This window comes from Siniperca chuatsi, linkage group LG1, assembly GCF_020085105.1.
Source record: "Siniperca chuatsi isolate FFG_IHB_CAS linkage group LG1, ASM2008510v1, whole genome shotgun sequence".
In the NCBI taxonomy this organism is placed as follows: Eukaryota; Metazoa; Chordata; class Actinopteri; order Centrarchiformes; family Sinipercidae; genus Siniperca; species Siniperca chuatsi.
In genome coordinates this window covers 217,711-289,799 of record NC_058042.1, presented here as the reverse complement: position 1 = coordinate 289,799, position 72,089 = coordinate 217,711, and the positions used below count along the sequence as shown (strand labels likewise).

Sequence of the window (72,089 nt, the reverse complement as noted above, 5' to 3'; positions counted from 1 at the left end):
TTCAACACCTCGCTGATGCTAATAGTTTTACTCTCATGTCGAGCCTGCGTGTTATTAAAGCTGTAATACTTTACTTCAGAAGTGCTGCATTACATATAGATGATGTTGTGCTTTATGTTTCAGTAAAATAATTAATAAATGCAGTGTTCGAGGAGCCTAGATATTAAATATTTTAGCCGACAGGAAATATTACTGTACCTTATAGGTGCAGTTTGGTCTCAGTGTCACTGTGGACTCGTGTTTTCAGACTTCGTGGCTGATATTTCTGTGACATTTCAGTCAATGTGATGTGAGAGTGATATTAAATTATCCGAAGACTTTTATTACATTTTTACTTTGTGTCAGGAGCAAATGTTCTCATATTATAAAGTCCTTCTCTCTTCTTCTCCCACTAATGTGCCGATCACATCGTTTAGCTGCAAAACTGTCAAACTGAATGAATCTGTGAAGCAGCAGAGACGCTCGAAGCTTCGGACGTCATCAGTCACCTGCTTTCCTTCATTTGACACAAAGTACTGAAACGGTGACTTCAGAGGAAACAAGCTCCGGTATCATCCGCCCATCTGTTGTTCAGCAGTGAAACAAACGGGAACAACAAAGCTCAGAAACACATCAGAGATGTAATGAAATGTAGACGCCAGAGGGGGCCAATCAGGAACAGATGTATGTTTTCAGCGTGTGCAGGTCATGTGACACAGAAATTAAAAAAACATGTTCACAGTTCATGTTCATATTTCAATCAAGTCCAGTTCAAATCCAACATGGAGGATCTGTTTTATCAGAGCTTCAGCTTCATTACAACAGGACTCACTGAGACTGATGCCGCCAACAAACACACTAACATTTCGGTAGAATTACAGGAGAATCAAAGCAGGTTTTTATCAGTTTATGAGGTCCAGCAGTAACTCCGCCTTTATAAGATTAGATAAAACTTTATTGATCCACAGATAACAAATTCAGGTGTTGCAGCAGCACAAAGACAGAAGGAAGTACAGAAGCATTGAAATAAATACATCAGAAGTCACTCAGACTAAAACAAGAAGAGCAATTCAAGTCCAAATTACTTAAACTGATCCTGCAGTACTGCCTCGAGAAGATAATCATGATTATAATGTGATGAATTAATTATACTTAGTGATAATTATACATGTGATATATAGTATAGTAGTAGTATAGATAGTATAGATAGTATTATCTAGTAGTATAGACAATAGTATGTAGTGTAATAAAGTAAATAAAGTATAACAAGGTAAAATGTAATATTTGATACAGGCTGTAGTTTGTGCTGCTGTTGAATTCTACTGAGAGCTGTTTCTCTTAGTTCAGTGAGGCTGAATATTAGAAATGGTTGCTGTTCACCTGCTCCACCTGTCACCTGCTCCACCTGTCACTAACCTGTCACCTGCTCCACCTGTCACCTGCTCCGCCTCAGAATGCTGAGGAATCCTCCGTCTAAAATATAGTCTGGAGCCATGAAGAGCCTTAAAATCAATCCTGAAACAAACAGGGAGCCGATGTAAAGAGGCTGAAACAGTCAAATTTACAAATGCTTTCACACTGTATGTCAGAACAGAGAACATCATGTTCTGAACATAACTTATACAGGCTAAAGTCAAAGTGAACAGCTGTTCATATTGTGAACTGAAACACAAATATATTCCCTGTATTTTATTCCATTGCTAATGAGAAACAGCTGATTGCAATTATGCAAATATATAAATCACAGCTGATTCCCATCTAGGAACCACACTCAGGTGTTGAGGTTTTTTCAATCACATGATCATATGTTCTAAAAGAGGACTCTTTGGGCTGATCTTGTGTGGAAAAGGAACAATATAGAGCAACACAAAAGAAAGAAAGATGCCTGAACGAGGGAGAGGAAGACGAGTACCAGGACAAGGGAGAGGAGTTAGAATGCGTGGCGCTCAAAGAAGGACCAGAGCTGGGGTAACTGATCAAATAAGAGCTACCATCATTGACCGTGTCATAATCCACGGGCTACCATACAGAGAGGCTGGTGAACGAGTACAGCCAAATCTCAGCCGGGACACACTGGCATCCATTGTCCGTATTTTCAGAGAAACCAACAGGTAGGATATTGCTTCTCCTACAGCAAAGTGTAAATAATTTTACCATTTACTGTATTAGAGTGACTGTATGCCTCCGGTCTCTAATATGTAACTGTATTTTGTCCCTCTAAGGATTCAACGTCTACCTCCCTCAGGGGCAGAGGAAAGCTCTTGAATGAAGAACAGGAACTTGCTATTGTCAACATGGTGATTGCTGACAATGAAATAAAACTGAAGGACATTCAGTCCAGAGTTGTAGAGGACAACCTTGTCTTTGGGAACATTGCAGCAATCAGCATAACATCCATTTCTCGGACTCTAGCTAAACACAGAGTCCGAATGAAACAACTATACAAAGTTCCTTTTGAAAGGAACAGTGAGCGCATCAAAGAACTCCGTCACCAATACGTCCAGGTAAGGTTATGCAATACAGTCATTACTGTACTATACACAGTCTGTTTTGCAGTAAACTACTCTATAAACCTGGAGTACATTAGAACATACAGTAGATATACAGTACAGCACAGCATTTACATACACTGTGTCTAAATACTTTCAGAGAGTCATGGAGTTGGAGGCCAATCAAGTCCCACATGAAATTATCCATGTTGACGAGGCTGGCTTCAACTTGCCGAAAAGGCGTCGCCGTGGGAGAAACATAATTGGCAAAAGGGCCACAGTTATCGTGCCGGGCCAGAGAGGAGCCAACATCACCATGTGCGCCGCAATCTCCAACAACGGTGCACTCCTGCATAAATGTGAGATTGGCCCCTACGACACCGACCACCTTCTCCTGTTTTTAGAAGACCTGCACGAAAGACTGGTGCCAGAGGTAGAAAGGGGACAGGTGGGAGACCACTTGCCAATATATGTTATCACATGAGACAATGTGGCATTCCACCATTCCCGTGCAGTCACAGCCTGGTTTGACGCCCATCCAAGGATGATGTCCCATTTCCTTGCCCCTTACCCCCCTTTCCTCAACCCCATTGAGGAGTTTTTCTCAGCCTGGAGATGGAAGGTTTTTGACCATCGTCCACGTGACCAAATGTCCCTCCTGGATGCAATGGATGCTGCATGCCAAGACATCACAGCTGAACACTGCCAGGGGTGGATAAGGCACGCCAAAAGATTCTTCCCACGGTGCCTTGCCAGAGAAGATATCAGGTGTGATGTGGATGAGAACATGTGGCCAAATGCAGAAGACCGGGCAGATTAGAAGATTACTTTGTTTTTTTATTATAATTCTGGTTCTTTTTCTGTTTGTATATCTTGCAGTAATGTCCTTTTGCAAATAAAGTCTTCACTGCAGCAATTCTGTGTCTGTATTTTTTTTACATAAACTGTACATTTTATAAAGCTACTCTGAGATGGTCGTTCATTTTTTGTATTGAATTTCTGCAGCAAAAGAAACAAAATGCATGCATTTACTAAATCCAACAAAACAAAAATCTAGAGGCTTCAAAAGAAACTACAATGCAAAACACAATCTATGATCAATACAATATACTGTCTATTGTATAAGGGCAGACCTGACACATAAAATAATGCAGTTTCTGTCATTTTAGCCGATGATAGTGTTTCTTTTGTCATTGTGTTATGATTGACTAAATGTTCCTGTTGGAAGAGAACATGTGTTAGTGTTTTGAATAATTATTTGATTTTTAAAACATGTTTGCAGTGTTTTGTTAGACATAGTGTATTGTGTTTATAATTGTATTTTGAAAATTATTTGTGGGGTGTTGTGTGATTTTGAGCATGAAATTAACCATTTTGCCAATTGTGTGTTTTAGGTGTGTTGGTGCCTTAAGAGTTTAGGAAAATTGTTAAATGTATCGAAAATATAGCGATTGTAAAAAAAACTGTAAGACAAGTGAACAGGCTGTTACAATAATCAAGGCGTGAGGAGGCTAGATGTCGGCAGGGACGGCTGACTGGGATTCTGGGGAATCACGGGAGGCAGGAATGGTGGGCCTGGGAGGTACAGGGCAAAAAGACTTTCCACCTGGAAGAAGCCACCTCCAAGGCCATCAGAGGATCACTCTTCCAGATGGCAGAAAGGAGCCTAAAAATTCTGGCTCTTCATCGAGCAAAATGTCTCTAGGCACACCAAAAGCCTCCCAGGTACTTGGCAGTCTGAGCAGGAGAATGTCTGCTGGGTCCATACTGGACAGTTCGTACTGTCATGGATTGGCAAGCAGGACAACAGGGACTGGACCCAAACACAGACTAGAAAGCAGAGCTGGTGCAGTTCAAAGGATTTATTACTTAAACAAAATAACAGACTTACAGATGAGGCAAGCAGAGATCAAAACCAGAAAGCAGTCAAAAAAAGGCAAGGAGCACGCAGAAAATCCACAGTCCAATTAGGCAGAAAGTCCACAACAAAAACGAAGTGAATCCACACACTGGGAAACTCTGGGGAAAAGGATGGAAAGCCTGCCACGAAGGAAGAACTGACGAGGAAACAGGGAAAAACACTGAGGAAGAACAACTAGATACAATCAGGACAGGGCAGAAAACTGGAGGGAAAAGCAGGAAGTCTCTTAACAAAATAAAACAGGAAATGACAAAACTAAAATCTCACACCATGACACCTGGTGGGCTAACATGGAACAAATCTGCACACCTGGTATCTATCAGCTCATCATCCCTCCCAGTCTGCTCACCTGCCTCTCATCATGCCATCAACTTGCAGTTTATCTAACCCGGCACTTCAACCACTAGATACTCTTTGGCCAAACTTCTCTGACAGTTTAGCTCTTGTTGACTTCCTAGTGTTTTTCCTCATTGTTGACTTGGGTTTTTTGTGCCTCAGGATCATTGCTTGTTTCCCTGCCTCCTGTTTGCTTCTTGCCAGACAACCAGCCAAGCTCTCTCCCATTCCCCACTTCCCATGCCGTCTGCTCAGCCATTACTCCCAAATTCCTAACTGCCTACGGATCTCTGACCTCAGCCATCACTTCTTCTATAAAATCAGCCTCTTTATAATAAAATATTTTATCTTAAATCATCTCCTGTCCGAGTCCTGCATTTGAGTCCAGCCTGAGTCCGTTGTTTGTCATAAAAACTCATGTAAAACTAATTATTAATGATTTGTCATGTTATTGGTCGCACTGATGGAACATTCCTATCATAGTTATCATGTTGGAGATTATGTGAATATGATGTGTTTTTGAATATAGGCTGTATGCAGTCTTAATATGTTTTGACAGCATTTCAGTGACTATGTTGAAATATTTACACACGTTGAAATATAGTCATTAAATGTTGTTGAGAGATTTTTAGATGTCTAAAAAGTCAGTTTGAACCTCTTACTGGGTCAGACTATGACTTTCCAATCACAGGTCCATAAGTAAACTATGTCTTATCTGTTTGATTCATATTTTCCTCTTCAGTTGCTGCCACCTGCATTGCGTCCCAGTCAGGTTACAGCTGAATAAATATAGTTAAAAATCGAATGTAACGTGCAGTAGGATTCCAGCACTTTCATCATCCATTAAGAAAATTCACATACGGTAGATGATGAATGAGTGGACTACGCTGAATAAAATGTAATAGTGTTAACAATTCAAGACTGTTCACGACGTGCTGACATGCGTATGCATGGTAAGTGTATTGTCTAATTTTCGGTTGCTGGTGCTTGTGTGTTACTGTTCGCGTATTTCTGCTGCTCTAACTCATCCCAGTAAATGTTGTTAGATTCTTCATTACAGCGGCTAACTATCTGCTATACATTTAAACGTTCACTAGTTCTGCTCAAGCACTCATAGCTCTCTCCTTTTAGTGACTTTCTCGCTAATCCCACAGTTTGCACGCTATTCAGTTTTGCTCACTACCGTTCTTTAGCTTAGCAGCTAGCAATGGCTTCTCTCTATCTCCCTCTCCCTCTCCTGCTCTCTCCTGCTCGGTGTGTCAAATGTTTAACTATTCCTCTTCCTCCTTTAGTAATAATGGTACATGTAATAAATGTAATTTATTTGTAGCGTTGGAGACAAGGTGAATTAGAAACGCGGTTCCGCACCATGGGAACTCAATCATTAGCTGCTGTAGTTAACCAGCCCCCAGTAGCCGGTGCGGACCGACCAGAACTCCTGTTAGCCTCCGAAACCAGGGAGGCTTGATGACTGTCCCAAGAAAGCATAGCCCAGCAGAAGCCCACGGTTCACCACCAGCCTGTTCACATTTCACCCCACTCAGCGACACACCCGCTGAGAAACCAACTCTGATCATTAGCAGCTCCATTTTGAGAAACATGAATGTAAGCAACACCAGCGACCATAGTCAAATGTTGCTGCTGGCTAAGCATAAGTGTAAATACAGTAAGATTGTTATTCACGTCAGCGGTAACGACTCCCGATTACGGCAATCAGAGGTCACTAAAGTTAATGTTGAGTCGGTGTGTACATATGCAAAGACAATGTCGGACTCCGTAGTTTTCTCTGGGCCCCTGCCAAATCTGACCAGGGATGACATGTTTAGCGGCATGTCTCTATTCTGCCGCTGGCTGTCGAGGTGGTGTCTAGCTAATGATTCAGAAATAAACTGAGTTTTTTTATTGCAACTAACATCTCTCTGAGTCTTGCATTTGGGTCCAGAAAACTCTGTGTTCATAACAGGAAGACCTGGTCTGATTAGCAGAAACAGCAATCATCTCACTTTGGATGGAGCAGCTCTTCTATCTAGAAATCTGGCCGAGTTTATTAGTGGACCAAAACCAAGACAACTCAGTTGAGACCAGGAGGCAGAGTTGCAGTCCTACACGCTTCTCTGCGCTTCCAGAGCAGTTTCCCACCCAAAACTCCTCAGTGACGGTGTCTGCCCCCCGACCACTTAAATTAATAAAACCAAAAGTTAACAGAAGAGGAGTTATAAATAGAAATAGCACAATAAAATTGGAGAATTAAATGTGGATCCTTAAACATCAGATTTCTGTCATCTAAAGCTGTACTAGTGAACGATTTAATATCAGAGTATCATATTGACTTATTCTGTCTCACTGAAACCTGGCTGGGTCATGAAGAATATGTTGCCTAAATGAATCCACTCCGCCCAGTCATATTAATACTCACATTCCTCGAGGCACCGACCGAGGAGGTGGAGCTGCAGCCATCTTCGACTCAAGCCTATAAATCAGCCCTAAACCTAAACTAAATTATAACTCATTCGAAAGCCTTGTTCTTAGTCTTTCACACCCGACCTGGAAAACACGACAGCCAGTTCTATTTGTTATAGTGTACCGCGCTCCTGGTCCTTATTCTGAATTTTTATCTGAATTCTCAGAGTTTTAATCAAGTTTAGTCCTTAAAACAGATAAAGTAATTATTGTAGGTGATTTCAATATTCATGTGGATTTTGAAAATGATAGCCTTAGTACTGCATTTATGTCATCATTAGATTCGATTGGCTTCTGTCAGAGTGTACATAAACCCACTCACCGTTTTAACCACACCACACCCTCGACCTTGTTCTGGTATACGGCATTGAAATTGAACATTTGATCTTTCCACAGAATCCTTCATCATCGGACCATTATTTAATAACTTTTGAGCTCCAATTACTGGACTACACACCATTAGGCAAAAACCCCTACTCTAAATGTCTATCTGATAGTGCTGTAGCTACATTTAAGGTAGCGATCCAATCTGCATTTAATTCTATGCTATGTCTTGAGATAACTGATGACTCGTATGCTAATTTCAGCCCCTCCCAAATTGATCGTCTTGTTGATAATGCTGCAGGCTCACTGCAAACGACACTCAACTATCTTGCCCCTCTAAAAAAGAAGATGAAAAAACACAGAAGGTTAGCTCCACGGTATAACCCCCAAACCTGCAAAATAAAGCAAATATCGCGAAAACTTGAAATTAAATGGCGTTCCACCAACCTGGAAGAATCTTGTTTAGTCTGGCAAAATAGTCTTAAAACATACAAGAAAGCCCTCTGTAATGCCAGAGCAGCTTACTACTCAACATTAATAGAGGAAAATAAAAACAACCCCAGGTTTCTTTTCAGCACTGTAGCCAGGCTGAACCATGTATTCCTATAGCCCTCAGTAGCAACGACTTCATGAGTTTCTTTAATAATAAAATTTTTACTATTAGAGAAAAAATTCATCAAGTCCTGCCTTCAACTGGTACCGACTTATCTTCAAACACAGGAACCTTAGAAACAACTCTAAAACCTGATAAATATTTTTGACTGCTTTTCTCCTGTCGACCTTCTTCAACTACCTAACAATTTCTTCATCTAAGGCATCAACCTGTCTCTTAGACCCCATTCCAACTAGGCTGCATAAAGACGTTTTACCCTTAGTTAGCACTTCTTTACTGGATATGATCAATCTGTCTTTACTAACAGGCTATGTACCACAGTCCTTTAAAGTAGCTGTAATTAAACCTCTTCTTAAAAAGCCCACTCTTGATCCTGGGGTTTTAGCCAACTATAGACCTATATCTAACCTTCCCTTTCTCTCTAAGATCCTTGAGAAAGCAGTCGCCAGTCAGCTGTGTGACTTTCTAAATAACAATAGTTTATTTGAGGATTTTCAGTCAGGGTTTAGAGTGCATCATAGCACAGAGACAGCACTGGTGAAAATTACAAATGACCTTTAATTGCATCAGACAATGGACTTGTCTCTGTACTTGTCTTGTTAGATCTTAGTGCTGCGTTCGACACCATTGACCATCACATCCTATTACAGAGACTGGAACATGTAATTGGCATTAAAGGAACCGCACTAAGCTGGTTTAAATCCTATCTATCAGATCGATCTCAGTTTGTACATGTTAACGGTGAGTCCTCCGTGCACGCCAAAGTTAGTCACAGAGTTCCACAAGTTTCTGTGCTTGGACCGATTCTATTCACCTTATATATGTTTCCTCTAGGCAATATTATTATTATTATTATTATATATTATTAGGAAACACTCCATAAACTTCCATTGTTATGTGGATGTATGTTCAAGCATGCCTTAAGGACATAAAGACCTGGATGACCTGCAACTTTCTGATGTTAAACTCTGACAAAACTGAAGTGATTGTACTTGGTCCCAAACAGCTCCGAGACACATTATCTATCTATCAAGATATAGTTGCTCTAGATGGCATTGTCCTGGCCTCCAGCACCACCGTAAGGAACCTCAGAGTTATCTTTGATCAGGATTTGTCCTTTAACTTCCACATGAAACAAACTTCAAGGACTGCCTTCTTTCAATTATGTAACATTGTAATAATCAGGCACATCCTGTCTCAAAATGATGCCGGAAAACTAGTCCCTGCCTTTGTTACTTCTAGGTTGGACTATTGCAAATCCTTATTATCAGGCTGCCCGAATAAGTCCCTTAAGACTCTCCAGTTGATCCAGAATGCTGCGGCACGTGTACTGACAAGAACTAGGAAAAGAGATCATATCTCTCCAATATTAGCTTCTCTGCACTGGCTCCCTGTAAAATCCAGAATAGAGTTTAAAATCCTTCTCCTCACCTACAAAGCTCTTAATGGTCTGGCACCATCGTATCTTAAAGAGCTCATAATACCTTATTACCCGACTAGAACACTGCGCTCCCAGGATGCAGGGTTACTTGTGGTTCCTAGAGTCTCCAAAAGTAGACTGGGAGCCAGAGCCTTCAGGTATCAAGCTCCTCTCCTGTGGAACCAGGTCCCTGTTTGGGTTCGGGAGGCTGACACCATCTCCACATTTAAGAGTAGGATTAAGACTTTCTTTGATAAAGCTTATAGTTAGGGCTGGCTCAGGTGAGTCCTGAACCATCCCTTAGTTATGCTGCTATAGGCCTAGACTGCCGGGAGACTTCCCATGATGCACCTCTTTCCTCTCTCCTCCTCTCCCTCTCCGTCTGTATGCATTTTTATCCCATTACTGCATGTTACTAACTCGACATCTTCTCTCTCCCGTAGTTCTGTGCTTTCTCGTCTCTCTCCTCTCTCCTTTTGTCGCTTTCAGCAGGTATTTCTGCCTCCGGAGCTGCAGAGTTTGGATCTGTGGTTGTGGGCCATCTGCTGCCCCCGTGTTCCTACTCAACTATCGCTACTACAATTATTATTATTATCAGTCTTATTATTATTAGTCCTATTGAAAAATTGTGTGGAATTTGCATTTTGCATTGACTTTTTTTCATTTCCCATGAACACACTTAATTCAGACAAAACATACTCAAATTTAACTAATTTGGATCAGCTGTTCTGGAGTTTCCTGAGTTTGTTCAACCTGCTTTCTGAAACAGGCCCCTGGTCTGGAGAACCATAGCTAAAACCATACTGGGTCAGGGTGGTGTTTTGGAACTGGCTGAGTCTTTGTTTTTAACAGACTTGAGCAATAAGACGGTGTGGTCCCTCATTCGTCCAGGAGTGTTCTATCGTAGAAAAGGTTTCAGTCGTAGTCATCTGGACACTGTTTTCAGAATCAAGACGTTTCGGCTCCCATCCGGAAGTCATTCTCAATTGTGAAAAAATGGGACGGGAACTAGAAATTTAAGCTACTCTGAGGAGCCGAAACGTCTTGATTCTGAAAACAGTGTCCAGATGACTACGACTGAAACCTTTTCTACGATAGACTTGAGCAATCACGGAGTGAATGGAGGTATTATTTTGGTTTCTGTATGCATGTCTCCCTTTTACTATGTTTACATAAAGATAATAAAATACTGTTGATCACAAGGAAACACAGGAGAGTCAAACATTATTCAAAAAGAAGACTTCACATTTGTAAGCACAAACACACAAAAATATCATACACAGATTCAAATGTAGATCACAGTCTAAATAGATCAGTTGATAATGTGGATTAATTAATGTATAAATACATGTTTAGAGTGCTCATTTCTGTCAGTTTATGGTTTGAAAATAAATGAAAATGTTTTGTGTTCTCATAAAGTTTATTTAATCTCTAACATGAACAAAATACTGAGTCTTGATTGTGGACAACCTGAGTGAACAGACAATTCATTCATCAGAACTGAGAAGTTTGAGTTTTTTCATTCACTGCGACACAGTTATAGATAACTACTGAATTAAACAATCAATGTATTCAACAGATAAATATTCAAAGACATCATGTAGTTTTCAGAGGTCCAAACACATCACTGAGTGACTACTAAACTAAAAGAACTAAAGAAATTTCCTTAAAACAAGTTACAGAATTATTGATAAAAACTGTATATAATCTGAACTAGGCCAGGGCAATAAAAGGATAGCGATATGTACCGGCGATAGACATTTCATCAATAGAAATAAGAAAATTGTTCTATAGTTTCACTTAAGTACATTAAATGCAAACTGCCATGAAAGCACATAATGAATACTCCCTGGCACATAAACAGCCTATCATACCCCTTGTTTATAGAGCTGCTAGAAGTGAGTGACACGCAAAAAACAGCAAATTAGCTATGCAGCTAATTTAATGGTCCAAGCACAGGAGTTTTGGACTGCCAGGAAGAGAAAGTTTTCTGGCCCAGGGCCGGGGGGACAGACAGGAAATGCTGGTGGGCGAGCAGGCAAAGGTACCAGGCTCAGCAGCCTCCCAGTGAACACGGCCAGACTGGGACCGACCAGTTTGACGACAGCGAATACAGTACAGAGGTGATTTACAGTGGCTCCAACCAGAATTATGGGGACGGCGGGGACAGGAGAGGGATCAAGCGAGAGCGGAGCGAGAGGGAGGTCGGGCATCAGAGAGGCAGAGACAGTATGTAGAGCCAGAATATTTTTCACATCTAACACGTGGATTAAGGATTTATTTCGACCAAATAAGAGTTGGTGATTATTGAACAGTTTGTAGATTAACAAAGACGGTTTTGGTGAGTTATATTTTGTTTCTGTCGAGTTTGAACGAAGTGTGTTTTATGATGAGTTAACAAGGCAATTAAGCTGGTCTTAGTTCGGTAACTTCAGTAGATGTCTCTGCAACACAATACATAGACATCTTTGACATAACATCAAAACTGTTATTTCTTCACATTAGAGCTGGGTATCGGTACTCGATACCTTTAAGGTATCGACTGAAATAACCCAAGTAGTATCGAAACGTCTCCAGTCAAACGATACCTGCATTCGATCATTTTTGAAACCCAGATCTAGAAAAAAATGACTATTTATACGGTTTTGCTCTCAGCCAAATGTGTTCTTCGATTTAATGCGACGTGTGTTTGGCCCACTAACACCCAGAAACACTCTGGCAGTGAAGCGGCTCCGGAGAAGTGACCATGAGAGGAGCAGCAGGCAGGCCGGGCAGGAGGGACTGCGACAGCCGAAGAGATCGGTGTGTTTACTGGGGAAACTTCAGCTCACAATCCACTATATCAGCAGCACCGTTGGCTTTGTGTTTTTGCGGTTGGTTTGTAAAAAAACACACAACCAGAGCAACACATAGCCTAATACAACCTCTATGCTTGACTCAAGCTGTTCTAACTACTCAACACTATGATACACATGATGGTCTGTTGTGCTGACTCTCTACACTTATCTCCTGCGCACAAACTAACACTTTCAAAATGCATTTCTGTAAAAATCATTTGGATGGGGAGGAGTCATGGCATTTTACGCAACTGAATGCTTTCATTAACATGATGGGTATTGAATGAAGTCTCTATTGGTATCGGTATCACTTTAAGGGTACTGGCATTAGTACTGGTATTGTAATTTTTTAAACGATACCCAGCCCTACTTCACATTCTGTTGATCATTTTAGTAAATTTTTGAATGTTTTAAATCTCTTAAATTCTTACACATTGCACCTTGCTGGCTGCTGAGATGTAATTAAAAATTAGCGATAATTATGGATATCGATTGAAATGAAACATTTTATCGATTATATATTTGTTTATGCTGCGGGAGAAATATCATCATAGAACATCATAGAAACAAATCAAACTGTCTGAAGCAAACCAACAGACTGAGTGTTCCCATTATTTTTTTATGGATTTTGTTTTTTAAAGAAAAGGGATTAGAAAGTTAGAAAAGTTATTGATCAGTTTATCAGTGTTCCTGTTAATCTGTAAGTGTTTTCATCCCTGAAATAGTCAAAGAACGACTGAATAACATCATTAAATAATCTGAGAAATCTTCAGTATTAAATATAAATTAATTAAAACGATGTATAATAAAATAAATGAAGCCACTTTCACTTCCATATAAAATAAATCCTGAGGTGACAAAATTATTAATATGTTTATTTAAATAAACTGTGTGTATTATACTTTTTCATACCAACAACCATTTACTATATATTATATACATAATTTAATTTGGTCATTGATTTATTTATTTGTTATCATTCAGGTTTGGTCCTCTGTATGCTTGTTATTAAATGTGTAAATGTACTCAAACTGATGTGTAACCCTTTATAGACCCTTTTGGTTGGTCTATCAGGACGGCTTTGAAACAATTTTTAGACCATCAATTTACAGAAAATAAACAACACACTTAAATTAATGAAAAATGTGAAAAAGTTTTCTGTTCTTCTACAACTAGACCAGTGCACGATGTCCGCAGATACAGTCAGCAGGCCACCATATGCTGTCCTGTTGTCATGTGACCCACATCCTGCTGTAAAAACTCCTCCATCAGCCTCTAATCTGTTCAGACACAGTGCTCCCTCTTGTTTCCACTGGAGGATATCGCTGTGTTGTTGTTATTTAACCCATCAGGCCCCCCTCTCCTTCATATGTTGGTGGTGGAGTGTGTGGTGGAGAAGTTCTCCATGCGGAAACGAACCACCTTGGCCTCTGGCGGCGGGTACAGGAAGCGGCAAGTGAAGACCTTGCGGCAGGCCTTGCAGAAGTTCTCGGACAGGAAGGCGTAGAGGACGGGGTTGACGCAGGAGTTTCCGTAGGACAGGCAATGGGAGACGATGCGAAAGGCGAAGGAGGCGTCATTCAGGGGAAAGGTACCAAACTCCACCCACATGGCGATGATGTGGTGCGGCATCCAGCAGATGGTGAAGGCGGTGACAACCATGAGGACCATCTGAGCCGTCTGCAGGACAACAAAGAGGAAACTTCAGTCTGAATCTGAATCTACAGGGTGTGCTCAAGGACCAGAGCGGTGTTTTAGATCAATATAAATCACTCCCCAAGTACCACCCGAATACTCCAAAAATACTTCATAAATACTCTCCAAACATTCCATAAGAATTTCCCTACATTCATTTTATACTTTCACGATTATTTGTCATCTTCATTTTCAGTCAACAGAACTTCAGAATTAACTCTTGTCAATTCAAAGAACTCAAAGCTCTGTTTTCTTTTTTCTGAACTGTTCTTGTTCCCATCAGCTACACCGCACAATGATAAAATAACTTCTGCAAACAAAGGTAATACATAAGTTATTATGAGCTCTTTAAGATACGATGGTGCCAGAACATTAAGAGCTTTGTAGGTGAGGAGAAGGATTTTAAATTGTATTCTGGATTTTACAGGGAGCCAGTGCAGAGAAGCTAATATTGGAGAAATATGATCTCTTTTCCTAGTTCTTGTCAGTACACGTGCTGCAGCATTCTGGATCAACTGGAGAGTCTTAAGGGACTTATTCAGGCAGCCTGATAATAAGGAATTGCAGTAGTCCAGCCTGGAAGTAACAAATGCATGGACTAATTTTTCAGCATCATCTTGAGACAGGATGTGCCTGATTTTTGCAATGTTACGTAGGTGAAAGAAGGCAGTCCTTGAAGTTTGTTTCATGTGGGAGTTAAAGGATAAATCCTGATCAAAGATAACTCCGAGGTTCCTTACGGTGGTGCTGAAGGCCAGGGCAATGCCATCTAGAGTAACTATATCTTTAGATAATGTGTCTGAGGTGTTTGGGACCAAGTCAAATTACCTTGACAGATAGGATTTAGTGCGATTCCTTTAATGCCAATTAAATATTTCAGTCTCTGTAATAGGATGTGATGGTCAATGTTGTCGAATGCCGCACTACGATCTAACAAGACAAGTACAGAGATACAAATTCCATCCCTGTAACAGACAGATGGATTCAGAAATGTTTCAGAATCGCGAGTGAACAGGTTTTAACTGCAGGTGGATCTGTGGGCTGATGGATGATGAGAAATGACTCATAAACCAAACAGAGAGAAGAGGCCAGCATGTGGACGAGTCTGTCCACTTCAGATATACAAACAGAGAGCAGAAAGCCTTGAGCTGCGTTCACTGAAAACACTTCAAATTGTCATAACTGATGTTTAAGTACAAAAATAAAATGTTCCTGCAAGGTGAAGGACAGTACTCAGGATCATCTTCAGTCTCTGATCCTGAACAGAAACAATAAAACCTTCAGTGAAACAGGTTCTGCAGCTTTTTCCCTCCCTCAGGAGTCACTCGTTTATCTACAGTCATTATCAGAGCATCTTAGTAACGATGCTTTTAAAATACATGTCTGAAGGTTAACAAGGTTAACAAGGTTCATAAGATGGATTTTATCATCATATTAGTTTTAAGATGCTGTTGGCAGACGGGGCTCTGTTCCTTTATGAGGAAAACAAGCTGTCATACCTGATTATGTTGTTATGGTGAAGCCATTGTAAACTGTTTCTTTTCACCAAGAATATTAAGAATATTAATTAAATTTTTTGGGGTGTTTCTGTCTTCTTGTTTTCAGCTGAAACAAGTAGTGAACACAACATTAACATATCATTACCTTTTAAGTTGATATGTTTTGAAGATGTGTTTGTGTCAGCTGATGAATGTGAGTCCAATATTCTCTCTCTGTTAGCTCTGTTTTTGGTCTCCTCCGACTCCTGAGGGAAATAACTGGCTCTTTAGCTGCTACATGCTCCACTATGTTCAGAATCAGAAATACTTTATTGATCCCCGAGGGGAAACTCTTTGTTACAGCTGCTCACTATCACATCACACAGTAGAAGAAGTACTAATAGAATAGAAATAGACGTAATAATCACCAGCTAGTCTCTAACGGTGTCCGTCTGCTGTTTGCTGCTAAGCAGGTTGTGAAAAAAATATCCATTATAGCTGTTTTAAGTATCGTTATAAGCAAGTGTTCAAATCCTGGCTGTTTCAAATAAAAGGCTGTGACCAACAAATAAAGATTGAGTTAAAAAACACTGATGGGTGTTGAGTCACTTGTCACTTATTATAAAGTCTCATGATAAATTCACATCCTGTTGTCAGCTTTAACAGTTATTTAATATGATTTGGCTTTATGTGGTACTTTGGTCTCATCTTCTTCATTTATTTTTGTGTTATTTGGCTGCTTATTAAAGAACTCTGTCTAAACACAACCATAAAAACCTTCATCAGGATTTACTGTCAGGAGGAAAACTAATAACTTTGCAGGTATGGTTATTAAAAACATTTCCTCATTATGTTGATTAAAAACAACATGGGTTTCTATGAACATATCTGCTGTAGCAGATGAGTAGAATATAAATGAAAGACAGAGTTGCTGAAAAAAAACATCAGTGTTATAAATGTATTAAAGTATTAATATATAAAGTAATAAAAAGTTGCTGTGAATGGACTTTAATCTCTCTTTGTTTCCTACCGTCAGACTCTGAGGGAATCTCCTCTATTCTTAGTCCTGCTGTCTAAATATTTACCCAGCAGCCCTTTGTTCCAGCTCCTCTGACCCGAGGAGCTGCTGTAAACTGTCTGCTGCTAACTGATCTCTGATCTGCTGTTACAGGATGTCTGCACACTGTCGGCTGTCAACCAGGGTGGCCTTCAACTCCAACTCTTTCCTTGTGGCCCATCTTAATCCTGTGATGTTGGAAAGAGTTCACCTACTGGTTCACACCTGGGAGGTGGTCACATGACTGATGGGGGTAGCTGAGCTAGCGAGCTAATCTGTTAGCATGTTTTCTGACTGCTCAGTGTAAAATCATCCACCACCTCATTACAATCCAGAACTCTAAGCACATTGCTAAATGCAAACAACTAATTCTGCAGTCTGAGCTAACAGCCTGGTTTCCTACTTGAAAGAACTTTTCATGTTGACTTCAAAACTCTCAGTCGTTCTGGTCCATTCTGCAGAATGAGTACTTTTACTTTTAATATTTTAAGTACATTTTACTGACATATCTCTCTATCTACTGAAGTTAAAGTTTGAAAGCAGTACTTTTACTTGCAATGGAGTGTTGTTATGGTGTGGAATTAGTACTTTTACTGACTTAAAGGATGTGAGACTCATCTGCTTCACCTGTTAGAGACAAACTGTTCACACCGGAGGAGATCAGCTTAAACGGTTTTCTCTGCTGTCATTATCAGATCAATATATTCACCTTATTTTCGAATGCAGAACTAAACCGTTGGTCGATCTTACAGTTTTTGTGCCGCACTTCTGTTTGATTGTTTCCCTTAGCCAATTAACCTTGGCTTAACTAGCTTATTTAACGATGTTGTGGGAGCACTTCCAAAAATCTATTTTAAAAAATCAAACGAAAAAAATCACTATTAACAACTATTAATGAGTGGGAGGATGACATGAAGAAATGGCCTCATATAACATGAGAGAGAGAGAGAGAGTGCCCAGTATCAAAGTAGCCTTTATTAGAAAGGATGAAAGCCAAAGGTTACCGTAGTTATTTCAACCTTTATTTGCACTTAGAGAAAGGTGCGGACACATGATTTTGTAGTCAGCAAAGTAACAAAAACAAGCATTCCCAACAACACGGACCAGAAAGAAGAGAAAATATTGTTTGTCAGTTAAAGTGCAGTCTTACTTTAAAGAACAAAGTTAGCAGACAAGTGAACAACGGACTTCACATGACAACATCCACAACTTGGATTATTTTTTATGAAAAAAAGTTTGGTTGAACCTTACGGACTAAAGGAATATAAATAATTGAGGAATGAACACATAATCAGACTTTTTGAGGTAAAAGGTAACGTTAGGGAGTCACCACTTTTTTCCGTCTCTCTTGTTTACCATGCCGGTAAATCTGAATTAATTGTACTTTGGTGCTCATGGTTTCTGTAAAATGAACTGTGATGAAGAATGAATGAACGATTCAATTGAGGAGAATCTAACTGATCTAACAATGTGTCACGTTAGCATGTCCATATTGACAAAAGTTTAAACATTTATATTTGTATGCGAGATTGAACTAGCTCAAGCGAGCGACCCGGTGAGCTTTAAGAGGTTTTATACATCCAAAGGACTTCTATAAAAACCAGACCCGGTGTCTAATTGAGACCTGCATTATTTGACAAAATGTGTAGCCACACACTACCTGGCTTTTACGGTACTAACAAGAGTTAGCATTAGCTAGCGTAGCCATTCAAACTGCGGCTGCTAATCTAATGACAAGACGTCGCCTTTTAAAAAAGTCTAATCTGGATGCCTCAGTAATAAATAACTACAGGCCCATTTCAAACCTACCTTTTTTAGGAAAGATCATTGAAAAGGTTGTTTTTCAGCAACTTAACGCTTTCCTGGTGCAAAACAATTTATTTCATGCTTTTCAGTCGATTTCAGGATTTTGACAACATCACAGCACTTGAGACTGCACTTGTTAAAGTTTTAAACGACATTCATCTGAGCAGTGACACTTGCTGAGTAAGTGTACTGAACATATCAATGAGGGGATGTGCCAAAACTTTCTACAACTGTACTACACAGAAAAAACTGAAATTATTATTTTTGGCCCCAAACAAGCGAGATGAAAAGTCAGTGCTCACCTTGAATCCATGACAATAAAATCTACAAATCAATTCAGAAATCTTTGCGTAGTTATGGAATAAATTTTGACAGCCACATAAAGACAATTAGGTCTTTAGGAAGGAAGAGAAGGAAGAATAACCCTATCCCTTTAACTGACCGACCTCCTGAGGAGGAGGAGGAGGAGGAGGAGGAATAACCCTATCCCTTTAACTGACCGACCTCCTGAGGAGGAGGAGGAGGAGGAGGAGGAGGAATAACCCTAACTGACTTCTGTTATTAAGATGGACAAAGTGTTTTAATCCGCACTGAAGTTCTTAATATTAGTGAGTCTTTTCGTTTCAGGCAACATGTCTCTGGCACCACTCACACAAGCCTGTGCATGGATCTAACGGCATCATCGAGTTTGCAGACGATACTACGGTGATTGGTCTCATCAGCAACAACGATGAGAGTGCCTACAGGGAGGAGGTCCAGCACCTGGCCACATGGTACTAAGATAATAACTTGCTCCTTAACACCTCCAAGACAAAGGAGCTCATCGTGGACTTCAGAACGGAGAGAGGAGGCGCACATGACCCCATCCACATTAACGGGATGGCTGTTGAGAGTGTCTCCAGGTTCAAGTTCCTGGGAACCCATATTTCAGAGAACCTGTCCTGGACCACCAACACCTCCTGCCTGGTCAAGAAGGCTCACCAGCACCTCTTCTTCCTGGGGACACTGAAGAAGAACCAACTGTCCTCAGCTATCCTGGTGAACTTCTATCACTGCACAGTAGAGAGTATCCTAACCAGCTGTGTCACAGTCTGGTTGGGAACTGCTCTGCTGCAGAGCGCTGGGCACTGGAGCGGGTGCTGAAAACTGCCCAGACTGTCTCAATGCTGATAAGACGGAGGTTCTGGTTGTTGCTCCAGAAAAAGTTGCCCCCATGATCATGCAGAGTATTGGGCCTCTTTCCTCTGCCGCCCACTCCAACCTGCAATGATCAATCCTCATCGTTCGACCCCCATGTTAAACAGCTGACTAGATCTTGTTTTTTCCATTTCAGAAATATTAATAAACTGAGATCTGTAGTTTCAACTGCTGTATTAGAGATGCTTGTTCACGCGTTTATCTCATCTCGCATCTACTACTGTAACGCACTTTTCTCCTCACTTAGTATCTCTGCCCTCGATCGCCTGCAGGCCACACAAAATGCTGCCACAAGATTACTGACGAGGTCGAACAGACGGTCTCACATTACCTCTATACTCACATCTCTTCACTGGCACCCTGTTGCATATAGGAGGCTGATATATGTGGCTGAACTACTACGTCCTTACTCATCAGCTCGCTCTCTTAGGTCTACTAAGCAAAACTGGCTGTCCCACGCACTCGCCTTAAGTTCCGTGGTGATTGCACTGTTACGGTCTACTAATCTGTGGACTCTTGTAAAAGGCAGCTACCTAGACATGAGTCTGGGTAACCTGTTTGCACCAGGTCTGCATCTCATGTATTTACTGTGTATTGTTGATTATGTATTGTGTTTTAGTTTTGCACTTTTCAACACATGGCTCTGGTAGTCACGTCATCTTCTTTGATTTCTTTCTTGTATGTTGTATAATGTTTTTGTAAAGCACTTTGTTACTTGTGTCTGTGAAAAGTGCTATACAAATAAAATTTGCTTACTTAGGAGGAGGAGGAAGAAGAAGAAGAGGAGGAGGAAGAGGGAGAGGGGGAGAAGAAGAGGAGGACTGTACCTTTCTTTTGGAGCGCTCAGACTTCTTGGACATGTTCTTCATCTTTTTATGAAGATGAAATAAAACCTTGAAGAAAAAACAAATAAACAAACCTGTTTTAATCCTGTTTTAAGACAAAGAGCCTGTTTGGTCAGTAAACAGGAAGTACATCGCACACAGTTAGATCATGGATGTATAATAAGGTATTACCGGACCCAAAGATGGCCTTCAGTTGAAGTTTTAGCTAATTTGACATAGCGGCCAAACCGTGAAATTACAACTTCTGGGTCCGTCACGTGATGTACACTGGCCCCAAAATACTTTTTCCCATAGTGTGACTCTTACATTGTGAAGGAAGCAGCTGTAAAAAGGTGGATCAATTTTTTTGAGTGTCACAATCCCCACAAAATGACTTGTTTGACTGTCAGAATTTGATCTATTCAGTCTGATAACATTTGGAAAGTCTAGAAGAGCCGCACGATTAAATCATTTTATCCCCATTCAAGTTAGCAAAGGGCTAAACAGGAAGTTAGCCAGCACAGCCGGCGGAGTCTCTACTGCGCTCGCTCTCTGGGGAGCGTATGTGTTCATCTGGGTAATTTCTTTACAAGTTTTTGGCTTCATGTGCCACTGAGCAACTTCCATAGGAATGAACGGGGCCCGGCCTCCGATGCTGTATCCACTTCTGTTTCTACATCCATGGCACATACGCAAAAAAAACGTTTCTAGCTTCCGGGTTACCGCCGGGGGGATTCAGCCGACTGAATATGCGCAGTATTATTAATCCCATCATGCCTCTGGCTCAGCCGGGCTGTGTGAACAAGCGAACTGCGTTCTGGATCTGGCGACTGCGCGTTCATGAATGCTACACTAGTGGACTTGCCTGAAACCATGGATGTATTTATACAAATGGCAACAGCAACAATGTAGATAATGTTCACAAAGTAAAACAGTATGAAACGCTAAAATTGCTGATGTAATTAATTTGTGTCGAGCGTTAATTTATTAGTGATGTCACAGGGTTAACGAGTCATCATTCAGCCGGATTTATTTTTACAGCCTAAAATCACATTGGATTCTCCGCAATTAATCGTAACCGGGCAAGAAACTTTAGTTTGAACTGTCTTTTGGGCATTTTATTAAGAAATGGATCCTGTATGCAACATATAACCACAGCTTGGCAGATAAAGTTATTACTAGGGATACAAATAATTTCTTAGCTATATTGAAAAGCATATTCACATGGCATGTCTTCTTTTTATAAAAGCTGTACAGTGCTATAGTTATGCACGATTTCCTGCGTTATTACTTATATTGGAGCTGAATTTTAATGTCTTATTATACATCCATGGTGGAGCTCCAAGAGCATTCAACTATTGCAAGCCTACGTCCTAAAGTGACCTCTCCCTCCAGTTTGTGCCTGTCAGGACTTAATTCACCATTAACTTATTTATAGTGGATCAAATAATATCATCAAATAAAATATGTTTTGATTTGGCCTTTTTGTTTTACACTGTGATCTGTGATCATTTGTTAAGTCTTTCATCACCTTAAACCACTTTGCTTCACCTAAGCTTTTCGGTTTTACTCGTATTTAAATATATTTTTTAAGTCACTGTCAATTACCAAATTGTACTTAATTTGATTTAATCCACATAGCTATGTAGTTTGTAATAGTCACTCTAATGAGCATGCTCTTGCAACATGTATGCATCTGTGGACTTAAGTACACTAAATATAATGTGAGTTCACCATGGAACATTTTCCGTTTTCCATCTAAAAAGTAAGAACTCGTTTGATATGAGATGAATTTGCATTACGTAAGTTAAATTCAAGCTTTTTTAAGGAAATAAATAATTGGCTTTAGTGGATGTGTTTATAGTTAGTTTGCACTCACAACCTCATTTGGCTTTCATGTGCAAATTCTTTAAGGCTGCATGGTGTGACTCTTTGTTATGAAACAGTGAAACACTTCTAAAATATTTCCACCACACTGCAGAATTTCAGTGTCCACAAATGTAGCTGTGACAGAACCCAGGCATTTTCATAAAATACATGAATGTCCCAGATATTTGATTTGAGAAATGTAAAACCCCTCAAATGTTCATAAACGCCTAAAAACAGTTGACGACCAAACAAACAGCTCTCGTGCGTGTTGGCTGCAGAGCAGCGCCATCATCTCATGCTACGTGTCCACCGGGGGCGTTTTTGGACGCGCCGCTTCCCAGCTTTGGATGCTTGATAGGACTGATAGGACTAGATGTCACGATAGCTGATTGACAGGCGCTCTCCTTCCCTGAAACACAACAGGAAACACCTCCTGGCTGCACCTGATTGGACGAACGCTTACACTCGTGGGCTGTCTGCTCCCGAGTTTCAAACCAGACCAACATGGCGGCTTGTTCACCAAACGTGTTTCTGAAAACATTTAGGCGAGAAATAAGCCATGCAGCTGACTCTGTCTTCAGTTTAGATCGACACAGGTTAGTTTAAAAGTTTTTTGGGAGCTTTCCAGAGGCGGCGAGTCACGCTGGACGCCCCTGATTTGCATAAAGTCGCCTAGATTCAACTTTATGCAAACGCAACGCTACACTACCAGAATGCATTGCAGGGCTTTCTGCACAGACAATGAATGGAAGGCGTGGAAATGATGGATCCTGTGGACACACTAACTAGTTGTAGCCGTAGTCGACAGTTTTACTTATTGATTACTAATTTATTAACTAACAAGTTATCTTTGGTACTCCATACAACACGCCAGAAATATTAAAACACGTCAACGTGTGCTGATGAAGTTGCTTCTGTTTGTCTTTTCAATTATCTTTAGACTTTTTCCTTCATTAGAAGACAAGAAGAAATCATGAAGACTTCATTATGTAATTGTTGCCATGGAGACAGAGCTGAGCAGCACTGAGGAAATCAAATATCAAAATATTTGTCATGAAATATTTCTGTATCAAAACATGTTTATATGTTGATGATCATTTGTTGTCAGTTTGTGTGAACAGAAGCTTTCACTGTTTTTACTCTGAAACACATCAGACTATAAATTTCACTGTAATACAAGATGATCAGACACTGTTATATCAGCCACCTCTACATGGAGAACCTCTTTGATCTCACTGTTTAATCTCAGCTTTCACTCTGCACCTCTTTGACTCACGTGTTCATGTTCTATCTGGAAAATTCAGACCAGCATTTTGTATGATGAATATTAATAATTATTAATATATCACGGAGCCCTGAAAGTGAGAAAAAACACATTAACTCACTTTAATCTAAACCCTTGAGTTACTTTGTAAGTGTTTTATTTTGAAACCTCACACCGGTATTCTCAGGGTTGGTCTCCGCGCGCTTGCCGTAGGTTTTTACGCACAGTTTTTTATGACCATCAGGACTTTGTGTGCGCCCTTTGGTCCCTGTGCTCTGTTATTAATCTGTGTTTTACAGCAGCTGGGAGTCAAAAACGATCCTGTTAAATGAGCACTTTTTTGAACTGACCTTGGCGTAGCAGCAGCTGATGAGCAGCAGCGGCAGCAGGTATCCGATCAGCAGGATGGTCACCTTGTAGGTGTGTTTGGAGACTCCGGACCACTTCTCCCAGCAGAAGGTGCTGTTGAGGGCGGTGTGGTGGTTGGTGAGGACATGGTGCTGGGCCACCGGCACCGAGCACACCAGAGACAGCGTCCAGATGACGCACACCCCGGCCAGCGCGTTCCTGCGGCTCCGGACGCACGGAGACTTCCAGGAGAGCACCACGGCGATGTAGCGGTCCACGGACATGGCCACCAGCGTGAAGATGCTCACCAGCATGCTGACGTTGGAAAAGTAGTGTCCGAACTTACAGAGGAAGGCCCCGAACACCCACTCCGGCAGAGAGTAGATAGTGGCGTGGAAGGGGACGCAGAAGACGAGGAAACTGAGGTCCGCCACGCTCAGGTTCATGATGAAGATGTTGGTCGGGCTGCCGGCGCGCCTCGCACCTCTTCCCCCACCGCCTTCACCAACTCCCCCTCCGCCGCTGTACCACACCTTCCCGATCACCACCATCACCAGAGAGTTCCCCACCACCCCCACCACGAAGATCAGCCCGAAAACCACCGGCACGATCACCGCCTCCGACCCGGACCCGCCGCCCTCAGCCGCGCCGGCACCCGCCGCCTCAGACCAGTTGGACACTGGGAGTTCAGCCCAGCCGCAGGTGTCGTTTCCCGGCAGAAGCATGTTGGAGCTCGGCGGGGGGAGCTGGAGGGTTAGAGCAGATGGTGGAGGTGCAGAAGAAGACCGCGACAGACTGACTGAAAAACCAGGTCCATGATCCGAATCAAACACGTCCAGCAACGGAGTCCGGACTCTACAGACTGCTGGAGACACGACAAGTTAACGGAAAAATGGTGTACTGTTTCCTGTCAGGGGATTTCAAAGTAAAACCACTGTCAGTAGTTTAAGTCAGACTTTTACACTCAGAATTAAATGAAACAACATCAAAACAATTCAAATTATTATTGTATTTTAGCTGCGGGAAACATCTGTGGATGTTTTTCTCAGATATCAGACGTTAACATCCGGTCGTCTCCATATGTTCCTTTTTTGGAGTCTATCTGTAAACTGTCTGGATCTCAGCAGGAAGCTGCAGCTTTTTAAAATTATTTGTTTTAATTGTAAATCATGTGAGACTCCCCCTTTTAGACACTGTGTTAGAGATTTATTAACATCTTTGGGATGGAGGGAATCTTACTCTCAGTAAAAAGCAAACCTCTTCTCTTTGCTCAGATCTGAGACCCTCACCCTTATTAAACACACTTTGACAAGATTTAATTTTAAACCTTGATTTTATGTCAACACTGGAGTCTATTGATTGGTGAACACACTGATCGTGTTTTATCTACAGTAAGAAAACTTTATTTATATCTCATGTAGTTGACAAAACCAGGTCAAAGTGCTGATGTGGAGCTTTTAGCACTGTGCAGCAGCACAGCTCCTCTCCTTCCTGCAGCTGTGTCTGAGAGCGAAGTCTCATGTACCAGGAACTACGATTAACACTATTACAGTTTTTTACGATTGCTAAGACACTAAAACTAGTACCTGTGGCACAATTACTGAAACCACTAACTCATGTAGCCTATCTATTGACCGTGTATGCTAAACCATAAGCACATTCTCTGATTTACATTCATTTAGAAATTCTAAAACACCCTTTTTGCTAAACACAGTTCTCTACATGAGACACATCATTCAAAACTTAAATCCCTGTGTTTCTTTTGGAAGACACTGCCATTCAAATGCCACACACATTTAACAATCCCAGTTCTCACAGGTGAAAACACTTATGGCTAATTTGTTCACTTAGAAATCAGAGCATGAGCACTATAAATAGGCCTCAGGTTAGACGTCTTGGTTTGGACAACAATGGAGGCCAATGTTGGAGAGAGAGGAAGAGGACAAGGACGAGTAAGAGCAACTATTATTGTTATTATATCTTCGTATTGTTGTAGTCAAGCAGGTACACGGAATACAGGAGTTGGACCCAAACACAGGCATAGAGGCAGGGCAGGTGCAATTCAATGGATTTATTAAGAAACTACGAAATAAAACAGGAAATAGCTGAACACAAACGGAAGCGGAAGACCTCAGGCGGGTGGCCTGGAGGCAGGGCAATGTCTGAGCAGAGGAACTCCGGAGGACGGCCTGAGGGCGGGACAGGTGCGACTACTGCAGCTCAGTAGAAACAGGCGATTGCTGCAGCTCTGGAGGTTCAGGAGACTGCTGCAGCTCAGGGGGATCAGGAGGCTGCTGCAGCTCAGGGGGATCAGGAGGCTGCTGCAGCTCATTCGGCTCAGAAGGCTGCTGCAGCTCAGGAGACAGCCGCAGCTCAACGGGAACAGGAGACAGCTGCAGGTCAGGAAGTTCAGGAGGTTGCAGCCCAACCGGAGCAGATTCAGGAGGTTGCGGGAGCAGAAGCAGGATGTGGCTGCTGCAATCCATCAGAGGTATAACATAGTTGTGGTGGCCCAACCGGGACAGGAAATGGATGTGGCGACCAAACCGGCGCAGGAGGAGATTGCAGCCCAACTGGAGCAGGAGGGTGCATGTACTGGTATCGGCCAAACTGCCGCCTGGGAACCAGACAAGGCTGGAGACATCTCCATGGCACTGGACAGCTGCGTCTCTGCGAAGCTGGGCAGCTGTGTCCATGTAATGCTGGACAGCTGAGTCTCTGAGGCACTGGGCAGCGGGACAGCAGTGAGGACGAGCAGCTGGGCAGCAGAGCTGCACAATGTCGGCGGAAGCCACGCTTCCTTCTTGAGAGTTTCCCAGATGTTGGCTCCAGGACAGGAACGGGCTGAGGTGCAGACTGATGGCTAGCAAGCCGGGGTTCAGGTTGATGGCTGTGCGGGCCTCCAAAGGTCAGGTGGGTACCCAGGTACTGGTTTGGAGTTGGGGCCAGCTCAGGATAGACAGGTTGCATGCTCACGGACCCAAGCCTAATTGACTGGATTGCTGGCTGGTGGCTAGCAGGCTGAGGTACAGGCTGGAGGCTAGTAGGCCGGGTTGGAGGCTAGAGGCTAGCATGTTGGTGGATAGTAGACCGGAGTTCAGGCTAAGGGCGAAGTGAAGGCTGGCTTACAGGCAGGGATGCAGGCTGATGGCAAGCAGGCTGGAGGCTTGGAGACTGGAGGCTAGCTAGTTGGATGCTAGCAGGCCGAGAATCAGGCTGGCAGGTAGCAGACTGGAAATCAGCAGGCAGGGATGACAGCTGGAGGCTAACAGGCTGGATGCTAGCAGACTCAGGAACTGGAGGTGGCAGATAGCTGGTTAGTGGAGGACTGAGGACCTGGGGCTGAGGCTTGGGGGCACACAGGAAGTCTGTGAGGAACTGGGGAACTGAGTCCCTCAGCCAAGGCCGAGAGGACAATTTCCCATGGGTCACAGAGCGGATTGCCTCTCTATGATAATTATTGACGGCCTTCCTCCACATATCCTCGAGGCACTCCAGGTCACAAATCAACTCATACAGTTCATCAGATATAGTGCCCGCTGGGTCCATAATGGTTAGCTAATTCTGTCACATAGTCAAGCAGGTACATAGAGAATACAGGGGTTGGACCACAATGCAGGCACAGAGACAGGGCAAGTGCAGTTCAATGGATTTATTAAGAAAGTTCAACAGGCAGAAGTCAAAACCAAGGTAGCAGTCCAAACCTAGGCAAACAAATCCATAAGGGAGCAGGTGGAAATTCCAAAAGTCCATAAATGAGCAAAAGTCCAAGGAACACAGAAAATATCCAATAAACACATGAAACACTGGAGAAGGGCTGGAATGCTTGACGCAAAATGACGAAGACGATCTGACACCGAACAAAGGAAGCACACAGACTTAAACACACTCAGGTGAGGGGAGAAAATGAGACACAGGTGTTACTAATCAGGGCAGGGCAAACAATCAAAACTGACAGGAAAAGCAACCAAAGACAGGAAGTAAAACTACACAAGACACATGAGGCCGAACACAACACATTACAAAATAAAACAGGAAATAGCTGAACACAAACCCAGAACCATGACAATCACAGATGACATCCAGGCCATTTTGATTGAACATGTGGTCAACCATTGGTTGTCTCTTAGGGCATCATTCGGACATTTCGAAATGAGAATAGGTAAGTACACCTATCCTATACTGAACTCACAGAACTGTACTACTGTAACACTGTATAGTACCATTTACATTTACAGTAGTTCACAGTAAGAAGCCTATTTTTGTTCTCTTCTTTTACTGTATACGGCATGTGTTGTGTGTTACTGTTCATGCCAAAAATACAGTATGTAAAAAAAAAATCCCCTTGTATTTGTATTTTATTGTGTATATATTCTGAATTTGCAGACAATTGTGAAAATAAAGTATGTGTGAGTACTATAATAAACTTTACTGTCATGGTACAGACATACTACTCCTAGTATCTGTTTGTCCTATGTTGGTTTCCCTCCTGTGTTTGTCTGTGTGTATATGTATGTGTGCTGGCGTGGCCTCCAGTGAACCTCCAAGACTGCTGTGCCTTGCATACTGAAAATACAAAATACACAAACTAGAAATGTTTTCCATTTATCACATCAGTGTGTAGCCATTAATTTTATATTTGTGTATAGAGTTTTGGTGTAAAAATACAATTTTTACGAAAGTTAAAATAGTTTTGGATGTTGCTTTTTTCAGAAGTGTGTGATGTTTTGACAAAATGAGCCATAGTTTCAGAAATTGTGTCTAAGCATTACACTCATAGAGTGAGTGAGTGAACGGGTGAATGAGAGGCACAATTTGTAAAACGCTTTGGATAAAAGCTGCTGCAGCCATTTACCATAAAATCAGTGTTTTCCAATTACAGACATATTAAAGAGGTGTTTACAGATGACAGAATTAATTTCCTCCCTGATGATTTATGATATCAGAGATATAGTAACATGTTTATGACTCTGTGTGTGTGTGTGTGTGTGTGTGTAACAGCCATTGTTAATGCAGCAGAGGTGGACTGTGTGGTGACTTCACTACAATCAGCCTTTAAACAAGTCCTGAACTGTGGCCGAGACTACAGACAACACACCTGCACATGGATAAAGCTATTTTTCTGAAACTGATCCAGTATCAGTCCCTGTCACTAATATCAGTGAACAGGATGTAAATGTAGATTACTGATTCTGGCAGCCGTGGACACAAACAGACTGTTAGTGTGTTACAATTGGCAGGTTAACAAAGACAGCAGGTGAAATGTTGTTTTCTCTCAGGTGTAACAGGAAATCTGTTTTCTTTGTCAACAAGTGTTGAAGAATAAATAATGAGAATATAAAACCTGTAGACCCTGACCTTCATGACTCCTGATCATCAGTGTAGACCACATGATGTTTACAGTCGCCCTCATTCCCTAAAGTCACTTTTTGTTCCCTTGTTCCTACATATCCTTACAGTATGTATCAGTCCATACTGTACTGGTGCACTGTTAGTACAAGAAAATGACACTAATTTGGGAATTATGCTGTACGTTGCCAGCTGCATTATATAGTGTCACCGAAAAGATTTTAGGACTAAATAACAGACTGAATGACTTGTTAAATGTGGAGTTTCTGCAGTGAAGTTAGGTGTTGTCTCTCTTTTGTAAAAAAAAAATCGTCATTTTAACAAGTCATTGAATCTCAATATCATATTTTCTTTAAGTAAGATGAAGAAATGTGTCAGTGAAGTGAGTTTGCTTCATTTGTCTCTTTTACAAATGAGCTATTAGTGTCATATATTTCTACAAACTTCCTGAAACAAAGGAAACTGCTGAACAAATGAAATTACTGAAAGAAAAATGAGACTGACCGACTAATGAGGATGCTTAATGGGCAGCTGGAAAGTTAGAAGTCAGAGTGACATGTCAAAGTTTTATAACATTTTTATTTTTCCTTTTAAGTGCAGCTCTGACAGCTGAACAAACAGACTGAACAAGCCAGTGTCTTCTTGTGCCAGTCCCATCATATATCTTGTTCCAGATATATGATGCATAAAAACTGAAAGCACATCGGACACATCAGAAAGTACGACAGACTGATGGACAGACAGAAGGACAATTGGACTGACCTCTTCATCATCACCTGGATGTCCTCAGCGCTGGAGGAGCAGTCGTGTTCATCCTGCAGAGAAAAACAATCAAATTTGATAATTCTGTTCACCTTGTGTCAGAACAGCAATTCTGTCTCCTACAAAATACATTTATATACAAATAATCTGCAACATGAAAAATACATCTATGCGATTATTCCCTCCTGGGTGAAGGTCTCAGGTCCCAGATGAATGCACCTTGAATCCAGAGCAAACCTTTATAACGACCAGTGAGCAGCTGTCACCACCCAGTTCATCTATAGGAGTGGAAACCAGTTTAATACTGAAACAACAACAACAAACAGGTCTGAACCTTTAAACTGCATCAGATACCAGCTTTATTCAGATCCACACTTTCACATTTCATTAATTCTCTTCAGACACTGAAACAGGACTGGACTGGGAATGAAAAATGGCACTGGACCTTTTGACTCAGACCTGTTACCTGCCTGTAAAAGTTTCTTGCTCAGTAAATCACTGAACTGCACCAGTTTGCCTCTTCTGTCTCCGTTTGCGTCCAAACCCGATTGCCCTGTATAACTCATCATGACAGAATGAACTGGCCAACATGGACCCAGCAGATGGATCTTTTTTTGAGGAACTATATGAGGTGACTTACAACCTGTTGTGTCTTTGTAATGACTGGAAATACACCTCCGGTGGTGAAGACAGGGAGGTAGCCTCAACACTTGCATGCTGGGAAGTTTCCTCTAAGGCTTGGTTGGTGAAATTGCTACCAGGGTGGGCAGAGGACTTTATTAACACTCCTGATTCCTAGTCTGTTAGCCACCAGTTTTTACCTCGGCCTGCTAGCCTCCAGCCTTCACTCTGGTCTACTAGGTGTTTCGAGAGGCGATAGTGAGTCACTGTAGTGTCCAGTATGCCCTCAGTCCAACATGAGAGGACAAAGAAGTAGAGCTGCCCTGAGGGCCTGTCAATCACGTTGAAGGAACAGCGCCCGGTTAGTAAGATGGCAAAGAAAAGCGATATAAAAAGAAGCAAGACAAGAGTAAATAATGGTGTGGCTTTACACCACTGGAGACAGCTCTTGATGAGTAAAGAGATGCAGTTTGAAGGTGAACTCGCAACATTTCTTTTAGACTGGTTAGTAACATCTAACGCTGGCTATTTAGAGAAATGTATCTTTAGTGCAACCAATGGCAACACAAACCGTACCGGAAAACATGTCAAATGGCCTCAATATTTGGTTTTGATGTGGCTGTTCTCTTACTATTATGGTCTTGGTAAAACTGAGCCAAGCAAGCTATAAAGTAAACTATAGGCCGACACCACACATGAAGATTAAACGATAGCAGTATTCGTTTGACCGGCTCTCAGACTTTCAGCAGTTTGGTCGAATTTTGCATATTCTTGCCCTGCTGTTAGTTAGTAGTTGTTTTTTTTATTATAACTGATGACTGTAAATTGAGATTTGTATGGACACAGTGGTAGACTGATGGTTCACCGTATTGTAACCACTTGGCATTAATGTTATGAGATGAGGCAAGATTGGGACACTGCAAGATTTATTCCGTGTAATGTACTGTACACAATCTTGAACCGTGTTTTTATATTTTTGAACCATACAAGTTCATCCTTTGAGGATTAATAAAGATGATTTATGTCGACATTCATTTAACTAACTTTGCATAATTACATTTTTATTATTTCACGTTGTTCTGTTTTTTGATTTGTAAACATTAATAAGTGATCATTTAATTGAAACATTTGAAGGATCATAGGATTTTACTAAACTAGCTTGGCAGTGTGATTTAATAGGATGGCTATAGATTGGTGTCGGTCTGACAAAGGTTGATGATATTTGATATTATTGAATGTGGAGTTCCACAGGGTCGTGTTTTGGGTCTGCTTTTCTTTTCACTGTATACGGTGCTGGTGGCACAGGGGGAATTGTAAGGAAATGCCTGTCCAAATTAGCTTTTCTTCCCCCCAAAATTCGCAAAATTAATTGTATTATAATAAACATTAAATATGATAGACATGTATTGATAAATAATTAAAACTATTAATTTACAAGTTGGGGGTGCACGGTGGCAGAGTGGCTAAAGCTCCTGCCTCCCAATAAGGAGATCGTGGGTTCGTGGGATCGATTCCCGGACCAGACCAACATCACACAATCTCTCTGGGTGGAGTCTGCATGTCCTCCCCGTGTTACCGTGGGTTCTCTCCGGGTTCTCCGGCTTCCTCCCACCGTCCAAAGACATGCATGTGTAGGTTAATTGATAACTCTAAATTGCCCGTATTGAATGAATGTGAGAGTTGTCTGTCCTTGTCTGTGTCTGTGTTAGCCCTGCGACGAGTTGGCCACTGTCCAGGGTGTACCCTGCCTAAGGCCCAAAGTCACTGGGATAGGCTCCAGTCACCCGCGACCCCTAACGGGACCAAGCGGTAGAAAATGGATGGATGGATGGAATTTACAAGTTAAAAATACATATAGTAAAATCATGGCCATGCCAGCACCAGATAGGCTTAACTTACCTCCCTAATGGCCCCTTTTACAAAATCAAATTTGATGGTGCTGCCTGACTGGTCCAGTGTGTAGGATTTAGTGGCATCTAGCGGTGAAGTTGCAGATTGCAACCTTCAAGGGCCCAATCTAGAGCCAGTGTTTGGTTTGTCCGTTCTGGGCTACTGTAGAAACATGGGGGTGGAAGAGGACCCGCTCCCATGGATTTATAAAGGATAAATAAAGGGCTCATTCATAGGTAATGAAAATAACGATTCATATTTTCAGGCAATTATACACTAATCGAAACATACTTATGAATATTGTATTCCATTTCTGCCATATAATGCCAACAGATCCCCCTAAATCATACACACTGGACCTGTAAGTTGCATTGAGTCTGTACCATTTCCCTCACACTGAAGGTGTATAAGATAGAATATTTGTGATTCCATATTTGTTCTTGCTGTTTAACTTCCTCCCCAAACAACACAATAACACAGACTGACCAATTGCTGACCTCCTCCACCTGACACACACGACCTGTCCTTAATACAGTTTTTCTGTAAAATTCTGCTCCACTGAAAAACAGAGCAAGACAAGAGCAGATAAAATTGACATCAAAAACATGAAAATGACAAAGATTAATTCCAACCTAAAATTTCATGAGACCTGAAATTAATTTTGTTACCATACGAAACACACACATTTCATATGACTTTAAGTTTTTTGAACCAGTTACACACTGCTGTTGCTAACCTAAAACACTTTTAGCAAGTCAAGGAAAATATCATTGATTTCTCTCCATTTACCCAAATCAGTCAACATGGAGAATCACAACAACACATGTCCCAGTTGTCATGCTACTACAGTAGTGTGCATAACACTGTTAGCTCAGCAAACAACAGACAAACGTAAAATACTGTAACCAGTACAGGTTACATTTACAGTAAATAACAACAACAACAAACATAAAAAATAATCTGAAAAAACTGACAATATTGTACAGAAAATACTACAGTAAACATCCTATACATTATCTCTTCTCCTAGCTGGATCTGGCCAGAGAATCCTCATTAGCAAGACAACGCAGGAAGAACCGTCTTGAATGTCGAATCCATCCTTGCACAGCTGCGGCGTCGACTTGGTCACAGGCGTCCTCCGTGGCCTGAATGAGCGGTACCTGAGCCTGGGGCTGGAGATCGTAAACCTTCCACCGCCACGCAGAGAAAAACTCTTCGATAGAAACGGAGAGTGTGGTGGAAGGTATAGTACTGTCAACTGTGGATGGTGTTGAAACCAGTTCTGGACCAAAGCAGAGCAGTGGAATGACACATTGTCCCAGATGACATGTATTGTATCATTACCTACTGTGACGATGTGGTGCAGTCAGTCCAAAAATGCGAGATTGTGAGGTGTGTTGTAAGGGCCCATTTTGGCATGATGTTACTCCCACGTTGCCCTGGGACATTGATTATAGCCCTGTGGCCAGTGATATTTCTGCCTCTCCTTCCTGCTTTTGTGAGGTTAAACCCTGCCTCAGCTATATATATACTTGCAAGAGTGAATAATTTGCCAACCTCTGCTATGCTGAACTCCAAACCCTTCAACCTTCTAGCTATTGGTGGTAAACTTCTGAGTTCCAAATTGATGGTCTTTTTATTACAATAATCACAAATCTAAATGAAAATTTTGCGACCAAATAGGATTTGAAAAAGTGAGGGGGACATGGCCTATTTGCATTTTATACTTCCGTTGAAAGAACATTTCACACATTTTGGTGTTTAAATGACAAACTAGTTGAATGACCAGTAGCTCCATCAGTCTGATAACAAAAACAGCAACAACAGCAAAACAGCAAGCCTGGCTCTGTTCAAAGGTGACAAAAAAGGCATTCCAGTCAATGTCGGAGGTCAGAATTTCCCAATTGAAATTTACGACTTCCGACCTCCAAGTGTTCCAGGTGCACAACGTCAAATGTAAACAAAAAACATGGCTGACCATGACAAACTGATGTTTCCTTGGCAAGCGCACACACAAATGAACTTTAAGCAGTGCAGCCTCCTATATAAATTAAAGAAGAATATAAAGGGGACTATTTTCGGGAGCGTGAATGGGGGGTGATGACCTTCACGTGCACATGCATGACCCAAAGACATTCACATACAAGCATATGATCTATGGTGCACTAGAATCCTTGAGTGATGGGGGTAAGGACATGTCACACCTTCCTTTCACAACCCCCACCCTTCCCTAAGACCATTTGTTGATCCGCAATATGGGCACAGATGTTGTTAAATTGGTGTAAGTGTTTTTGGGAGTGGCTTTGACATGGTACAACTATATAGCGTGTTGAGATTTTGCATTGATTCTGGACAACGGCTGTATCTCAATTGAGTGACTGATTTGCTGTGCTACTTTTCCATTTTGCACTGATTCTGTCAACATCACGGCCATGGAGAATACAGGTAATCATTCAGGGGTCTTGCCTCTGAAACAGCGTATAAATATTGCTGATGATGATCTGCTTATGGCTCCTAGAAAGAAAAAATCTTCCCCTAAAAATATGGCTGATTTTCTGGATTAAAAGGCTCCACGGTATGAATGGGATGTGACTTTAGGGTATCGGGATACTTGTTTGACCAACGAGCAGTCTATCTTTACACAAGACAAACCGATGAAATGTTCCTTCGTGGAACTACACCACAAATTAGTTTTTCTGCCAGCCAACTCTGTTATTCAAAAGGCTCGGAGGGGCACCCCCGACGCAGATAAACTCTACCCCATTACATCTAATGAATGGGACACATGGTTTACCACTGGTTTTGTAGTCCAGTGGAGTGATTGGGGGAGAACCGTTGATGTTTTCTCACGTATCGATACATTATTTAGATGGTATAAGACTTACAAGCGCTATGATGGTCTCAAAAGAAAACTGTTTGACACTCTGGTAAATGACTCCTGAGGCTGATAAGGAGTAACAAACCAGAGCGGACAGACCCCAGTACATGCGTACCTTTGCCCAGACCAGCACGGTCTGATCACCTCAAATATTTCAAACCTCTCCCATTTATAGCACCGTTCTAAATATTTGTGCAGATAAAAATGTATATGTTGAATATTTCGATTGCTCTAAATTTAGCATATGTTTTGTACAGGTGTGAGGACTTATGCATGGTGCACCAACTTACAACATGCCTAATTATTTTCCAAAATCCCAGGATGATGGCAACAATTAGTCCTGGGTGGATGACATTGGTAAAGAGTTGGGGAAAAGACATTTGACATTTCTTTCTCCTGAAGAAAGACCAGGAGACGATACCTGCAAAGAGACACAGTTTAATGGCGACTGTTTGGACACTCTGGACTACTTTGATCATGATACCCCATCTGATCCAACTGTTCACTATTTTATAGAGGTAACGACAGCCTATTATTTACACACAATGCTTCAGCAAAGACCTAAAAAAACATGTATCTATTGTATTTATATGGATGAACTGTACAGACAATCTCACTCGTGCACTGACATACTTCCCCTGCATTACATCAAAGGGCATCTGGGAGAAATTAAGCAAGAGATTTTTAATGAAAATGATGCAGATGTGCAAGCACATGTACTGGACTGTCTTGGGATCGTATCGCCTTCGACGTACGACATTTGACACTAAAACAGATAACTACAGTATATAATAGGATGAATACTGTAGTTAAGGATTCTCTGAACATTTGGAGGGGAAAAAACACTATAGAATAATGGGGAACATATCTAGTCTGCAAAACTATGTCAAAAAGAAATATGTCATGTTGTGATGATGTAAACACGCCTTGGAAATAAAATACCAAAATGTAGACAGCAAGTGTTCATTTTTATGACAACAGCCATGGATGAGGTTATGAAAAAGATATACTACGTGCCAGAAAATGCAGGGAGATATGGCGTTAAACAAAAACTTAAAAACGCTCTACTTGACAGTACAGGTATTCGCTGTGCAGACTCTGATATAGAAAACTGGCTCTTAAAACAAGACACTTATACTCTTCACAAAATGGTTCCTGTACATTTTAAGAGAACTAAAGCGTTGGTGAATACAAGAGATTGGCAGTTCCAGCTCGATCTACTGGACATGTCAGCTTGTTCTTCAGAAAACGACAGAGTCTGTTGTCTCTGTCTGTTTCTCTCTATGTTGTCTGTGTTGTAGGCGTGGCTCTCCCTCTCTCCACAGTTTCCTGACTCATCAACCAACACACCTGCAACTCATCCACTAATCAAGCGCTGCAGTATATCAACCCTGGTCTTCCTTCCACTCATCGCCAGGTTGTTGTTTTCAACCCATGTGGTAGTTTATGTTCTCAGCCCCTAGAAGATCATTCTAGTTACTTTGATTACTTGTGTTCTGACTTGTGCTAACCTTGCTCTCCCTGTGCTCAGGATCATTGCCTGCCTTCCTGTCTGTCTGCCTCGCCCAGCAAATCTGCCTGCTAGCCTGCTTGGTCTCAGCTACGCAGCCACACGTACCTCCAGACTTCGTAAAACTCTGGTGAACTGTACAATAAATCCCTCGTCTCTAACTCACCTCTCTGTATCTGAGTCTGCGTTTGAGTCCGCTCCCTTGTGAATCGTTACATATGTTTTCAAAATACGCATGGGCTCGGTGTTTAATAAGGTAGTAGATGTGTCTCAGCATCCTTTAAAGCTGTTTTAGACGAAGGTAGAATACATAAAATACAAACAGACAAAGGAAAGGAATTTTTGAACAATGAGTTTGAAACATTCATCAAAAATAATAGAATTATTCACTTCACTACATCCAATGAGACTAATCTTATCTAGAAAGAGAGGACAGGGTTGGAACATGGTACTAGTCAAATGGGTGGGATGGCCAGATAAATTTAACTGAGACTACTGTCTGACATGGATGGGGAGGGTTTTTTTATTACGTTACCTAGCAATTCTGCTACATTATTTTACCCCAACAACACAATAGCAAATTTCAGAACAAAGCTACAAAAACGTTTCAGTTCAAAGTACCTTAAGAAGTGGGATTAATAGAAATTCAATATCCAAAAACTTGGACAAACCTTTCACCAAAAGATGCAGAATTTGTTGTGTTCGACAAAAAAAGCAAGCAAGCGGGCCTGTCTAACAGCGACGCCCGGATTCTATACATCCATGCCACAGTCAGTAACTGAAATAAACACCCGCTATCTATAAACAATATGAAGTATATCAAACTTTGTTTACAACGCCGTCACAAACACAGTGTCTGTTTTACCATTAATAGACGTGGAATTCATGCTTAAAGGAAAACTTGCTCAAATGGGATTTATTCCTGGAGAACTCTTTGAAAACCCTGAGGACAACAGTAATCGACAAGCATCGTATATCACCTGACGTGTATATCGTGCCACTTCCTGCCGTTATTAATGTTGGGATGTACAACATTTTCATCACATTCATCTATTCTGATATTATAGACTATCAAACTGTAGAACACAGTTATGTGCCTCTTTTAAAAATCATACATATTGAAGGACAATCATATGATCACAAGGACGTACGACAGACCACACTAAAACACATATCGATAGCATCAAAATATCTCTCAAGTCAGATCAGAATTAACATATTCCTTTTATATATGGAAAAGTAATAATAAAACTACACTTCCAACCTGCAAAACGTCACTTTTAGACAAAAAGTGACCATGTATCAACCGTATATGCACAATACGGACAAATACATTGCGTACTATACGGCGTTAGCGTAAGGGTGTTTTACCAGGATACAGCGGCCTTGGTTCTCAATATGGTGCTGGTCTTGGGGGTATTTTTCTTGGCTTGTTTAGACTTGCAGTTCCCCTGCTGAAGAAAGGATTTACTGTCGCAGCACCGCATTTAAAGACAGCAGCTAAAAACATTGTTTCTGATGTTATCACCAACGTCATGAGTCATAGCAACGAACAGCAAGAGGGGTCAGGGATAATGGCAATATCACATCGACAAATAAAACGTCCACCTACACAAAGGAGGAGTTCCCAACCAAAGAGGCGTCGCCGAATATTAAATAAGAAGAGCGATACTAAGACAAGAAAAATGCACAAGCAAAGTCGGCAAAACAGCGTAAGACGAGATATATTCTAGCAGGAATCTGGACAATTCTGCACGGATACTGCAGGACATATGGAGGATGTGACAGCTGGAGGAGATAACGAAGGACTTGTTAAGAGAATAGGGTATACAGAAGGAGGCCGTGTGAAAGCACTGATTGCACTTTACATTCTGATTTGTTTTTTCAGGACAAGTTAATGATAAATGGTGTTGATCAAATTTATAAGAGCTAAAAACAAATTTTGTTTAATGCGTAACACTGTAGATGACTGCAAGCCTGTTTGTAAAGAAGGTAACAGTATCTCCTGCTGTTAAAGTAGCTCATGCCAAGGCTCTAATGCACAGTAATGTGAAATACCTTATCGACAGAGCATGTCTCAAATTTCAGCATTCCTACGGTCACTCAGGTTTGTAATCTAGAAAATATATTCTTGGGTCATATACCTAAATTTATTGCCGTAGGATTGTGAAGTGATCATTAAGTGTTTACAGGTAGTTATGCACGTACCCATTTACATTTAATCATTATGATAGAGTTTATTCTGATCCTGTTCTCCCTGTTTTATCATAGTGAAAAATCTCTGCAATGCGATGGAATATTTTTTAGGCTTTTCATGCATCAATGCTTTTAATAGTACAATCCAATTAATTTTCCGCAGTCTGTCGAATAGACTCATCTGCAGGTTGTCTTCTTAAAAGAAGACAACCTGTCAACCTATCAAGTTGATGTAAATAAATTTTCAATAAAACAAGTTTCTTCTGATACGTTCTGACATGCTTTTATTTCTTCCTAGACACATGGCCTGGGATTGATGCATTTAAATATCAGAAGTCTGTGTAATCAATTCAAATTAGATCAGCTGAAAATTCTTGTATCACAGACTGACCCCGATATCCTGGTTCTGACAGAGACCTGGCTTAAACAGAGTATACACAATTCTGAGGTTTCCCTACATAACTATAACTTGTACAGAATAGACAGAGTTGGCTGTATATGTGAAGTCATGTTTATCTGTTAGTGTTTGAAATGCTGTCACCATACCTCATTCCTTTGAATGTATTGCTCTGAAATTTAATACAGACCACCCTCAACCTCTCTAAAAGAGATGTGTGACAGTCTCAATCTGTCACAGCTGATTGACCAGACCTAATTTAAAGGATCCTTTTAAATCAACATTGATAGATTTGATTCTGTCCAATAGGAGGGACAAAATTACTGCTTCTGGAGTTTTTGTGCTTGGCCTTAGTGACCACTGTCTTCTAGCCTGCTTCAGGAGTACTAGACTGGAAAGATCAAGCTCCAGCATTCTTATTAAAAGACATTTAAAAAACTTTTAATGAACAGGTTTTCGCATGGACCTTGCTTACAGTAATATTCATCACGTCTCTGAAATACCAGATGTAGAACTGGCATTGGAATATTTCACAAATTCATAACATGCACCTTATGAAATGCTTAGGGTTAAAGACAGATCAAGCCCCTGGTCCCCCCCCCCTCCTGGAATTATCAATGATGTTCAAGTGACAGTCAAGGGACAAAGCCCGGGCTCTGGTGAAGCAGCCCATTGGCTGACTTTAAGGCAACTCAGAAATAAATCCACCCTGAGAAAGGCCAAAACAAATGATCACATTGAACTAATCTCTGACAAGGTTCAATGTTGGGTCCTGTCTTGTTAACAATTTATATTAACAATATTACATCCTTACAAATTGTAATGCCCATCTTTATGCGGATGATACAGTTCTGTATTGTTTTGCAAATACTGCACACAATTGCAAGATGCATTTTTTTTTATTTGAAATTAGTCCTGAATGCAAGCAAGACTAAATACCTGCTATTCTCTAGAGCCAGAGATATTGTGGACAATAGTTTGCATATTACCATTATGAATGGACAGAGTATTGAGAGGGTTTCAGAGTACAAAGATCTTGGTATCTGGCTGGATCAAAAAGTTACGTTAAAATTTCACATTAACACACTTGTCAGCAAGCTGGGACAAAAAAATTGGATATTTGTACAGAAACAGAGCTAATTTTCCAAAGTTCAGTAGGAAGCGGATAACTGAGGCCGTCTTCTTGTCTGTCTCGGACTGTGGTGATGTTATCTATAGACACGCCTCTGCCTCCACCCTTCAGCCGCTAGTTTCAGTTTATCACTCTGCCCTGAGATTTATTACCTGTGACAGTTATACACACAATACATCACTTCCTTATTAAACTGCTTCCACAGTCATTATTTGAGCTCGATGTCAAACACTAAATTTGGGAAAACACACACTTAAAACATTTTACAAGACACACTAAAACTCATTTGTACCTGTAGGTCAATTTAAAACCATGATTACAAAGTGCTCCGCACTTGAATGTAATTGTTTTTAACTGTGTTCTGTTTTTTCATTACCTATTTTTTGTGTGTATTTATTCTGTTTTGTACTGTCGACATCATTGAAAATGGCGGCATGCCCTCAACGATTCCTCGAGATTTAAATAAAGGCTGAATAACAAACTCTTTTGCTCAAACTGAATGAATTAAGGATACATTCTCTGTATAGTTAGATAGTTGTTCATGTTTCATGATCATTCTGCTGACTGTACAGAGAGTGTTATCAGAGTGTCAACATTTCACACACTGACACAGCAGCTGACAGGATGAACTGTCTAAATATATATACAGTATATAGTATACATATTTAGCGATGAGACACAGATGTCTGCTCAGCAACATGATTCATAGATGATTTAATAAAAACATGATACATGATTTTAGACCCTAGGAAAATGACATAAACCTCATAAAGTTGAATCAAAAACTGAATCATACAGATACAGAAAAAACACCACAACGTAGACGTAACAAAAAAGAAAAAATGATCCAAAAATGTAATCATTTGTTTGCAAAACACAACAATAAAAACTGAATTCTTTCATATATTGTTTGTCATCTTGTTGCTGCTCTTCCTTTCAGCATCTTGATGTTTCCACTGAGAGAAATAATAATATTAATAATAAATATCTGACATCTGACATTTTATCAAGGTACATCTTGACAGATCTGGGATCTGTTGGAGATTTTCAGTTGAATTTAAATAAAGTTCAGTTTGGATAAAAACATGTGCTGACTGGTTTCTGTGTGCTACAGTTAACATGATTTGTCAGCCAATCAGAGAGCTGGAGGTGGGGGCGTATGACTCGTGAGAACATCACCATCACCTCACGTCTGATAAGCAGCTGACAGCTGAGCTGGACAAACCACTGCCCGCTCTGATTGGCTGAAGCCCAGCAGGGTTCAGGGATAAAAGAGCAGCTCGCTCCTTCAACACATCATCGTCATCACCATGGCCTTCCTCTGGATCGTCTCCTGCCTCGCCTTCGTCAGCGCCGTCTACGGTGAGACACAAACACACATAGACACAAAGTTTGAATCCGGCATTTGGAAACTAGTCGTCTCTGAATATTGATTCTAAACTCAGACACAGTTCTTTGACACTTTAGTCTATAAAACATTAACAAAGAGAAAAATGAGCCCAAAGTGACGTCTTCAGAGGGTTTTTTGGATGAAATATTCTAAATGTTCAGTTCAGGCAGGTCAGACAGTGACAACACCAGAAACTACAGTTAATGATGAGGTCGCATCTGAGATCATCAGCTTCCAGGAGGAGTTACAGCTGTGAACACTCAGTCCTGTTAGAGACAGTCAAACTTCTTACTGGACTTCAGTTCACCTGCTGCTTCAAAAACTCATTCAAAGCAAGCTGCTGATCAAAATGAGCTCAGTAGGATTTTATCCAAGTGACCTGTATGTATCTAAATGAAGTTTGGCCTCATTTAAACAAATACTAAAGACTAGTTCCTGGTTACTGAGACAGTTCTTTCAGTTTATGAGAGATATCAGAATTATGCAAAAAGAGGAAGTTCAGCTGTTTTTCTTTTTAGATTTAAGAGTTTTGTAGGTCAAAATAAATAATAAATAATAATAAAAAGAATTTACCTGATAAAATGAGTTCATTACTCATTAGACAGATGTTTCGTGTCTTCTTCATGTGTCTACAGTTCAGTCATGTTGAGTCACAGAGCTTCACTGTGACATGAGCACAAAGGGTTGAGACAACATGAAGTTTCAGGTTAAAAGAGAAGAATAGTCCTTTTAGTCTGTTACCTGTCATCCTCTCAGGCTGCGGCACCCCCGCCATCCCCCCCCAGGTGACCGGCTACGCCCGTATCGTCAACGGTGAGGAGGCGGTGCCTCACTCCTGGCCCTGGCAGGTGTCTCTGCAGGTGAGTCAGCTGACCTCAACACAATCCTTCTTCTTGTGTTGTTCAGTGACTGAGTTCGGTTTGTTTTTCTCGCAGCAATCCAACGGCTTCCACTTCTGTGGAGGATCTCTGATCAACGAGAACTGGGTTGTGACCGCCGCTCACTGCAACGTCAAGTCAGTTCAACACTACACAACATAACACAACCCTGTCTGCGGCTCTCAGCTGCGAGCCCATTGGTTCCTGCTGAAGACGTAAATCTTTAAAAACACAGATCTGTAGTTTCCTGTTTAAAAAGGCTCAGTAGTTTCCTCAAACAGCTGCTCGCTGTAGTTTCTATCAGACCAACAGGAGGAAACAGAGCATCTGTTGGGGACTATTTCCAGCGGCGGATGAATCCACATGTGGTGCTGTAGTGAGTGTTTGGGGCAGCAGGACGGTGAGTGTGGGGCGGAGTCAGAATAAACTACAGTGTGTGTGTTCACGGTGATGAAGGAACATGTCACCCAGTGCAGCAGAGCGGCTCACTGATGAGTTTTAATAGTTTCTGGACAACGACGGAGGAAGAAGATCCATCAGCTGTGATTCACACACACACACCTGTTAGCAGAAACGTTCATGATGGTTTGAGTCTGAACGTGTTGATGAGAAGAAAAATATAGAAAATCATCTTTTTATAACAAGTGAATGACGTTTGATGAACAGTTTCATGTTAAAAAGAGAGAAAGCAGGAAGTTTCTTTGTGTGATTTGTGTGATCTTCCTGTTTCCTGTCAGGACCTACGACCGCGTGATCGCTGGAGAACACGATAAGAGCTACGGCTCCAACGAGGACGTCCAGCTGCTGAAGCCCGCCAAGGTGAGACCCACCCATCAGCCAATCAGCTTTCAGAACACACCATTCTCCCCCCACTAACAACCCCCCAACCCCCCACCAGGTGTTCACCCACCCCCAGTGGAACCCCCGCACCATCAACAACGACATTGCCCTCATCAAGCTGGCCACCCCCGCCCGCCTGGGCACCAACGTTTCACCTGTCTGCCTCGCAGAGTCCGCCGATGTCTTCGCCGCCGGCATGACCTGCGTCACCACCGGCTGGGGTCTGACCCGCTACAACGGTGAGATGAAACATCTGATGATTTTACATGAGAACATAGTTTATTGAGAAACCACCAGCAGTCTGTTGGTGTTATTATCACAATAAAAAGTTTAAAATGTATGAATTGTATTTGCATCATAAGTACAGAATATAGTATGTACAACTCACATGCCAGCTGATGACATGAAAATAACAATACACTACATGCCTGGCTGAGACACACTGACGCTCTTAAAGCTGCTAAATAAAGGGAGTGAAAACTGAGCAAAAACACTGCTGGCTTTCAAAGGGTTAAAATGGTCTTCAGAAACAACCTCTCTGATTGGTTCCTGATTCTTTTAGAGGTTTGTAGTAAACCGACTAGTAGTCTAATAAACAGTCTAATGTTTGTCTCTACACGACATCTGTCTTCAATTATTTCTCAAACAAGCTTTGACGTTCTCATTAGAGATGATTTACTCGAGACTCTGGCTTAGGGTTAGGGTTAATACTTTTATTCTGAAAGGGGAAGAGGAAGTGTGTTTGTGTTTGAGTGTTTTGCGATTGTCTCCGACAGCTGTCGGTACTCCCAACAAGCTGCAGCAGGCTGCCCTGCCCCTGCTGTCCAACGAGCAGTGCAAGAGACACTGGGGCAGCAACATCTCCGACGTGATGATCTGTGCTGGAGGAGCCGGAGCCACTTCCTGCATGGTGAGGCCCCGCCCACCTACGTGTCTCACCTGTCTCACACTCAGTTTCATTTGTCGTTTAGTTTTTTTTCCTATCTGTTGCAAATTCTGTTTTTTATTTCAAGACTTTTCCATCACTGTTTTAGTTTATCAGACTTCTTTATTGCTTATTTGTTTGTTGTTTATTTATTTATTTGTTGTTTTTTCAGGGCGACTCTGGTGGACCTCTGGTCTGTCAGAAAGACAACGTCTGGACTCTGGTCGGTATCGTCTCCTGGGGAAGCAGCCGTTGCTCCACCTCCACTCCTGCCGTCTACTCCCGTGTCACCGAGCTCCGTGGCTGGGTCGACCAGATCCTCGCAGCCAACTAAACTCTCAGAGGCTAAGGGGCAACCCCCAAACCCCCTGACCCCCTGACCCCCTGACCCCCAAACCCCCAAACCCCCTGACCCTGCCCAGCCCGGCACGGCCCGGCCCGGTCCAGCCCGGCATTCCCAGAGCAGAGTGTGTGGACAATGAATGATAATAAAAACAGTGAACATCACTGATGTTTGTTGTTGAATTTGTGTCCTTGTGTTAAATAAATAGTATTATTTTGGGGGGAATATTACGCCTTTATTGGATGGAGAAAGTATAAAAATATATTTGAAAACACCAATGTCTATTTTCTTTCTACCGATAGTTCCCACATGAAACTGCTCACAACAAACCCGTGGGTTATCTTGAGTAACCGGGTCAGGATTTCTGGAAAGAAACGTTGCTGTTGAGTTTTTCAAATGTATTTTTTTGGCACTTTGAGCCCCACAAGCCGAGCGCCATAGAGTCCCATTAAATTCAAGAAATGCAGACATCTCTACGGCCGATATCTCCAAAACTGGGCAACTTACACCAAAACTATCTAGATGGATAATCAGCACCACAGGTGAGAGGAAACATATGTATTTTTGATTTTGGTGTGAACTGTCCCTTTAATCTTATTAAAGCAGAATGCCTACTCTCAGATCCACAGAGACAGATTACAGTAATATTTCATATTTAAAGTGTAAAATCCTCTGAGCTGCAAAGAGAAGACTGCTGAAGCTGTTTTCTTCTGGATTATGTCACTATGATATATAACATTATTTCACATCCACCTTACACTTGATTCTTCAGTAGACAAATGCATTGGCTTCATTTTAACTGGAGTTTCTTTCAGTGTATGAGTTTTTTATACTGGTCATAAATGTGTTTATTTATATTTGACAGCATTGTGGAAGCACCACACTGTTGTCCAGCCTCTTTCTATTCCCGTCCTCATCACAAATAGACACTGCTGGACACCTCGCCCTCTCTGCTTTGAGCGGTGGAGTAAACGCTGCAAATCCCCGTCCGTTAAAAAAATTTGATGAAAATGCAAGACTGGGGGGTCGACTGGCAGTTGCCTATAAAAAAAGAGTTAAACTGTGTTAAACTCATCTCAGTGGAGAAACCTACCAGCTTTGAAGTAATGATGTTCAAAATCAATCTTGATATCCCTGTGTGCTGCATTATTATCTGTCTCCCTCCAAAACCCAATAGTAGTATTTTATCGGAATTCTCAGATCTTATTGGTTGGCGATTTTAATATTAATTTTGACCATCCTGATAATCGTTGTTGAATTTTGAATTTTTCCTGCTCGTGAACGGGGCCACACTCTGGACTTAGTTTTTACCGTGGGTTAAGACATGAACTCCGTCCTCTTGAGGAATTTTATTTCTGATAATTTTTATATGATATAAACTGCATTTCTACAACTCCCTGTTCTGAGCAAATAGTGTATACACGCATTTTAAATAGCATTTTGGCTGCAGACTTTGCTGCTATCTTTAGTGCTCATGGTTGTATGAACCAGTGTTCATCGACTGCCTATGAGGGAGTTATTATCGTCATTTAATTCACTGGTAAAACGTGAGAGACACTCTTACTTCTCTAATCTTGTTGCCTCTCAAAAGCATAACTCAAAATTTCTCTTCAACAGTCTAGTAAACTGCTCCAGCCACTGTATGTGCAAGCTCTGCTGAGGACTTCAGTTTTTAAATAATTTTATTGAAAAAATAGAAAACTCCTGCTGTGTCGCTTCTCCCTTCACCTGAGCCCTCGCCCTCCTCCACATTGTTAGATGAGTTTACCCCCATTACTCTTAGGGATTTGGTCGACATTGTATCTAATATCAATCTCTCTACTTGTAATTCTGACATTCTTCCTTCCAAGCTGTTTAAAGAGGTTTTTGGAGTCATCGACCCCAGCTTCAGCATTGTCAATGAGTCTCTTAGATCTGGCGTGGTCCCAGATGATTTTAAGCAGGCCTGTGTCCAGCATCTCTTTAAGAAACCTGGATTAGATCCAACACTCCCCCATAACTACAGTCCCATATCCAATTTACCCTTGATCTCCATAATTGTTGAAAAGGTGGTTGCTAAGCAACTTTTAGAAATAATGGAAGGAAACAATATATTTGAAGTTCCAATCTGGCTTTAGAGAGAACCACAGTGTGCGGACTCTGGTAATCACACCATTCTCATTTTGCTGGACTTGAGTGCAGCCTTTGATACAGTTGATCACACAATTCTCCTCAACAGACTCAGGAACTGGGTTGGCCTATAAACTGCTCTTTTCATCTTACTTATCAAACAGAGTTTTCAAAATCACTGTTGACAACTTCTGTTCTTCAACTGCTCCCATGTCATGTGGGGTCCCACAGGGCTCAGTCCTTGGTCCTTTTTTGTTCAGTTTATATCTGTTGAGCCTTGGCCATGTTATTCACCATTTCACCCCTGTGTCCTACCATTGTTACGCCGATGACTCCCAGCTGTGTGTCTTATTTAGCTCTGAAAATCGTAACAACCTGGATTCTCTGCACTGATGCCTTGCTGCCATTAAGGACTTGATGGCTTCCAACTTCCTGCAACTAGACACAGACAAAACTGAAGTCCTGGTTATTGGTCCTGATCATATTTCTAATAGTATCACCCCCCTCCTTGGACCACTAACAGCTAACACAAAACACTCAGTTAGAAACAGTTTTTCCCTTTAAATGTTGGGACCCAAACTTACCAGTTTTCATGGAATGATGGTCTATTGATTAATGTTTTCAGTTTATTGATCTCAGGATGTGATAGAGTTCACGCAGAACAAAGTTATGATGAAAATCTTCAGACTGAAATCCTCATTAGTAAAAATCTTATATTTCACTCATTCCAAACTGAACCAGAACTGATCCAGGACCAGGATCAGGATCCTTTACTGTTAGTGCATTAGCCTCATACATATAATCTGTAATGTCTCTGGCTGTGATGAGTCACTGATCCTGGACCTGTTTGCTGTCAGTTTTCTGTTATATTTATTGACTCTTCTCTTCTTTATTGTGTTATTGTGGCTTTATATTTCGTCTGAACTGTTAACAGGTTGTCGCTGTAAAAGAGCTATCACAAAAATATCAGAAAATAAAACTAAAACAACAAATAAAAACGTGTCTTTCCATAATCAATGATCAATAAAGCTTCTTATTCAGAAGGCTGATAACGCAGCTGTTTACTGTCTGTTATTACAAACAACAGAGAGCCGTGACCTTTGACCTCTTTAATTATTCAACATCATCACATGACTGATCACATCACCAGCCTAATGTTTGTGTTTCCTTAACAACAGAAAGCTGTTCATTACAGAGTACAGAAAACACAGCAGAGAGAACAAAACACACATAAATACAAGAAATAACAAAATAAAAGATTGTGCTGTTAAGATTGAAAAAGTCCATGTGGCTTTATAAAGACGTCACCAAAAGAATAAAACCAATCAAATATCAAATTTCATTGTTTCATCATCAAAGAGCTTCTATGATTCACTGATATAAAAATGTTTTAGTGTAAAGACTGAATATATAATAAACGGCAGCTTAAAGGATCATCAACCTGCTGCATATCAATAACTCTTCTAACAGCATGAACATGTTTTATTGATTTGAATTTTGTTGCTTCATTATTTAGTTTCTCACTGTAGAAAAGAGGCTTTTATTGTGGAGAAGAAGCTTCCTAACGGGAAATCGCTGATTTATAACTATAGATGGACGAGATGGACAAATATGATATCATAAAATAAGATTAAATAAACCTTTATTAATCCCCAGAGAGAGATTCAGGTGTCAGCAGCAACAGCAATGACAATGAAACACAGGAGAGGTACAGGTAACAGTAAGAGTACAGAACCAAACCAAGATAATAAGAACAGTCTATCAGTAAAAAGTATCAGTCTATCAATCTCTGTCTGTCAACAGATATAAATGTACATAATATGAATATGAATGAATATATGAGTCCAGGCAGGATTCAGTAGTTAAAGGTCCAAAGTAAGTAACAGACAGTGCAGGTCTCATGACAGCTATCACAGAATTATAAATGTTGAAGTACGTAAGTGAAGATTTATTTACACAAATACTTTCAAAACCAAATTTTCACAATAAAAGCATTTTGCACAAAATGTCAAACTGATTGGATATTCAAGTATTCAGAGTCACAATGTTTTTTTCCTACGATTTTCAGAAAGTTCTATTCTTTGGTCAAATGTTTTGCATTTAGACATGAAAACTGTGAATGACAATATATTCATATTAAAGGCGGGGTCAGCGATTCTAATCCAGTACACTTTTTGTCAGATTCAGTGAATCTCTCCTCTCGATCCGCTAGCTGTGCGTTCAGTGTGAGCGCTGAAACCCTCCGGTGTTCGTACTCAGCCCCGGCTCTGTGAACAGGAAACACAAAGAGGCTCGGACCGAGCCGCACAGCACTGTTCCAGCCACGATCTGTGTGTCAGGTGACGTTAAACGACCTGCCCGCGGACATTCAGCTGACTGTCTAGTTTAAGATCTGCTGCTGTTGTGATGTTAGCTGTAGCAGCAGGAGAGTTGTGAGCGTCGCTGTCTGGAGCTGCTGTGCTGCTCTGGGAAACCGTCTCGTCCTCTCTGGCTGTTAGCTTCGCAGCAGCTAATGTAGGGACAGTTTGCTAACCCACAACCTAGCTAAGCTAACCCACAACCTGGCTAAGCTAACCCACAACCTAGCTAAGCTAACCCACAACCTGGCTAAGCTAACCCACAACCGAGCTAAGCTAACCCACAACCGAGCTAAGCTAACCCACAACCTAGCTAAGCTAACCCATGACCTAGCGACTTACATTACCTGCTGTGTCGTTGTTCGCTCTATATCATGGTGTTTGTCATGATATTGGATTTGTCCAGAATCGCATACCCCACCTTTAAGCCACCGTGCAAGGTAGTTAGTTGGTTGGTTATGTTATTTAGCCCACATGGATTTATAACACACCAAGAATACAGCTGCAGACATGAACAGAGCTTCTAAAATAAAACATTAAAATACAAACAAAGAAGTTTGTCTTCAGACTCTCAAAAAAAAGATTCATGTCTTAAAATACAATTCAAGTCTTTTATAATCATCCAAACAGAAAAAAACTAATCAGAAATCAAAATGTCATATTAGCAATAAAACATGTGAAGGACTTCATCTTAAGTTTTACATAAATCTCATTATCTCAACAAGCAGCTTCTTCTGTTCATGGAGACTTTAAACCTGTTTCTACAGCTGATGTTAATGAACCTAAATGTAACTCTTCACACAGATCTTCACTTCATTGAGGTCCCACAGGTTCTACTCTTATTCATTAGACAATATGTTTGTACCACATATCAACAGACCATCTTTTCTTTTACATCAGCAACATTTTCTACTTATTTCTATTTTTGTACACATTTTGAATTAATAACAAGTTGACGAAGTTCTTCTTGTTTCCTGTCACAGACACACTGATGACAAATGATGGACACACACTTTATATATTCATTAATATTCAGACAGTTTCCATATTCACTGCAGGTTGTGGTCATGATGCAACATGTGTGAAACATTCAGGTTGAACTGCTGCTGATAAAAACTTTGCTGCTGGGAAACACACACATGTTCCAACAAAGTGACCTTCTACAACACCGATCCACAACACGAACACACTGATCCACAACACGAACACACTGATCCACAACACGAACACACTGATCCACAACACGAACACACTGATCCACAGCACGAACACACTGATCCACAACACGAACACACTGATCCACAACAGAAACACACTGATCCACAACACGAACACACTGATCCACAACACGAACACACTGATCCACAACACGAACACACTGATCCACAGCACGAACACACTGATCCACAACACGAACACACTGATCCACAACAGAAACACACTGATCCACAACACGAACACACTGATCCACAACACGAACACACTGATCCACAACAGAAACACACTGATCCACAACACGAACACACTGATCCACAGCACGAACACACTGATCCACAACACGAACACACTGATCCACAACACGAACACACTGATCCACAGCACGAACACACTGATCCACAACAGAAACACACTGATCCACAACACGAACACACTGATCCACAACACGAACACACTGATCCACAACACGAACACACTGATCCACAGCACGAACACACTGATCCACAACAGAAACACACAGTGATCCACAACACGAACACACAGTGATCCACAACACGAACACACTGATCCACAACACGAACACACTGATCCACAGCACGAACACACTGATCCACAACAGAAACACACTGATCCACAACAGAAACACACTGATCCACAACACGAACACACTGATCCACAACACGAACACACTGATCCACAGCACGAACACACTGATCCACAACACGAACACACTGATCCACAACACGAACACACTGATCCACAGCACGAACACACTGATCCACAACACGAACACACTGATCCACAACAGAAACACACTGATCCACAACACGAACACACTGATCCACAACACGAACACACTGATCCACAGCACGAACACACTGATCCACAACACGAACACACTGATCCACAACACGAACACACTGATCCACAACAGAAACACACTGATCCACAACACGAACACACTGATCCACAACACGAACACACTGATCCACAGCACGAACACACTGATCCACAACAGAAACACACTGATCCACAACACGAACACACTGATCCACAACACGAACACACTGATCCACAACACGAACACACTGATCCACAGCACGAACACACTGATCCACAACAGTAACACACTGATCCACAACAGAAACACACTGATCCACAAACACGAACACACTGATCCACAACACGAACACACTGATCCACACACGAACACACTGATCCACAACACGAACACACTGATCCACAACACGAACACACTGATCCACAACACGAACACACTGATCCACAACACGAACACACTGATCCACAACACGAACACACTGATCCACAACACGAACACACTGATCCACAACACGAACACACTGATCCACAACACGAACACACTGATCCACAACACGAACACACTGATCCACAACACGAACACACTGATGACACGAACACACTGATCCACAACACGAACACACTGATCCACAACACGAACACACTGATCACAACTGATCCACAACGAAACACACTGATCCACAACAGAAACACACTGATCCACAACAGAACACACTGATCCACAACACGAACACACTGATCCACAGCACGAACACACTGATCCACAACAACACACTGATCCACAACACGAACACACTGATCCACAACAGAAACACACTGATCCACAACAGAAACACACTGATCCACAACACGAACACACTGATCCACAAGCACGAACACACTGATCCACACAGAAACACACTGATCCACAACACGAACACACTGATCCACAACACGAACACACTGATCCACAACACGAACACACTGATCCACAACACGAACACACTGATCCACAACACGAACACACTGATCCACAACAGAAACACACTGATCCACAACACGAAACACACTGATCCACAACACGAACACACTGATCCACAACACGAACACACTGATCCACAACACGAACACACTGATCTGATCCACGAACACACTGATCCACAACACGAACACACTGATCCACAACACGAACACACTGATCCACAACACGAACACACTGATCCACAACACGAACACACTGATCCACAACAGAAACACACTGATCCACAACACGAACACACTGATCGAACACACTGATCCACAACACGAACACACTGATCCACAACACGAACACACTGATCCACAGCACGAACACACTGATCCACAGCACGAACACACTGATCCACAGCACGAACACACTGATCCACAACACGAACACACTGATCCACAACACGAACACACTGATCCACAACAGAAACACACTGATCCACAACAGAAACACACTGATCCACAACATGAACACACTGATCCACAACAGAAACACACTGATCCACAGCACGAACACACTGATCCACAGCACGAACACACTGATCCACAGCACGACTGATCCACAACACGAACACACTGATCCACAGCACGAACACACTGATCCACAACACGAACACACTGATCCACAACAGAAACACACTGATCCACAACACGAAACACACTGATCCACAACACGAACACACTGATCCACAACAGAAACACACTGATCCACAACAGAAACACACTGATCCACAACAGAAACACACTGATCCACAACATGAACACACTGATCCACAACAGAAACACACTGATCCACAACACGAACACACTGATCCACAGCACGAACACACTGATCCACAGCACGAACACACTGATCCACAACACGAACACACTGATCCACAGCACGAACACACTGATCCACAACACGAACACACTGATCCACAACAGAAACACACTGATCCACAACACGAATACACTGATCCACAACATGAACACACTGATCCACAACAGAAACACACTGATCCACAGCACGAACACACTGATCCACAACAGAAACACACTGATCCACAACACGAACACACTGATCCACAACAGAAACACACTGATCCACAACACGAACACACTGATCCACAACACGAACACACTGATCCACAACAGAAACACACTGATCCACAACAGAAACACACTGATCCACAACAGAAACACACTGATCCACAGCACGAACACACTGATCCACAACACGAACACACTGATCCACAACAGAAACACACTGATCCACAGCACGAACACACTGATCCACAACACGAACACACTGATCCACAACAGAAACACACTGATCCACAACACGAACACACTGATCCACAACAGAAACACACTGATCCACAACAGAAACACACTGATCCACAACAGAAACACACTGATCCACAACACGAACACACTGATCCACAACAGAAACACACTGATCCACAACAGAAACACACTGATCCACAACAGAAACACACTGATCCACAACACGAACACACTGATCCACAGCACGAACACACTGATCCACAACAGAAACACACTGATCCACAGAAACACACTGAACGAACACTGATCCACAACACGAACACACTGATCCACAACACGAAACACACTGATCCACAACACGAACACACTGATCCACAACAGAAACACACTGATCCACAACACGAACACACTGATCCACAACACGAAACACACTGATCCACAACAGAAACACACTGATCCACAGCACGAACACACTGATCCACAACAGAAACACACTGATCCACAACAGAAACACACTGATCCACAACACGAACACACTGATCCACAACACGAACACACTGATCCACAACAGAAACACACTGATCCACAACACGAACACACTGATCCACAACAGAAACACACTGATCCACAACACGAACACACTGATCCACAACACGAACACACTGATCCACAACAGAAACACACTGATCCACAGCACGAACACACTGATCCACAACACGAACACACTGATCCACAACACGAACACACTGATCCACAACACGAACACACTGATCCACAACAGAAACACACTGATCCACAACACGAACACACTGATCCACAACAGAAACACACTGATCCACAACAGAAACACACTGATCCACAACACGAACACACTGATCCACAACAGAAACACACTGATCCACAACAGAAACACACTGATCCACAACACGAACACACTGATCCACAACAGAAAAGAGGAAAAGAGAATTTCATATATATTCATCATGCTTTCTGATTTTATCATATAATATATAATTATATATGATTATCTTATATATTCTGTCACATTAGCTCTTCACTCCATGTAATGATTAGAGGTTTTGTTTTGCAGTTGTTTAAAGAAACAAGTCAAAACTTACAACATGTGGTTGGATCCAAACTGAGTGCAGAACTGAAAATGATGTCAAGATTTCTGTTTCTAACCACAAAACGATATGAAGATGTTTTCTGTTCATATCTCATTAAACTGAATCTCTCTGTGTTTTGGACTGTTGGTCGGACAAAACAAGACATCTGAAGATGTCACCTGGATTCTGAGGATCTGAGATCAATAGTGAAAATAATCTTTAGCGGCAGCCTTACTTTGGAAACTTTGTTGATCTCGACCAGAATGTAAAATACACTCTTGTGAGTTTAAACTGAGTTTTCTGGACTCTGATGACATGTTAAACTAACACATTAGACTCATTCACACGTCTCTAACCTTCATGTCTGCCTCCTCAGGTGGAAAACTCTCTGTCAGCTCCACCTGTCCAAACTCCCACCGTCTCTGATAAGATGTCCCGTCCTGTCCTGTCCAATCACGTCGCCCCCTGGCTGTATAAAAGCTCCTCACTCAGACAGACCCAACATGATCAAGCCATGGCCTTCCTGTGGATCCTCTCCTGCCTTGCCTTCGCCGGCGCCGCCTACGGTGAGACAAACTCTTTAACATCAGAGTAACAGCTGAGGGAGTGAAGCATGCTGGGTAAAGCAGCTCCTCACTCCCAGCATGCTTCACTGATGTTTCAGATTGTTTCTCAGCAGTAAACTGCTATTTATTTAGCTGCAGCTGGGGTGATGTTTTTACACGTTTTTGATTGATTTATTCTTTTTGCATAATTCGGCTTATGATGAATGAGCTGGCATTTGTGCAACAGGGTGTCTCCTTCAGGACTTTAAAGAAAAGACATCATATTTGTATCTTTCAGTTAACCGGATGTGAAGTGAAGAAACCATTGAATAAAATAGCCCATACGATAATGTTAGAAGATATCATTCTTAAATTATTACATTTCAATTCTTAAAAGCTAAACTGAAAATGAAAAATGGCCACGAATTACATTAACATTAACATTAACAGTTAACAGTAACATTCTAGTTTTGGTATTAAAACTGAAGTATTGCTCTTATTTACACTTCTTTTTTCCAAAAAATTCAGTCATCATTACTGAAAATGGGACTTGTATTAATGTGTTGTTTTGTGCCGCGTTGGATCAAAGGTACACTTACAAGCTTTTTTCTGGAGCTTTCAACCATGCGTAGAAAGCTTGTCAGTGGACCTTAGATTATTTTGTGACAGATGCTGTTCCCAAATGTCAAGAATGAATGTTGTTGATGTTAATGATGTCATGATGATGTCACCAGGTTGCGGCTCTCCCGCCATCCCTCCCGTCATCACCGGTTACTCTCGTATTGTGAACGGTGAGGAGGCAGTGCCTCACTCCTGGCCCTGGCAGGTGTCTCTGCAGGTAAACACACACACACACACACACACAGGTCGTGTTAATTAACATGTCATCTCACTCTTGTTGTTGTTTCAGGATTACACCGGCTTCCACTTCTGCGGCGGCTCTCTCATCAATGAGAACTGGGTGGTGACAGCTGCTCACTGCAACGTCAAGTAAACATCTCCAACCTGTCGCCTTCTTCCCTTTCGCCTTCAACTTTTCCCCTTTCATCGTTTTACTGTAAAGGAGCTTTACATGTTAACCTAAATCATTTAATCAAAATCAAACTCAGCAGACAAACACCAAACTGCTAATATGCTCTGTAGTTACATGAAGCTCCACCGCCTGTCAATCACCTTCCAAAGGTTTTCGAGGTGATTTTTAAGATATTTTTCACACAAAATGGCCGCCTCATGTTTCTGTCCTTGACCCTGCAGGGCGTCCCACCGTGTGATCCTCGGAGAGCACGACCGCTCCTCCAACGCTGAGGACATCCAGGTCATGAAGGTTGGCAAGGTGGGTGACAAACAATGTCTTTCCATCTCATCACAGTGCGCCTGTGTGTTCACTGGTCATAATGATGTCATTTCCTGTCAGGTGTTCAAGCACCCCCGCTACAACGGCTACACCATCAACAACGACATCCTGCTCATCAAGCTGGCCAGCCCCGCCCAGATGAACATGCGTGTTTCCCCAGTGTGTGTGTCCGAGACCAGCGACGACTTCTCCGGAGGCCTGAAGTGTGTGACCAGCGGCTGGGGCCTGACCCGCTACAACGGTGAGAGCACCTGCAGTGGAGAGCAGGGGCAGGACACCTGCGTTAGCTGGCCAATCAGAGGAGAGCAGGGGCGGGGCATGTAGAGAAAAGCAGCAGTCAAACGGTTTAACAGTGATGGTTATGGGCAGGTGAAGCATCAAGAATCTAACTCCAGAGACTGAGATTGTCTTTTAAAAGTATCCCATCAAACCTCAGAAGATATATGTTTACAAATCAAAAAAACGTTTTATCTACAACTTTTTACATCTTCCTGTTGTGGTTCTGAGTATTAATACTTCTGTTTACACAGTCAGAGATGCAGAGCCACGTATTTCATCTTAACCAACCTGAACAAGGACAGAGCAGAGGGGTATACTTGGAAGCAAGTTTGACATAGCCAGACTTTCAAAACCTAAAACCCCAATCAGAGATATCGGGTATCACAACGGTGGTTATCAACTTTCTTTGTTAACCCAGGTTTTCTTCATCAGGCTCTGTGCACATTCCCATAAAAGACGTGTTTTGACTCTTCTTGCGCACAAAATGGCCCAGTCGCGTGCCGCCTACTTCAGTCAAGAGGAACTGGTTGTTATAATGGAGAGCTATGAAGAATATTAAAAAATTAAAGGAAAACATTTTAAAAATTAATAAAAAAAATTAAATTAATTAAATTAAATTAAAAAAATATTACAGCAAAAAGTAACACTGTTTCTGCAAATAAGGCAAGAGAGGAATACTGGCAGAACATTGCTAATCATGCAAATTCGTAAATTCATAAATTTATTTTACCACTCTCAATGCCTAACGTCTATTTTTAATGTGACAGCTGCACATTAGAGCTCTTAAACTTTAAACTTGATACATTTAAACATTATATTCAAGAACTGCATTTAAGTCTGACAGTGAATGAAGGATACGTGGAAATCACTTTTGGCCAAATCAAAGTGAAATACCCAATTTAAATCTGAAACTCTGAACATAAGCTCCTCCAGAGTAGGTTAGGTGTGCAGCATAAGTTACCATGGCGATCTAGCAGGTTAAAAGAGATCCGCCTTTGTGACATTGAAAACTCTGGCTTTAGACTCAGCATACCTCGCTGACCCATTAATCTTGCTTCGTAGTAACTATACACACTTAGATAACAAATTTTAAAAAAACATGACAAGGTTTTGACGGGACTTCTATTAAAATCTTTCAGTCAGTTTCTGAATTTGTTTGTTAGTCAGATGGATGTCCAGCTCAAGGGGGGTTACTAGGTCTTTATGGGGGGAACTCGGAAAGTTAGTTTAACTTGAGTTAACAGATATGTTTGTATATGTATTGTTTATGTTTGTACACTTTGTATTGAATCACAGCGAAAGAATCTAAATGATCAGAACTCAGTGACTTTGTTGAAACAAGAGACGAACTTGGTGTGTTGAAGAACTTCAGTTTTTCCTTTAAATGCTTAAAACCTGTGATTCTTATTTATGCTATTAAATATGTTTTTACAGTGCAGGTGGACACTGACCATCGTCAGAGTGTCTGATACACACTGAACACAAACTAAGTTGTCTCCGCTAACCTGTGTTCAGCTGAACCCAGTACATATAAGTGGTTCCCAACCTGAGGCTTGGAACCCCACAGGGGGCTGCAAGAGAAATCTCAGAGGTCACAAGACAATCACCACAAAGCAAACATGTTGGGACTCTGTGTATCAGACCACTGTGGGGAGTATACAGCATGTAGACCTACAGCCCAGACTGTGTGTCAGTATGACTGTTTATCAGTGATGGTTGACGTGTGATGTGTTTGTGTGTTGCAGCTCCCGACACCCCCGCCCTGCTGCAGCAGGCCACCCTCCCCCTGCTGACCAATGAGCAGTGCCGTCGTTACTGGGGCAACAAGATCAGCAACCTGATGATCTGCGCGGGAGCCTCTGGAGCCTCCTCCTGCATGGTGGGTGGTGCAGATGTAAAATGGATGTAAACGTGTTGATCCTTAGCTTTTGTTTTTTATTTATCTTTTTGTTTATTTGTTGTTTTTGCAGGGTGACTCAGGCGGTCCTCTGGTCTGTCAGAAGGCCGGAGCCTGGACTCTGGTCGGTATTGTGTCCTGGGGCAGTGGAACCTGCACTCCCACAATGCCCGGCGTGTACGCCCGTGTCACCGAGCTCCGCGCCTGGATGGATCAGACCATTGCTGCCAACTGAGCATGTCAGACAGGACAGCTTTCAGTTACAACCTGATCATCAATAAAACCAAGAAACTCTGAAGCAAATCTGTCGTTGTCATGTGTTCATGCTGGACTGTGATGTTGGTTCAGGCTGAATGTAAAGAAATACTTCAGCATTTTGTGAAATCCTCTCTGAGAGTGTGTTCAGTATAGAGCTGGAGTCAGGACGTGTTAGCCTAGCTTAGCATAAAAATTGGTAGCAAAAGAGGTAAACAGCTAGCTCAAGTTTCAAAATACACCTACAAACACATTTCTCTGTTTTTTAAAATTAATTAATAAGCATGTTGACAAGTTGTCTTTTTGAATTAGTCGTTTATTACACAAAGAAAGACCATCAACATGCAGCGTCTGCCTACACATCTCCTCAAAGAGTCTCATTGTCCGGTGCGTCGTCAGGTGCGCCTAGGTGGACAGGCATGGCCGACTCGGCGGCAGTAACAGATGGCGTTAAAGAAGCGGCAGTAGCAGGTGTCACAGGGGTCGCAGCAGGGCAGTGGGTAACCCAGACATGACTGCTGGTGGGGGATGCAGCGACGAGGTGAACGCATGGCCCGACCCTGCAGCTGCAAGGCTGCTGACGAGTCCTTTAAAACAGGAAGGAAATGTATAGAAACAGGAAACAGATCAATTCACTGCAGTCAACTGAAAACACGTTAACAATGAGCTGGAAGAAAGAAACTTCAGGATTTTTGTACTCTATAATATAATATAACAATCATGGAGTGTACTGTATCTAAAACAGTAAATAAGCCACACCCACCTCGTCGTAGGACCCTGGGTCCATCAGGAAGTGATCCTCCACTGAGTCAACAGGTAGGAGGGCGGGGTCATGCGCAGGGTCAGGGCCGTGGCTTCTCTCTGCAGGACACAAGACAGAACCTGCTATGTTACCTGCCGTCCACCTTTATCACACCATCTGCTATTTGTATTCCTAAAGAAATGGCAGCTGCCCCAAATCACATGACCTTTATTCAGCATATGATTCTGCTCAAAGTGCATTCAAACCCAAAAGGAATAAGAGCTAGATGTGAAAAAACTTAAAAGAAATAAAAAGTTTGTTCAGAGAGCTACATTGTAAGTTCAAAAATGATTTTTCCATCTGTGAGCTCAGCTTGTCCGCTCAGTCAACCCATCGCAATTTATGGAACGTCATATGCATTGAAATACCACCAGTGCATTTTCATACAATGAAAAATTTGCCCAGGCTGCTCTCCAATCAACATGTACAAAGTTTCCGTTACCGACCTGATACTTCATTTATTTTCTGACCTGTTTTATAGTGTTTTATAGTGTATCATATTGTTTTCTAGTACTTTCTCCTGTGTGCACTGACATAAAGGCAAGCTACTGTAACAAAGAGTTTCCCTACGGGGATCAATAAAGTATTTCTGATTCTGATTTCTGTTTACACAGTATTCAGTCACTATCACAGTAGTAAATGTAAGATATTAATGGGACTTTCAGTTTAAAACCAACTATGGAAACGACAGTGTTAAACGAATGGAATAAATAAAAAATTAAAGTCAATAAGGTCACTGGTCATGACAGAGTCCAACCAAGGTTACTGAGAGAGCTGTCCCTGTTATAGTGAAACCTTTAACACATGTACATTTTATCCATGGTCACTGGGGAGGTACTCAAAGAAAATAACACCAATACACAAAGCATGTGACCATTCTAAGGTTGCAAATTATTGGTATTTATTCATTCTTTGTACAGCATCTAAAATATGTACAGAAATCGGATCGTAGGCAGGTTTTTAACTCCCTCAACAAGTCCAATATTTTTACTGACTTACTTACCAGTCAAAGTGGTTTCATGAAAATGAATAGTACAGCTTCTGCAGGGCAGAAGGTGATTAAAGATTTTAAATCCTTAAATAGACAGGAAGTCACTGCTGCATTATTTCTTGACTTAAAAAAGGCTTTCGATTCTGTTCAGCAAAAAATCTTTGGGAAACTACAAAAGCTTTGCTTTGACTCTGTAGCAATTAAATGGTTTGAATCTTGTCTACAAGGAAGAAGTCAGTTTGTTCCCTTTCAAAATGTTCTGTCCATCCTTGCCCCATGCAGTCATGGTGTACCACAGGGAGGTATACTTGGACATTTACTGTTCTACATATTAATTAATAACCTTCCAACACAACTGACAAAGTGCATAATCCATCTGTATGCAGATGATACAGTTCTTTACTACTCAGCAACAATGACAGACGAATGTAAGCAAGCCTTTACAGGAGATGTGGAAAGAACTGCCTCATGGTTTAGAGTTAATACAATGTCACAAAAAACTAAATCCATGCTCTTTGGGTTTTCTAAAACACACTTTGACAATTAGCGATGGGGTTCATATCTACGACCAGGTCTTCTTGCTTAGGTGTGACCCCGGGTGAAGTCATCATTAACGTCATCATTGCTGTATCTGCTGGGTTGGGTGCAATAAGCAGAACAAAGGCATCTGTAAACACGAAAGTCCTCATCACTATGTACAACACTCTTCTCCTTACTCACTTACATTACTGTGGACTCCCAACACAACTGCAGACCACATGTATGTAATGTGATGTGTACTGAAATGAAAGACATGTACTGTGATGTACTCAGACTTAACATCGGCATAACTCGAATTATCTTAGTTCACTGTTTATAGGCACCAACAAGAGAGTCTTAGTTAACTTTACTTATTTGTCTGAACATGTTGTTATGTGACCACGTTGTTGGGTAACTTTATTAATGTGTATGAACCTGATGTTTTGATTTGATCATGTAAAGTTATTTTATATACTTGTAATATTTAAGTTTAATAAATTAATTCACTAACTATGTACCCAGGACTATTATTATCCTGCTCAAATAAACTGAATTGAATTGTTTTAATTTAGAATTGTATCTTGAGTACGAATGGCAGTTATGACAAACCCAACATTTTCTCACAAACACATACACCTACATACACCTATTTAATTAGTTTCATTATATGTTATTTAGTAAAGTTTCCACTGTGGTTGCGTTCAGTTAATGTTTCTGTACATATGATGTTGAAAGTTTAAGAGTTTATGCTTCTGCTGCTGATTCAACTTTAATATCTTATATGTGTGTTTATGTGTTATTGTAGTTCAACTTGATAACTGACTGATCTGTTAAAATTATCAAGCTTTTACTCAACGTTACTGTCACCTAAGTCATGGTTGAATGTTTTCAGCCCTACTGTGGTGTGTCAGGTGACTGTTGAGGTGATGGTTGGAGCTCTCTGAGTGGACAGGTGTTACTGACCGATGTCAGACTGGTATGACATTTCAGCGCGGCGGCCAGCGGCCGGACCGTCATCCAGCTGGATGTTTCCATGAACCAGAGACGAAGAGAGACGCAGCAGACTGAAGGACCAACAGCAGAGCAGCACAGGGCCAAACATCCTGCTATCAAAGAGAAGAAGAAGAAGAGCTGCAGGGGGACGGTCTGCACCACAACTCCCACAATCCTCAGCTTCTCCATCAAGAGCCTCAAACAAGGTTCAGTTTACATGAACGTTGAAGAGAGTTTAGTGTCTTTCAAAGTTTCTGAATTGATTTTAGAGATAATGTTGTTACATTAATTAACTATCTTTGAACAGATGATGATCGTTACACATAATACAAGCAGGTAACATTTGTTAAAAACTTCTCTGAACAGAAGCACACAGATTTTGTGCACACAGTGTGTAAACTGTTCTGGAGGAATCTGTGAATTCATATGTTGCTCGTATTTTGGATTAAGTTAAGAACAGGTACTTGTACTTTAGTATTTCTGTTTTCTGTTACTTTATACTTGTATTGCACTACATTCCAGAGGGAAATATAGTACTTTTTACTCCACTAAATGTATTTATTTAACTATAGTTAGTTACTTTACAGATGTGACCAATTCAAAAAATATGTTGCATGATCTTAAACAGTGTTTAAGTTGTAGTATAAAGTAACTCTGTCTCTACCAGCTACAACATTAAAATGCATCAACAATAGGAAATATATGAAGGGGCCATTCTGCTGCATAATGAGTACTTTTATTTTGGTAGGACGGTGTAGTCCCTCATTCGTCCAGGAGTGTTCTATCGTAGAAAAGGTTTCAGTCGTAGTCATCTGGACACTGTTTTCAGAATCAAGACGTTTCGGCTCCCATCCGGAAGTCATTCTCAATTGTGAAAAAATTGGACGGGAACTGGAAATTTAATTTTTATTTTTATTTTATTTTGGTACTTTAAATATATTTTGCTGATCAACTTCTGTACTTTAATACTTTTGAATGCAGGACTTTTACTTGTAACAGAGTATTTCTAACTGGTGGTATTGATACTTTTCTTTGAGTAAAGGATGTTACAAGAAGAAATGTGGTTCTATGTGTTTCAGTTGGATCGATATTGTTAATCTGCAGATCCACGATGAATAATGCTAAAAACATATAGTAAAAATAAAAACATGTATAGCTCCGGAAACAATACTGCAATAAGTGGTGAGATAAAGACAGACCAAACATGTGCTGTACATTTATGATACTGGAGAATCCAAATACTAATGAGATCATTCATCTCACCTTTTCCAGACCTTTGAGACAAAGTTAACAAATTTAAACACAGTAAATGAAAGTAATGTACATCTCAGTAATGATCCTCTCTCCTCTCTGTGTTTGACTGGAGAACATTAGATCAGCCGGTTCAGCTGCTTCATTCATGTTTCTTCTTTTATCATCAATCTGCCAACGTTTTTAATCATCTGTACAGAATATTTCAGGGTTTTGTTGAGTCATTAAATCTTCACAGTTTACAGTCGGAGGAAGAACAGCATCTAAACATCTTTGTCTTCTACATGAACCAGATGATACATATAATATTATTATATTATATTATGACTATAATATTATTCAGGTCCAAACTTTGGTTTAATATTCAGATATATAAGTCTTATTTTTAAAACCAGTTTCCCTCAAACTTAAATAAAACTTTAGTTTTACTGGAGTTAACATCAGAACACATTAGCATAACTGAATATAGGACGGTGTTTCAGTCGTAGTCTTGATTCTGAAAACAGTGTCCAGATGACTACGACTGAAACCTTTTCTACGATATAACTGAATATAATATTAATCATAGATAATTACATTTTACAGTTATTTATTGTGTATATGTTAATGTATTTTTAACATTAGAATCTTAGAATGAGAACACTTAGTTTCGTTGTATGCAAAGTATAATGACAATAAAAGTTGAATTATATGATAAAATAAATATATTCTTAATATTCGTATTCTTATAGAAATATACTGTTAAAGCCAAACGTCACAGTAAATGAAGCATGCATCAGAGAGCGAGAGTGGGCGAGAGACCCAGACTCGCAGAGAGAGAGAGAGAGAGGGGGGACTCACCTGTCGCTGGGACTCTTTGTTGGCTCTCTCTCTCTCGAGGGGACGACAGGCGATTTAAAGGCTCCTGGGGGAAGGAGGTCACATGACCAGCTGAGGGGGTGGGGGGCGTGGTCAGCATCTCTGCATCATCATAAAGAGTCTGTGACCTCGTAGAGAAACATGGGGGGGTAAATGACATCATCTAATTATAATTAATTTATCTTTATTTATATAACCCAAAATCACAAATGACTAATTAGCCTCAAAGGATTTTACAATGCAAAGAAAACCTTTAACAAAACTAACAGCAGTAAAATTACAACATAATGATTTTTACACCATGGAAGATCAGAATGATGATTTTCATCACATAAACATGTAAATGTTTCCCAGTCGACTGAAGACGTTCGCTCCAATCACATTTACATTGAGGGAAATGTAAATAAAGCAACAAACACTTCTTCGTCTTCTTCTTCTTCTTCTTCTTCTTCTTCGGGGAAACTCCAACACAGCAACGCTCAGCTGTCCAGGTGAAAGACGCTGACTCAGACACTGACACCCCCTGCAGCAGCTCCTCCCCCACCTGAGAGGTGACGGTCCGCGTCTCTACAGCTGGTTTTGGTAGCCCGGGTCAGCAGCCAAGGCCATGAGGTCCCATCGGGCTGAGCCTGACCCCGACCCCCAGGGGTGTAGACCCCGTCACAGGTGCAGCAGTCTCTGTTCCATCAGGGCTCTGCAGTCACGTTTAATCTTGCCCCCCACCTGGGAACAATGTTCCCCTTGAGACCCCCACCAGGAGCGGCTTCTGCTGACTACGCAGCTCCGGGTCATAGAGGGCACGCAAACTCCCGCCTTCATGATCTTGTGTTCTGTTTGCTTTTCTTTTATAAACTTTGTGTTTATTAAACGCCGACAGAGAAGAGATGACAACAAATGAGATGACGGAGGATGCTGCTTCATGGTCAACACCTTAAACCCAGAGACCGCCAGAGACCACCAGAGACCACCAGGACACCACCTCATGTTTGTGTTAAAAACACATTTTCACAATTCAATTCAATTTTATTTATATAGCGCCAATTCATGACAGAAGTTATCTAACAGGTCTAGACCGAACTCTTTATGATACAAAGAGCTGGAAATTAAACATTTCTTAATTTGACTCAAAAACTCAAATGGGCTGCAGGATATACAAACCACAAAATCAATAATAAAAGTTTGTGTTATTTGAGCCTTAATGAGTTCTGAAATAATAATATTAAGATAATAATAAGTTAATAATAAGACTGTGAGACACGACTTCCTGTTCTGTTTGTTTATAAGTCGGTTTTCTGTCCTTTTTATTTTTACAGATAATATGTTTATTAACTGTCATCACTCTGTGTTGCATGTTCTTTAATAAGCTGATGAATATGAGTTATTATTGTTATTAACTTCAACATGTCGACTTCGGTGCAGTCGGTCGTCTCAGTAATGATCCTGTTTGGAGAACATTAGATCAGCTGCTTCATTCATGTTTCTTCTATTATCATCAATCTGCCGCTTCATTAAACTCTTCGTCCTCCTCATCCTCCATCTGCAAACATGGCGCCGATTCTCTGAACTGTGACACGCTGATGACATCACCTCTGCACTCAACACAAATCAGATTGGAGCTGCTTCCATATGAACTCACAGAGACGACTGATTGCAGTCCATCAGCAGGAAATGATTTTTAATGAAACGACTCAACAACAACTGAGCTGTTACCATGGTAACAGTGTAGGATTGAACAGGTGAGTTGTTGCAGATAAACGATGGAAGTCAGTGTGGAGAAGAGAAACAGGACGCCAGAGAAGCAGCTCTTTTTGTGAAAAGCCTGTCCTGAGTTAACAAACTGAACCAGGATCAGTCTGTTGCTGTGTCCCTGATCATCTGACTAGCTTAGCTGCAGTTTAGAACGAGTCCAGTTAAACCCGAACTTGTGAGAACTGCTCAGACCAGATCTGTTTCAGAGGAGCGTCAGACTGATCTGAGGTCAGTCGTTAAAAGAAGCTCGGCTGAATGTTAAAAACTGAAAAAACGCAACTCTTTTTATGTTCATTTGTGCCAATTCACAAAAAACAAGAATGTAAAGATAAAATCACCATAACCTCAAGCAACATCCTGTCTGCTGCGGCAGAAACCAGCAGGCTCAAATATTTACATCCGGTCTTCAGCTCCTCTTGATTATTTGAATTCAGTATTTACCTGTTGATGCTCTGCAGCTTCAGACCAGATCTCTCCATCCTCAGCTGGATTACGCCGACCCCCTACAGAGTTCACTTTAAGTTACTGTTAGAGTCCTCCACGTTTGACTCTGTTATCTTTTAACCTCATTCTGCCCCTGAGCTCTTTTTTTACAATTTACACGTTTTCTCTAATTTCTCTAATTTGATGTCATTTTAATTCTCAGTGTTTGACCGTTCATGTGATTTTTTTCTTGTATGTAATTGTACTGCATGTTCATGTGCACCTCTGAAGCACTTTGTAACCATGTTTCTTTAATGTCGCTCTAAAATATATGTATATATACTATACACATATGTTTGTGAGAGAACAAGAAAATGTGTATCCCTGTGAGGCTGCAGCCATGGGTCAAAGATATCAGTTGGCTTTATTTTAATTTCAATGCACTGAAAATCCGATATAGTGACTAAATAATAAATAAAAAAAGATCTGAGCTCCCTGAGAGGGAAGCACAATGCAAATACCCATGAAAGACACAAACAATCCATAAATAAATAAGAGCAGGTGTGCAAAGCTGCATTAAAGGGCCAGTGTGGAGGATTTAGCGGCCTCTAGCGGTGAAACTGCAGTTTGCAGCCATGTGAACACCGCTCGCCTCGCCCTCCCCTTCCAAGCCTGTAGGAGAAACTACGGTGGCCACGAAACTCATGAAAAATGCGAAAGGCCCTCTCTAGAGCCGGTGTTTGTCCGTTCTGGGCTCCTGTAGAAACATGGCGGTGCAACATGGCGGCCTCCGTGGAAGGGGACCCGCTCCCTCTGTAGATATACAGGGCTTATTCTAAGGTAACGAAAACACAACGATTCTTATTTTCAGGGGATTAAACTCTAATGAAAACATACTTATCAATATTATATTTCATTTCTGCCGACAGCTGCTCCTAAATGTTCCACACTGGACCTTTAAAAATGGTGACAGCGTATTTGGCATTGTTTAAATTGGATATTGCAGTCCTGAGACCAGGAGGCAGAGTTGCAGTCCTGCACGCTTCTCTGCGCTTCCAGAGCAGTTACCCACCCAAAACTCCTTAGTGACGGCGTCTGCCCCCCAACCACTTAAATTAATAAAATCAAAAGTTAACAGAAGAGGCGTTATACATAAAAACCTAAACAAAAACGCTACATCTAAAGCTGTACTAGTGAATAATTTAATATCAGAGTATCATATTGACTTATGTTGTCTTACAGAAACCTGGCTGGGTCATGAAGAATATGTTGCCTAAATGAATCCACTCCGCCCAGTCATATTAATACTCACATTCCTCGAGGCACCGACCGAGGAGGTGGAGCTGCAGCCATCTTCGACTCAAGCCTGTTAATCAGCCCTAAACCTAAACTAAATTATAACTCATTCGAAAGCCTTGTTCTTAGTCTTTCACACCCGACCTGGAAAACACAACAGCCAATTCTATTTGTTATAGTGTACCGCACTCCTGGTCCTTATTTTTAATCAAGTTTAGTCCTTAAAACAGATAAAGTAATTCAATGCAGTTTTATTCATATAGTGCCAATTCATAACAGAAGTTATGAATCACAAATGCTGGAATATGCTTCAATAGGCTTTTTGCAGAGAGTAATTATAAAAGTATAAATGCATAAAATGAAACTAAAGAATTTCCAGTGATGCAACACAAAACCTCTCGTGTTCCTCTTTATTCCAGCATTTCTGATTCATCATCTGAGACATTTACTGTGAGGCAGCACAATCCATGCAATAAAGAAGTGACTTTATTTCTGTTGCAATGGAATAAATTAATAAAAGATACTTTTACAAAGACAATAGTTCACTGATTCTAACGCCGCCTGTTTTTATGGTCGGGTTCTGATGAGTGACAAAGTGCTGAGTGAGTTGATCCTCAGATGGGGATCAAGTGTTTCGGCTGAGAGAAGTCAGAATGAGTCTGACAGAGTCGTCATGTTTAAAAACGGCAGCTCTTCGTCTGTCAGTAAACACGCAGGACAAACTGTCGGCTGAATGTCGCCAGTGATGCTGACGAGTCAGAGACAGCAGAGTCTTCATCATGTCTCTGTAATCACACTGACTCATCATCATCATCATCATCATCATCAACTGCTCTTCAACTGCAGAAACCAGCAGCAGCAATAACTCTTTGTGTTTATACGCTTCATACATCAGCTTCATAAAAACTCCGCAGAACTGAAACAAAGAAACAGCTAATTACTGAGAAATCATGGCTCACCAACCAAACTCTGTACACTTTTATGAATATTTAAAAAAATCTCTTGAATAAAAATGCGAACAGTTCCACACAGTGTTTTAAGGGCTGAGGGCAGAACAGATAAATGTTGCTGTTGAGAAACTGTCGAGTCATGTCGTCAGTAATTATGTTTTTATAGCTTGTTGACTGCCTCACATTCAAAACGCCATCTCAGCTGAGTTGGATAATAATAATTCTAATAATGACACTCACACATATTGTAAAAATGTATTTATTTTTCCATCAGCAGCAGGAACCTTCATTAATGATTTCAATCTGCTTTTTCTACACATGAGCTGTTTAACATGTTTCAGGTTTATACACAGAAACAGTTTTTCACATTACACGCAGACATTAGCAGGAAGAAGTGAAACCAACATGTCCTGAAGTTGTCCTTCACATTTTTGTGAGTGATCGCACTGTGTGCCATAAAAAAAATAATAATCACAAAATAACATTAAACAAGGCTTATAGTGACGGGATTTGAACTGCGATTTGCTCATCCTCCCGACGTCAGGGGGAAGCCACTAACCAGCTGGGGGAGGGGGGGGTATCGTTAGGATTGTATCCTTATCTTATCAGCCGGTTCTTTATTAATACTAAAGAATTGGGGTTTTTAAAGTTTTTTTTTTTTTTTTTAAAAAAGGATAAATTCAGAACAGGATCAGAATTTATATTTTAAATATAACTAAATATTGTTTCTAGAGCAGCAACAGTAAAGTCACTATTTACACTCAATAATATCTCACTGGAGACAAATCTAAACTGTCAGTGAAATAAATCATATTCCTGACATCAAATATGAAGAACAGCCAGTTTCAGTCCTTCCGCCTCCCTCCGCTGCTGCTGCGACTCACTGCAGGTAAGTTACCTGGCGGAGGGGGGAGGGGCTGCTTTGTCTCAGCCAGCAGGACGTTTACAAGAATTTGCCAAATTTTAAGATTCGTGGCAAACTGAGATAAACAGTCAGGCTACATACAGACGGCTTCGTTTTAGCTCGTTCGTAAAGGTGGAAATATCGCTTTTCTACTTTTTCGTTACCTTCTTCACCTGGCGTCTCCACCGCGGCGCTCTGCTGTCAGCTGCGTGGGAGTGTGTACCGCGGGGGGAGGGGCTGAATGACTGGCAGTGAGAGACGCTTTGCCGAAGCAACGGCACAAAACACAACGTTACAGATCTTTAGTGTTAATATGAGAAGTGTAAAAATGTTTTCAGTTCATTATGAAACTGTGGCGGCCCGCCACTGAAATAGGTTGCTAATGGGAAACACTGCATGTAGGAACTATTTTCTTTCTACCGATAGTTCCCTCATGAAACTGCTCAAGGCAAGGTCTGATCATCTTCAGTAACCGGGTCAGCATTTCTGAGTGTGGGCTGGAGGTCCCAAGGTCAAAATGGAAGAGGCAGGTGAGACTGGCCGAGCTCAGACCCTGCGGGACGTCCAGATCCAGACTGACCAACTGGTGATGGCTAACCAACCAGACATCGTGCTGATGGACAAACAGCAGTGATACGTGAACGTATATCTGTATATAAATAACTATATTGTTTTGTTTCATTTATTTTATAGGTTACCCTATTCGAATATAAAAGTAATTATCTGTTATGTTTTATGTGTGTAGCATGACTACAAACTCATTTCGATGTACAAGCTTGTGTTGTAAAATGATAAATGAATTACCTTGTGCCTTGTCCTGTTTCCTCGGGATAATTAAACAGCAGGATTATTACAGCCACTTCACACTTCGTTTACTTCATTTACCTTCATATGACTAATGCAGCCTTTTAATTAAAGTACCCCTCCACTCAAACATTTGTTTTTCTTTTATGTCCTCTAAAATGTCAGACCTTGACTTTACTGACTAGAATCTGTGCGAAGCTTGTAACTAGCGAGGTGTTTTCACATTCCTCTGCTGAAGGGGGAGTGTCTGAACGGACTCCGGGAAGCTGGAGATTTGGGACGTCACAAATCCGAAAGCCAATCGCAACGCCACCGGCAAAGAACCCCGAAACCTGCAGCGCAGAGCGCACTGTCAGTGCGGAGAGGAGAGCTTGCACTAAGTTAGCGTAGTGAACGTTTTGACGTTTAGCAAACATGGTCGAGTGCAGTTTCTGGATGTAAACCGGACCCTGGAGCTTCCTTCAACTATCTACTAACATTACGTAATAACAGCGTGAACTGTAACATCGTAGCAGATATTATTGTATGTTTCAGAACCACTAACGTGCGTCTGCCGCTGCCAGCTACAAGCTAATAAACAACATAAACAAAGATGCTAACTACACTTACCTTTCTGATACGTCTGCTAGTGGCTGGTTTTGGTGCAAACAGACTCCTCGTCTGAGTCTGACTGAGGCTCAAACATGTACGGCCGAATCTCTCCGATGTTTCCTCTAACGCTAGCCATCGTGACGCGCATCCATGCACAGGTCAACCTAACATAGCAGAGTGTTTACAAACTTTAAGACGTGGCTGGAGGGGAACTTTAAGTACGTAAGAATTTATAGAAAACAGACCGGTTTTTAGAGGATGTTAATAACAGTTTCAGTCTCTCCTCAGATGTAAATCCAAAATCACGTCACATATTCAAATCTTTTCAATTATTTAAAAACAAAAACACTAAAGTTCACAATTTAAAATTTAACTGCCCATTTATATTTTATAAGTGTTATTGAACAAACCTGTAACTGTGTTTTATATTTTTATTTTCAGTTTAACTAAAAGACATTCAGAAACATCAGAATCCACGTGAAAAACCCAGCATGTGTAATATTTGTAGAATATAAACTCTTCATGTCATTAAACTTGTGATCTTGTGTTGAGACGTGCAGACGGAGGCAGAGCCCTGCGGCTCAGAGATTTCCTGCAAGACGAAGTCACACGGACGGTCAGACAGGCAGGGAGCCAAACCAGAATGAGTCCTACAGGGAGGAGGCGACATCCAAAATAAAGACAAGTAAAGTCAGA

The 72,089-nt window shown here is 41.3% G+C and overlaps 4 protein-coding genes across 6 annotated transcripts; 2 read left to right on the top strand and 2 right to left on the bottom strand.

Annotated features, from left to right (window-relative positions):
- Window positions 1–10,808: 10,808 nt before the first annotated feature.
- On the bottom strand, window positions 10,809–24,810 carry galr1b (galanin receptor 1b). Its single transcript, XM_044203497.1, has 3 exons — window positions 23,920–24,810; window positions 20,440–20,505; window positions 10,809–14,059 (listed from the first exon to the last, which is right to left on the bottom strand). The coding sequence occupies exons 1-3, from the start codon at window positions 24,640–24,642 to the stop codon at window positions 13,745–13,747; spliced, it is 1,104 nt and encodes a 367-aa protein (XP_044059432.1). The 5' UTR covers window positions 24,643–24,810; the 3' UTR covers window positions 10,809–13,744.
- Window positions 24,811–41,858: 17,048 nt separating this feature from the next.
- Window positions 41,859–45,192, top strand: LOC122879336 (chymotrypsin B). Its single transcript, XM_044203327.1, has 7 exons — window positions 41,859–42,014; window positions 42,799–42,902; window positions 42,978–43,057; window positions 43,658–43,739; window positions 43,819–43,999; window positions 44,537–44,670; window positions 44,858–45,192. The coding sequence occupies exons 1-7, from the start codon at window positions 41,963–41,965 to the stop codon at window positions 45,017–45,019; spliced, it is 795 nt and encodes a 264-aa protein (XP_044059262.1). The 5' UTR covers window positions 41,859–41,962; the 3' UTR covers window positions 45,020–45,192.
- Window positions 45,193–55,440: 10,248 nt separating this feature from the next.
- LOC122879328 (chymotrypsin A-like) lies at window positions 55,441–59,310 on the top strand. Of its 2 annotated transcripts, XM_044203313.1 has the most exons (7): window positions 55,441–55,498; window positions 56,212–56,315; window positions 56,388–56,467; window positions 56,732–56,810; window positions 56,892–57,072; window positions 58,856–58,989; window positions 59,081–59,310. In XM_044203313.1, the coding sequence occupies exons 1-7, from the start codon at window positions 55,447–55,449 to the stop codon at window positions 59,240–59,242; spliced, it is 792 nt and encodes a 263-aa protein (XP_044059248.1). In that variant the 5' UTR covers window positions 55,441–55,446; the 3' UTR covers window positions 59,243–59,310. The 2 variants fall into 2 exon arrangements, with proteins under 2 accessions (XP_044059248.1, XP_044059242.1); XM_044203307.1 differs by having other exon boundaries at window positions 56,732–57,072.
- Window positions 59,311–59,560: 250 nt separating this feature from the next.
- LOC122875745 (agouti related neuropeptide) lies at window positions 59,561–64,691 on the bottom strand. 2 transcript variants are annotated; one of them, XM_044195210.1, is made up of 4 exons: window positions 64,659–64,691; window positions 62,538–62,680; window positions 60,026–60,123; window positions 59,561–59,849 (listed from the first exon to the last, which is right to left on the bottom strand). In XM_044195210.1, exons 2-4 carry the CDS (start codon window positions 62,674–62,676, stop codon window positions 59,658–59,660), a joined length of 429 nt encoding a protein of 142 aa, XP_044051145.1. In that variant the 5' UTR covers window positions 62,677–62,680; window positions 64,659–64,691; the 3' UTR covers window positions 59,561–59,657. The 2 variants fall into 2 exon arrangements, with proteins under 2 accessions (XP_044051145.1, XP_044051155.1); XM_044195220.1 differs by having other exon boundaries at window positions 62,538–62,677; window positions 64,659–64,676.
- Window positions 64,692–72,089: the final 7,398 nt, after the last annotated feature.

Bases quoted from the DNA above. Each gene is read 5' to 3' on its own strand.
- galr1b (XM_044203497.1), bottom strand. From the start codon at position 24,642: ATGCTTCTGCCGGGAAACGACACCTGCGGCTGGGCTGAACTCCCAGTG. The intron at 20,506-23,919 runs GTCAGTTCAAAA...TTTTTCTTCAAG, and splicing joins TCAGCTGCTGCTACGCCAAG to GTTTTATTTCATCTTCATAA. The intron at 14,060-20,439 runs GTACAGTCCTCC...GTTGTCCTGCAG, and splicing joins CTGAGCGCTCCAAAAGAAAG to ACGGCTCAGATGGTCCTCAT.
- LOC122879336 (XM_044203327.1), top strand. From the start codon at position 41,963: ATGGCCTTCCTCTGGATCGTCTCCTGCCTCGCCTTCGTCAGCGCCGTC. The intron at 42,015-42,798 runs GTGAGACACAAA...TCATCCTCTCAG, and splicing joins CTTCGTCAGCGCCGTCTACG to GCTGCGGCACCCCCGCCATC. The intron at 43,058-43,657 runs GTCAGTTCAACA...GTTTCCTGTCAG, and splicing joins GCCGCTCACTGCAACGTCAA to GACCTACGACCGCGTGATCG.
- LOC122879328 (XM_044203307.1), top strand. From the start codon at position 55,447: ATGGCCTTCCTGTGGATCCTCTCCTGCCTTGCCTTCGCCGGCGCCGCC. The intron at 55,499-56,211 runs GTGAGACAAACT...TGATGTCACCAG, and splicing joins CTTCGCCGGCGCCGCCTACG to GTTGCGGCTCTCCCGCCATC. The intron at 58,990-59,080 runs GTGGGTGGTGCA...TTGTTTTTGCAG, and splicing joins CTGGAGCCTCCTCCTGCATG to GGTGACTCAGGCGGTCCTCT.
- LOC122875745 (XM_044195210.1), bottom strand. From the start codon at position 62,676: ATGTTTGGCCCTGTGCTGCTCTGCTGTTGGTCCTTCAGTCTGCTGCGT. The intron at 60,124-62,537 runs GTCAGTAACACC...TGTGTCCTGCAG, and splicing joins GTCATACCAGTCTGACATCG to AGAGAAGCCACGGCCCTGAC. The intron at 59,850-60,025 runs GTGGGTGTGGCT...CCTGTTTTAAAG, and splicing joins ACCCAGGGTCCTACGACGAG to GACTCGTCAGCAGCCTTGCA.